This window comes from Sinohyriopsis cumingii, unplaced genomic scaffold, assembly GCF_028554795.1.
Source record: "Sinohyriopsis cumingii isolate HCF-2022 unplaced genomic scaffold, ASM2855479v2 utg001518l, whole genome shotgun sequence".
Taxonomy (NCBI): domain Eukaryota; kingdom Metazoa; phylum Mollusca; class Bivalvia; order Unionida; family Unionidae; genus Sinohyriopsis; species Sinohyriopsis cumingii.
This window is the reverse complement of record NW_028316010.1, coordinates 701,172-773,260: the sequence shown is the minus strand read 5'-3', so window position 1 is coordinate 773,260 and position 72,089 is coordinate 701,172. Positions and strand designations below refer to the sequence as shown.

The window sequence follows — 72,089 nt, the reverse complement described above, 5'->3', positions numbered from 1 at the left end:
AGTACAGTCATCCAAGTAAAGAGTAAGAACAACAAGCCACGTATATGGTTTCAATATAGCTGTTCATTTAAACGGAAACAGTCGACAAACTATGACATGGTGTGGATTGTTATATTATTATTCACAAAGGAACTATTCCTTTTCGAAACAAAGAGAGTAACTCTAAGTGGAATGAGAACCTTACACTGACAAAAAAAATTAACCCATACATTGAATTAATATTGGAAAAAAGGAGATAAAATAAAGTAGATGCCACAAAAACACCGAGTAAGGAAATTAATGTTCAACTTCTTTATTGAAAATCCACTGGAACGTTAAATAAAGCCACAAGTAAAGGCATATTTGTAGGAATTGCAATGTCATCCATTTGAAAAATTTACATGGTTTTCTGACAATCTCATATCCATATGCTGATTATTAACACTGGAAATCCTGGAAGCTTGCATGTTTAAACATACAATTTGATCGAGAAGTAACCATCACATTTGCTTTCCAATCATTTAAACATCAAGGGCAGAAACAAATGTATGAAATAATTTGCTTACGAAATTGTAAATATTATTGGCACTTTTTGAAGATTCAGTAGAAAAATGAATGTGTTCCTCTATATAGAAGCAAAGTTCCAACCTCTATAGATGAAACAAACAACTTTACGTACAATATTTATTATGTCTTGTTACTTATGACTGCAAATGAAAGATAGCATACTTCTGCAGTAAATATTTTCTTTCTGATCATATTTTTGATGCTTGCATGTTTGAAATACCTTTATGTCGTTGATACAACGACACTATTACTTTGCATTTTAATAAACCAGCATATATAAAGTACTGATTCTACATTATATTTGTTAGAACAAAAAGCTACAAATTTACAGGACGTTTGATTAATGCTCAATACACTCGCATTTGCTATTAGCAGCATTTGTTTTAGAAGTTTGAGGAGAAACTAATATTAGAAAGGGAATTTCAGAATATTTTTTGCAACATAATGTTGTGGGAGCTATTGTCGTTTGAATTTGTAAATATCACATTTTCCAGCGTACATTATCGAATTTGTTAACACTACATGTACATTCTTAACGACATAAATGATAAAGATGCACTAGTCTACTGGTACATCATTACTTATATATCCAGAAAACAAGTTTTGTTTTAAATAACATGTTATCAAGTCGAAGATAGTTCTACAATTAAATATCAATAAGTAAATTAAATTTGGATCCTGACAGTTACTACACCGACTAATGAATCAAATCATGAGCCCAGGCAGCCATCCAACTATCTATAAATAATGTATTTATATTTGTATATATTATCTTACCACTATATATGTCCGATACATGTTGCTACGCTTGCTATTGATATGGCTATTCTGTTATCATATATTCTTCTACAGAGATGTTGAATAAATAAACTTGGAAATTATTTGCTAGTAATATTATATATTTTCCTTAAATTTTTATCGATTTACATTGTTCTTTTTGAGAATATGGTTGTCTGGATACATGGTTAAAGCTCCGAATACAACTGACTCTAAAAGTCGAACAATACAAACGGAAGAGCAGATCAAAGTTTACAAAATGTAGAGGTCACAAAATACTGTCAGAAAAATCTTTTTATTTCTACATCTCTTGCTATTAAGTTTTCATCGACTTTATCGTCCTTAGATCGTTGTAGAATTTGAATCGTTCTAACGGTTGGTATCAGCATAATAAAATACGATTAAAATGCGTACAATGTAATCTTCAAAAATATTTCATTAAATATCAAGTCGGAAACATAGTTTAACTGTCTAAATCACACTAACAATGCAATCGGTAATTGAGAGTTATGAACTCAACCATAGTGAACGGTATTTGGAAATATATATGTTAGTGCATTCTTAGACAGTAGTGAGACAGTTACACGTGTAAATGGAACGGATGACAGGAAGGATGGATAACGAGAGATATTTCTAAAACTTGCAAATTGATATTAGAATAATTGACATATTGAGGAACTGCGTGTTTCATTGACCAAGCATCAACGTTTGGTACAATGCATACAAATACAAGCAGGTGAGAGGTAATACAAAGACTTGATGCTAATATTAAAATAGTTACAAATTTGCATCAAGAGCATGTGTTAGATGCTTTTAATTCATTGATTTTGATATATTCCCATTTGAAGTTTGAAGTAGATATTAACCTCTGAGTAACTTGTACAATATAGGATTGGTGTACACACATATATAAGATTACTATATTGTGCCAACTGTATTAAATGTGGATGCCTTAGGGACCATTGGAATTTAACATGGGACTATCTAGGACAAGGGAATATAACATGGTGGGAGTATTGAGGGACAAGTTAATTGAACATGGCGGAACTATTGCGGCACAAGGGGGATTGGACATGGTGGGAACATTGAGGGTCAATAAGAACTTAACGTTGTGGGACACTTTAGAGTCAATAGGAAATTAACAGGAATTAACATGGAGGGCCAGTCTAGGGTCAATGGTAAATTAACATCGTGGGATTATCGAGACTCAATAGTAGGTATATATAGCGTCAAGGGGAAATTAACATTGTGTGACTATGGATCGACAAGGGGAATTGAACAGAATGGGATTGTCTAGGGAAAACAGGAATTTAACATGATGAGACTATGGAAAAGTCTATGTGAATTATGCAAAGAAATGGTTGAAATGGAAAGAAGATATTATAGGGACAAATGGCTTCATGGGTCATAAGGATTTATAGGGTCAAAGGGGAAGGGAAATGGTAAAGAGTTTTAGTTTGAATTGTAAACATTGACATAAACACACACATACACCTTCTTTTAACTTAGAATGTAAAAGCAGCAAATATAATTTCACAAAATATACTATAATATATACCACATAAAAGTACTATCCATCATACCACTATACGATCCTTTCTATTTTCTACCGTCTCAACCTGGAGGTCCTGTTAGTAGTCCTCCAACGAAACCCAATCAGCGTTATAGTCACTCCTTTGATGAAGGGTACTATTAGTGCGGGAAAGAGGGTGGATTGGAGCTCTTCTCGTTGAGGAGTGGGAGAAGGGGTTAAGAAAGATGCCACAATCTTACTTGGGACAGGAGCCTACGGTGTTTAAAAGACTTCTCGTGCATCTTCTACTTCTGGCTACGTCTGTTTTGGTCCCTGGGGTGGTGGTGTTAGTTGTGTTGATGGACTTCTCATCATTCTCTTAAAATCTTTTCGATTTCTACGGAAATGTTGAAAACTTTGCAAACTTGCCCGTACCGTTGCAATTTATCCGTTTCTGAAAAATCAGTGCGATCCATCAACGATTATGATTTGTGTTGTAACTATGACATCAGAACAGATGATTGGGAGGTAAATGAGAGATACGTTGTTCTTGTCAACGACAAAATTACATCCATCGTTTGTAGGGAACTAAAGTGAGCTTTCGTGTTTCCATGCGATTCCAATGTTGATGTATGAGGTCTTCCCACAAATGATGTCATTTCTATATTCGTCGTTATCAACCCTGAGGTCCGGGTAAGAGTCCTCCAATGATTCCCCAATCAACGCTCCAGCCACTACTTTGATGAAGGGTCCTATTAGTGCAGTAAAGATAACGCATCAGTGTTGCACCAATATATTTTGCCTTTGACTTATGGGTATTTTCTTTTGGACCATTTGGCGAAGAACGTGTAGATGTTTGGCTAAGCCTTTTTTTTCTGGTGTTTAGACAAAGATATCGTTCCATTCAAGACATTCATGTAACATTCACACACGGTATCTATGATGTATTTCGTTGCTGTTTGAATGTGTTGTTTTTGCATGGATGGATGCGCCTTAGACAGAACCAACAACACATCCCAATGTTTGGCTAAACGAGGAGGCAGTCCTTTTCTTTTTTCTTCTTTGGTATAAGAGTGGTGCTTCTTTAGGGTGGCATCCTTTTTCTTTCAGGAGCACAACATACACTTACGTGCATCCTTTATCGCACGTTCTTTTATATTATTTATTTAGTCCTATTAGTGGAACAAAATGTTTTAATATGGGTCCTATCAATGAAAGGACATACATAAATATTCTCATTTTTACCAACCTCTTTTTCTTTTGAAGAATTGGTATTTTATTTGGTTGGCGACGTAAGTTACAGTTCTTGATTGAGCTTTTGTATGATGCTTGGATAAACGAAGAGTCTGTCCTTTTCTTTTACTGGTTACTTTTTTGTCAGGCAAGATGTGGTGTACATTTTTTTGGGTTGAAGTCTTTTTTTCTTTCAGGAATAAAAACGCACTGGAGGAACTGGACTGTCGCGGTTCTTTTTATACTGGAATGCGTTTCCACTGCATATCGGTAGGTCGTATCTTCTTCATGATAGGCATCACTCGACGTTGAGGGTTTTGCAACGGATTAACTCGTGACAATTCTTGCTTGGATAAATCAAAACAACTCTGTCACACTCCCGATCTCTCCTAGACTTTGATCTTGGGGGAGAGTACCTTTTACCGTCTGCCGCTGTAGCTGAAGGTGATTATACTGACGAAACGAATTTCCATTTTTTCCTCAAATTGGGAAATATGGGTGCCAAATCGGGTTTTGCTAGCATCAACAGCACCGGCGAAGTGGAAGAAATAGCTGCTGCCGCTGCTGGAGACAAGGTCACTACAGGTCATAGTTTGGGAAAGTAAGGTTGCACGCGGGCAACACTTCCTTTTAGGGTATAAACTGATTTCAGGGACTTGTCTTGTGATTTTTCTTTTTCTGGAGGGTGTAACATAGTTTTGATACCACCGTTGCTCTTTTGCTTCTTGGAGTGTCTTGGTTTGTGACAGTCTGTTTCCTTGGGGTGGCTGCTGGAGCATTTGGAGAGAGAAATTAATGTTGACACCTCTTAGAGAACTGCTACCTCCAGGTTCCAAAATCATTTGCTGTTCGGTTCGATTGTCGATTTGTGTTTGTCAGAAAGGCTTTTGTTGTGATGAGGGATATGAATGACGCCTTGAAGTAACTGTCACAGTAAACCATCGTAAGATTTTTTCGAGAATGGCTTCTAAGACTCGAGAACGCATTTGTGGATTTTTTTCGAGACTGATGTTGTAAAAAGCACGAATACATTTGGCAGGAATATGAGACTGAAGAAAAGACATGTCGACAATTTGTGAGAGACAATAAGTGTTAGCTGTGTTTTTTAATAGATTGTTTAAGCCGACGCGGACGTTTAAACGACTTCTGTCCATATTTCCACTGGTTGTGAAAGAGATGGGTACGAAATGGCAAATAAGCCTTTAGTCTTCTCGAGGATTGCCTTCCACAAAAAAATTGAATCTCCTTGAGTTTCTTGAATGATTTTGCAAGCCAATTGCCACTCTATCTAACACCAAACGATACCCTGGGGTAGATTAAATGGGTTTTGTGCTCGATCAAACGTTAGACAAATTCAGTTTTGATTGAAACACTTGGTCCAACAATCAACATGTTAAAAAGATGGTGAAAATACTGTGCCTCCGAAAATGGAACGTTTTAACGTTTCGTGACAGGTAAAAGAGAAAGTTTTAGCCATCGCGCAGGTGTTTAGAATTTTGACACATCACTGACACGAGATTTTATACATCGCAAGACACGTTTATTCAGTATTAAAAAATATTGATTTTACACGAAATAGAAAAATAAATCTCAGCCAAATGGTTAAGTACAGGGATAACAGACCAAACAAAACGATTACAATGCAATAGAAACAAATTATTGTACAACATTTTGGACGAGTTCGTGGTGTCCCAGAAGAATGTCAAGGGTAACTTTGTAAGGTCTCGAGGCTATGAACAGTCTCAGTTGTGTCCTACCGGAAGGGCTTCAGTCGGCGGCAAGACTTCGCGTTTGATTAACCCTTCACATTGTCAAATATTGTTCACGCCCATGTTTTGCGTCAGCAATTGTGGGTGTCCTGCTGTCAATTGATAATATAATTTGTTCACCTGCCTTCTCGTTTGCGTGGTACAGCAAGCATGTGATATTCGTTCCTCCCCCAATCAAGCTAGGGGCTACCAGATTTTAACTTTCGACAATGCTCTTAAATCACATATATGTACACACACACACACACACACACACACGCGCGCGCGCATATACATATATATATATATATATATATATATATATATATATATATATATATATATATATATATATATATATATATATATATATATATATATATTGAAGATATCATTTTCGTGAATCCCTCTATTGTAAGATACGCAATTTTTATAAACGTTTGTTTGTATTGTAATACGCTTTAATACCTTAGTAAGCTTCAACAATAATCGATCACATTTTTGAAAAGTCATTGCGGGTCTCGTGAGCTTTAGTTACGTTCATTCAATAGCACAGACGTATAACAAGGCGAACATTGGAACTGATTCTTGGTGTGCAGAGTTTTCAAGAATTGTCTTTCATTTTTTTCACGTTATGTTGACTATTTGCAAGAGGCATTCTCATTTTGTTTTCAGTACTGTAAGCGTCCCGTTTACATCGTGTACATATCAGTCCCAAGGAAAATACAGCGCTGGAGTGAATTGGATTCATGGTTGCAAAGTTTAAACTTTTCCACGGGGAAAATCATTTTAAAATTCTTTTTAAAAATACTTAACCGCAAAATGTATATTACTTGTTCCTGTACTGTTAGTAAACGAATAATAATCGAATAGTAATTTGCTACTGGCTTCGTTTTGTTGACACCTGAAATATACGTAATAATTAATAAAATGTAAGTTTGTATGTTTGATTAGATTTTAATATGATGTACATTTAAAGAAAAGTAAAATCTAACGTTCTTTTTATTCCATGGCATGTGGTCGAAGGGAAGGTTGTGTGAATTAACATGTTTCCTAAATTCTTCGGTGTACTAATCGATCAAAACAGATAGGCTTACGTAATAAGATTTCTTTATCGCACGTAATTTATAATTCTAAAGATATTTAACAATTATACAAACATCCTACTTATTACTATTATTATTATTATTATTATTATTATTATAAGAATGGAAGAAAGAAGCAAGTGAAGGTTATAGGATCATATCTTGTATCTATTTCGTATAGATAAAACACAGTGAGAGGAAAACTTTGAAAACCATGAAATCAAATTATATGGAATAAGGTTTGGGAATAACTATCAACTTTTCCCATTAACCAGTCTAGACGTAGTAGAAGGTTTTAAATAATAGAAATCGCAGAAGGCATTGATACAAATCCAAATTTATACTTTCAAACAAAGATTTTTAAAAATTGCAATAATTCGAGGAATCACTTTTAATACAGCATAAATTCCTAGATTACGAACGTCTTTAATAGTTCATATATATATATATATATATATATATATATATATATATATATATATATATATATATATATATATATATATATATAATAGCGGTTCAGACAAAAGTTTTACTTATGTGTCAGAATGTAGCTAATGAGCACTTCGATGACCGAAGTGGTTAAAGCGGCTGCTTCGGATGCGTAAGGTCGCGGGTTAGAATACCGAATGAGTCATATGAAAGAGTAAATGGTACTCGCAGTTACCTCGCTTGGCGCTCGGCATCAAGAGGTACGTGTTAGGACTGGTCGGCCTAGTATGAGGAAAATATGAACTTGTGTGACATGTTGATATGTGTCTGCGGCATCATGCCCCTGTGCTAGACATCGCTATAACACACACACACACACACACACACACACACACACACACGAAGCATTACTATAATTTACAATTGTTTATAGTTTATATTGTATATCGACTCCACCGTGACTTTTTGATTGAAGGAATTTGTCCAAATACACGTGTTAATGACCGAAGATTTAACTTGACACTGTAAATTGTGAGCAGTATTTGCTGAGACTGTATCAAGGATATCTGTCGGAATAGTGTAGAATGACATGAATGATCGGATAATGATTAAATTGACGAAACCTTGTTTTCAGAATGTGCTAGGATAGGCGACGATATAGCTATGGTATTGAACCGAAGAAACATGGAATACCGGTCTCTATCTTTTTAATGCTATACCAGATGTTGATAGACAGGAATGTAGGAGATATAAAAGAAACACGCTATATCCTATATGATAGTTTATTCTTACAATTAGAAGATATGATATCGTGTTGCTGACAAACTCAACTGTGGACATTGTATGGGCTTTCTATGTTCGTGAATGCATAAGAAAACTACTCTTTTTCCAAACTTTATTTTTCGTGTTGAGAATAAAAGTATATTTTGTCTGTTGTAGCAGACGATGTCAGAAATTTGTTTCGAAGCAAATGGAATTATATTCTAAATTCAGTAAGCAATTAAAATACAAAAATTTCCTAAGAACTAGAAAATGTATAACCGTCTGCTCATAGTTAAACACAATAAATCAAATGAAGAATGCCAATAAACGTCTCCTTTTACAATTGTTTGCATTATCCTATTCGGAGATTTATGATTTCCAGTCATGAAGAAGGTGGGATGAACAGGGGGTTGAATGACCTGTTTTTTTTTGTGAAAGGCTGTTTTATTGTGCGTGTGTGGCGGGGTAGAGTTTTGGCTTTTGAGGAAAGAATATGCGTGTAGTTGGTTAGCTTGCTCAATCGACGTTTGTAAGATTGCTGGTTAGGTGATAAGGGTTTTAAAACAAAAATAAAAGGAGACAAGTAGCGCCTGACCTAGGGTAATCTAAATGTCTGGCCATATAAGAAAACCAGACATCGTCACCCAACTAATAGATTCTCCTCGAGAGAGTTCCATCCAAACAGAAGAGCCTCCTGTACAATGAGTTACAGTGGCACCGGTTGACAAGTTATCTCCCGGATGTCCATACGCAGAATACTGTATAATCTTCACCGCCCCATCAACCTTGACAAATGTTTCTACGTACCCGTGGCCATTACTTGATAGTGTTGCCAGAAAGAAATATGTGCCTGATTTAGGGCATATAAATGTTCCGGTAGACATATGGAATCCGCTACCTTGATTGTAATCAAGATTGCTGAAACGTAGCCTTTGTCCTGGATGGAATGGACCTATCGCATTGGAAACACTGAAAGCGACATGGTCGTCCTCTGGTACACCTTAAAAGTATCAATGTTTAATTTGAATGAATATATGTAACTGTCATACAATAAATAATATGACATACCAATAGGAGAAAAGGAATAATCGAAATGTTATGCATGCATGTATTATTTTAAATTTTATTAAAATACTCTACACATAGAAATCTCGAGGTATTAAAATAAAGTGCTCGACATTTTCGTTCCATTCACTAATTATTACTGAAATGTCAATTAAGATTTTAAGATTTGTCAAAAAATATACAATGCATCAACATTAGAATAAATATGTTATTTGTTCCACCATTGTTCCGAAGTAATTTGATTGACAAAACTGAACTAACTGTGGTTTCAGCGCATTCATTTCCATACGATGCGTGCTTAAAATCTACTTGAAGATAATATGATCATTCTTTGGCGAAATAAAACACTTGAAACATATAAATATTACTTATATTCTTGTTTATAAGCTTGAAGTTTCGACGACTTAATTGATATTTTCATAATTATATAATGATGCATTAATTTAAAAGTGACTGAAATGCAAAGTGGCATATTAAATAAATAATATCAAAACGCTATGAGAAAACGAGCATAATCAAATAGCAACAAACCTCTCAATCTGTCCGATGGCACGCCTTTAGTTTGTTCAGCATGTACTTTCTCTATTTCAGTGACATTTCGGTCTATGGGTGACTCATACCACTGATTATCAGTATGCCCATTACCTCTCTTTGAATGGATATTCGCATGTATTTTTTCTTTTGACAATGCCGATAGTTCTTCCATTTCGTCGCTTGTCTCAATGTTCATCTCAACAAGGATTTTCTCCACCGCTTTCAATTTTGCCTCCAGTTCCTCTACTAGTGAAAGACGGGACCCTTCCTTGTGAAGCTTTATCTCCAATTGATCGATATGTGAGAGTCTGTGTTCAATGCTTTCTAATCTTCTTGTCAGATTTTCGACCTGGACACTTTGAGCATTCTCAGACTCTCTGAGTCTGTCCTCTAGCATTTTCAATGATTTCTCTGCTGACATTGACTTCTTTTCGAGCTGCTTTATCAACATTTTGTTTTCTTCATATGTATGTAGTTTGTCTTCTAGAATTCTTACATAATTCTCTGTTTGCAGCAACTTTCTCTCCACTGATTCAAACATCGATTTAAAATACCCTATTGAAATCCCCAAGGAATTTTGTATGTCCAGACGTGTAGGATCAAAGATGTTCATTCTTTGATAGTCTATGCCTGGCACCTCTGCGCATCTTGCGGAAGTGTATAGAATAAAGGCAATACAAACTGTACAGCTCTTCATTGTCTACAAGCAGTGTACACTTAAAATGTACCTGAAATCATGAAGCTATATATCATGTCTTATCAGTGACCCTAATCATTGGTCATGGGGGAACCAATGGTATTGTCTTCCTGCCGTCTGTGCCATATTAAGGGTACAAATTTGGAAAATGTTCTGATTAAGCAGTTAGTAACTCTAATCATTCCTTGCATGATATAATTTACTGTTGTTAACTAATTTGTTACCAAATAGTGAAAATTAAAGCAAACAATTGATACATAATTGGCCAGATCAGACATTTTAATAAAATATCCGCATGAAACATAGGACGCTTCTAAATTATCTACCTTGCCACATGGCGCTAATAAAGAGATAACAGCACATCGAAGTAAGATTTTATATATCTGTTTGCACAATTTGTAGTTGAATAATGAATTTGAAATATATCTCAACTGTCTTAATCATATTTAAAGTTCAGATGTTAAATGCCTAGGATTAAATAAGATATATATATATATATATATATATATATATATATATATATATATATATATATATATATATATATATATATATATATATATATAAGATATTGGATTTTCCAAGATTCATTCTTAGCATTGATAGTGTTTAACCGTATATGGACATAATCAGGAAGCCTCAACCTGAATGTCTCCTTCCTTTTACCCATGTCTACGAGAAAGACGGGCGGTTCTTCTACATGATGCGCTGAATTTACAAAGCAATTTTTAAACAAGACATATAAGAAAGAATATCGGCGACTTATGCTCCATGGCTAGGTACATATGATGAGCTGCTCTGTCTCGTCAAGAAGTATATTGTTATGAAGAAGCTGTGGTTGTATCCAGCAGCACAACATGTATATATACACGTGTTATATGTGGACGCAGTTGCGTTAACAAATACATGTAATGAAAATGGAATTATAAAGTCGATATTGTTACATTTTAGGAGGATCAACACTATTATGTGGTACCATAGACAGTTGACTTAGTGACCAGATGCCATAAGGAAGGAATATTATTGTCACAAACGTATCTTACTTTGACATGTTAACATTCGAGAAAGCTTTTTGAATTATCTTGATCTCCAAACTAATTGTCAGCCATCTGAAGCTGTTACAACACCATCATCAGATACGCATGCATACCGGTGTATGCATAGGTACATACATGTGAAAAATCACCAAATAATATGGAACGGAAGCCATGATATTTATAACTGGTATCGATAATACACCAGACTCAAATCATAACCAACGGTCAGCTTTTGAACCAGAATAGACGACAGATATTACCTTGTGCCCATATACAATAAGGAAGCGAAAACCTCGTGATACACTTATCTACCATGTACTAATGGCATGTTAAAATTTGAAGTCAAATTGTATATTGGCTGATGCTTTTTACTTACTATCTGCTATGTTCCAATATTAGAGACAAATTGATGACGTAGGCTCATTCATAAATGCATACATGTATGCATATGTACATGCATACATACATTCATACATGCTTACAAACAAACTAACACATTCTTAAAGATGAACTTACATAGCCATTTACACAAGACACCTCAACACCGTAAAGCTTTAACACAAAACGGAGTGAAGGAGGAAATATATATATATGAAGAGAAATAGATCGATATATAGATGGTTAGATATATAGATACACGAGAGGGCTGGATGAATTGCTTGATTTATTAAATAATTGATTGATTATCTAACCGATGTATACATTATTATATGATACTTTAAGGTGTTTAATGTTTTATAAACGTACAATGATCGTCGACGTTAAGACATTAAAGAGATGTTTTATATGATACGTTTGATTATTAATGTAGACTGGAAACGAACACCAGACACATTACGTCAGTTATGCACAAATGTCTATGTAATGTGATACACTACCTTCTTCGCCATGTTGTTTAGATAGTGAAGAAATCAAGGCACAAAACGTAATATCTATAAAGAATTCCATACGACATGGCCAACGGCAGAAATAATTCTCATTCAACACTCGAAAACGTGACAAATGTTGTCTGTTATTTAGATAACGAACGAACGAAAGTTTTCGTTGATATATCTTTGTAATTAAGATAAACATGTACATACTGTATAATGCATATATGGTTTGACAGATACTCCAGAGTTACTGTATGCTGTGGAACGTATCTGATATGAATTCAAAGAAGTCGTACACTCACACGTTATGTTGAAGGAACAAAGTATGCTACAAAAATATAACGAAACTCGCATCCCATTTTTGATTCATTTTTACAACCTTTTATTTCGGGTAAACACCTACTATTTATTGAAAGGCACTTAATAGATATTTACCGCAGATTATTCAATCGAAAAATTAAATCATCACAACGTCCATCAACTACTGTTGATCTGCTAGAAGTCGTCTTAGGCACTTTACTATTTCGTTTCATTTACACCATAAAAAACTGTAGAAAATTAGAAATAATGCGCAATCATATTTTTCGGATGACAACTATCTGAAAATACTTTAATCAAAGTCTTTATAAGTACAAAGATTAATAAATATTGACCTTGAACAATTTAATTATGAAGCGAAACAACCAATCATATTCTTTCCATCCTTCAGAACCTGATATTGTATCCAGTTATAATAGGATAATTGACTTTTTCTATCTGAAATCTATTGTTTGATATATCAAATTGTTTCCTGTTAAACAAGGAACGTTGCACAGCCAGGATTGAGCTGATGTTTGCGTTAAACATCATATCTACATATCAGAAGGCACATACAGCCGAGATGAGCAATATCTTCTACTACTAATGGACAAATATCATTCGTAGAACTTTTCAGAAAACATCTAAATCTATATCATGTTTTCCGAGGTAAAAATAATAGAAACCAGCCAAGCAAGGAATGAAAGAAACCATCTCCATACTATAAAATAACTTTAGCTAAACTAGGTTTTTGAGAACTTTCCTTGGTTTAAATTAGTGGATGCATCTACGATGGGTTCATACATTTATGTTTGTCGTAGCTGCATATACAGATCAGAAGTTGTGTATTTTATAATTTGTATTATAATACAATTGAATCTAACAGCTAGATGCAATGAATTCAAATCAAAGAGAAAATATTGCCGCAATGCGAAGATGAATGATACGCATTGAAACAATAATAGACGAGAGATAGCCGGGTTACCATATACAATCAGGAAGTGATAAAATTAGGACATATTATCTTACAGACCTTAATGGCATGTCACGCATTAACATCAATTTTCCATTGGCTGACTCTCCGACCAATTTCAAGACAATTTAATCATTTAAATTCCTACGTATATGACACTCATCACGTTCGTACATACATGCATACATGCATACCTACCTACCTACCTACCTACATACATACATGGATGCAAATGCAACAATGATCAGGTCCATTTGGAGAGATTATCTTCTACATAAACTTACGTGTACGTAAACTAAGAACTTTTAAATGTTTTTTTTTTATAGGCCGGATATGGACCGAGAGCAGTTAGACAAACTTATGTCAGTTGTAGTCTAATAGACAATTAAGATGGATGGTGAACAAAAATAATGCGAATATATGTCCTACTTTAAACATATATAATAATATATATCATTACGAAAAATGTATTTTTTTAGACTTTCGTAATCAACATAGGACATCAGTGTCATCTAATTATCGACCTTTGGGTCTCAAGGCGTTGTTGCAATCATAAGTGGATTATAGTTAGTCAGATATTAATCTGTGCTCTTTGGAATTCTCTCTCTCTCTCTCTCACTCTCTCTGACATTGCTGTTGAGAACTTTCATTGTTGGAAATTAATGGATGCATCTGTGAAGGGAGTATTAATGTATGTCGTTCTTGGCTGAGCATACAGATCAGAAGTTGTGTATAATGTAATGTTTCTTTGTAACGTAATTTAGTCTGCGAACTAAACCAAACGAAATTCAAACCACATAGATAATGTCCCTGCACTGCGAGGAAGAAAGATACTTAATGGAACAAAAATAGACTAGAGATCGCCTGGATTCCAGATAAAATGGGGAAGTGGCGTGTCGCGTTTTAACATCAATTTCCTATTGGCTGACGAACCGACCAATATTAAAATTTTCTTATCACGTAAATCCCTACGTATGCGACACACATCGCATTCTCTCTCTCTCTGTCTCTCTCTCTCACACACACACACACACACACACACACACACACACACACACATATATATATATATATATATATATATATATATATATATATATATATATATATATATATATATGCAATAAAGATCTTTCCATCTGGAAAGATTATATTCGATATATAGTTACATGTATGTAAAGTAAGAACTTTTTAATCGTTTTCTAATAGATCTAATAGAGAACAGTACGGCAAATCTATGAAAGCTCTAGTCTGTGAATATATGTTCCACACTCACACACACACACACACACACACACACACACACACACACATATGTGTGTGTGTGTGTGTAACGAATACAATTCATATGGCGAATAACTGTCTTTTTAAGTGCATACATACATACATACATACATACATACATACATACATATATACATGTAAATAAATTATGATCAGGTCCATTTGGAAATATTATTTTATATATATATATATATATATATATATATATATATATATATATATATATATATATATATATATATATATATATACTTGCGTTTATGTACTCTAAGACCGCTCCGGTGGCCTATTGGTTAGAGCGTCCGCCTCGGATGCGGGGGTTCGTGAGTTCGATCTCTGGCCGAGTCATACCAGAGACTTAAAAAATGGTACTAACAGCAGCCTCACTTGGCGTTCAGCATTAAGAGGTTAGTGTTAGGACTGGTCGGCCTGGTGTCAGGATAATGTGACTGGGTGGGACATCATGCGACATGTCTGCCCCAGTGCTAGACATCACTATACACTGCCACACTGCAGACATCGTATCGATATGACTGAAAAATTGTTAAAGCTACGTTAAAAATCCAAATCACATCACAAAATCACATGTAATCTAAGAACATTTAAATCGTATTTTAATAAGTAAGACAAAACTATGGAAGTTGTGGTCTGATAACCAATGAAAAAAAACGGTATACAAATGATGGACATATACGTTCTAATTAATATCATTATTAAAAGGGGATAGTCTTACTTGAATTCAATAGTATATATTTGGGAAGAATGCGACAAGATTTCAAGCAAATAATCTATGCGCTGATATAAATAGGTAAAAGGAGGAATAGTTTATATTTCATAATAGATAAAGCCAATACGGAAATAATGTGCACAATTTTTTATTAAACTACCTTTTTAACGTTATATGAAATTGCAAGCAATACTCAGGCTGATAGGCATTTCACTGTCACATATTGTTACACATTTATGAAGACTGTAGTATCGGGTATGTCACAGTTTCAAATGATACCGCAGGTAAGTTACTCTAGTAAACCAGAAACTCATCTCCAGCACATGTTTTGGAAATACATCTAGAAATTGACTACAAATTTGACTTCGGAACACTGCATTTTATGGCTATCAAAGACTTAATTAACTAATATATTCGATTCATTCTACAATATGTTCTGTAGAGTCAACGGACAGACCAATACAGGAGAGCTGGGTCTATTGTCAAAATAACATTACGTTACCTCAAACTCAGTCAGTTTTGAGCAGTCTGTAATCTTCTTGTCAGTGTTTCTATTTTGACAATTTGATCAAGCTCTGACCTTCTGAGCCTATCCACTAGCAAGTTCATACAGATAGAATATTTGTCGATGTTAGATTTGATACTATTAAATGCGGTTCTAAATGCTATATGAACACGTCGGTTTTATAATACGCTCGCAATTGGTCTCCTAGAAAACATTCAGTCTGTTTGTGTGCAGCAAATTTCTCAACATCCTAATATTTTGTGTCACAATCTTGATTTGTTTATAGTCTATGACTGCGTATGCGCACTTTTTAACAAGTACAGATACTAATATGGAAACACATCTTCACTAAGCACAAACCTTCTCTAATCCTTCCTTGCTTGGTATAGCTTAATCAGGTATTGTTCCTTTCTGCGTATTCCGATATCGAAAATAATTTTTAATGGGCCCGATTAAGTATTATTTACAGCTTAAATTAAGATGTTTTTATTTTGTTGTTGCCACGGATCGATGATTATTCGTTTGTGATATTGTAAATTGCCTCAAGCATGCATATTCAGAACACATTGGACAGCAACTGTAAGAAAGTACAAAGGGGTTGTATAGTAAATGATGAAATGTAAAGCATTCACCGTCTTTGTGATCTGTAGTATTGAAATCGTCACATGCTGCTCATAAGCAGATAATAACACATCGAAATATGATTCAAATCCTGCCCCAAAAGATTTCGCAAATATTTTAACAAGCATTTATTCAGAAATATATATGAAGTGTCTAAAACTTTCTTGCAATGCAAAGTGTAATTCGAATGGGCGAAACTGGAGAGAACAGAAAATGAAAGTACATTTTTGACTGCGGTTTGCAAAAGTCTTGCATCTCGGTGACACGGTTTAGCCGGTAAGTGGAAATAATCACCAAACGTCGATCTGAATGCTTCCTTTTGGCCACACAGTTCTGTGCCAAACAAGACTTGCTTTTCCGTGTAATGCTATGGATCATATAACCCTGTTTTAGGTAAGGTATATGATTAAAATCTACGCCGTTTGGGCTCCGTAGTTAGGAAAACTACGATTTTAAATGTTCAATGAACTGTCACTACAACTCCTCCATTAACCATAGCCGATGTTGGTTGGAAGTAGCAGGGTAAAATGTTATATATGTTGTACGTTACTGCAGATCCAGCACAGAATATATGCATTGTATAATTTGTGTTAAGGCAAATGAAATTTAACGTAAATACTATTTGTAAGGAGACTCTACTATAAAGAGACACCACTGAAGTAAGAGGACGAATGATGGTCTCGTGCACCAAAGTAGAAGAGGGATAGCCCGGTGACCAGGTGCCAGAAGTACGTGTTATTGTCTTAACATCCTTATCATGCAAACACTGAAGATATTCGAGACAAAGTTTTCGTTAGGTCGACGCATGCAACTAATTATACACACACGCATGCATACACTTATATTTAAATGCTCACATTAGTGGTTAGAACGTCCGGCCCGTATGCGGAAGGTCGTGGGTTCGAACGATTCATACCGAAGTCTTATAAAATGGTACTAACATCTGCCTCGCTAGGCGCTCAGCATTAAGAGGTTAGCGTTAGGACTGGTCGGCCGGTTGTCACGATAATGTGACTGGGTGGGACATCATGATACATATCTGAGGCATGATGCCCAAGTACTAGACATCACTTTTAATTGCCACACTGCAGACATCGTAGCGTTATGACTGGAAAATTGTTAAAGCTTCGTTAAAAACCTAAATCACACACACACATTGTTTTTAAAGTGTATGTATGAAACAATTTGTTATACCAACATTATTGTTATAACTAATTGTGATTTTCCCATCGCGTATTAATATACATATATAAACATTGTTTCAAATGCATTCTATCAATTATATGTATCAATGATTGATTGCCATTTATTACTCAATAGTGACGTCAGAAAATAACGACAAAGAATATTAATAATTCTAGTTTTCTAAACTGAGTTAACATGATATTCAGATTCCTGACTATGCTTTCTGCTTTCCCTTTCTCCTCCCACCTCTCTTTCTCACATGCATAGAGGCAAGAAAACTGGAGAGAGAAAAAGAATTTTAACTTGATGAAACCTTTGTTACTGAACTTACATCAAGTAAACATCAAGTACCTTGTTCGTGGTAGCGGATTCGGGATTTATCTACACTGTTCATAATATCAGTGACAAAAAATAGCAATAACCTGACGACACTGTACAATAAAGTTCGCAGTTACAAAAGACACGTATGGTAATCTATTTGATCCATTCTTGTAGTTGTTTTTATATCTTAAACCTAAAAAGGTTCTAAAAACCAATTGGTAATAAATAAGCATATTTCCGAATATATATATATATATATATATATATATATATATATATATATATATATATATATATATATATATATATATATATATATATATATATATATATGTCGAAAGCAGTATTAAATATTTTTGGAAATATTTAAAAATGTTTTTAATTATTTAAAATTTTATTTCAAACATTACATTTCTGCACTATCTAGGAGTACCACTGCAGCTTCTGTGTCAAAAATCAAACCTCTATACTTGATTTGTCTATGACAGACTTCTTTTTGTAAAGCAAAAACTACATGATAAGAGTGGATATACCTGCATATGAAGAAGATATCTAAATAATGGTACATAGCAAAGTGCTGAACATACCGTTAGTGCATGTACGATAAATTAGAACCGTTTTTATCACATCCTTATGGCATCGAACCATTCAGTTGCCTATTGTCTAATCATGATATCATACACAATCGTCTGGCTTAGTACTGCAACGATATCATCGTTATGCTTTAATTTTGATTAGATTTAATTGTTAGAAATAACGTTATTTAGCAGAATGCAAGTTATAAATTGTGGAGCTTTTGTTCTGCACATGCGGAGACGACCAGCATGCATTTATGCGTTTTGTCCTGACATAAGTAGAACATATTGTTTAACGATACCGATCTGTTGCTGACCTTGTAGGATTTTAAACCATGGAGAGCTAACCAAATATTCCTTACAATCACCATACAGATTAATAGTGTTGTACTGAACAATACCAAGCCTTGCGTATTTAAGATCATATGTAAGAACATATATAACCTCACTGACAAAGTCCTCATTTCCGACTGTCAAAATATCACTCAATTCTAATATGTAGCGCATACTTAATCAGCCCAATTATGAGAGAACTCTGATATTATTGTTTGATATCTAGAGAGGTAGAGGGACGGATTGTTCGACTGGTATTAAAAGTCAGGTATAATTTACTTCAGACAATGTATGAAATTTAGAATTGTCAGCGCTAAAATGTGATATATATATATATATATATATAGAGAGAGAGAGAGAGAGAGAGAGAGAGAGAGAGAGAGAGAGGCTGACGTATCCTTTTAAATTACGTTTCGATATATTTCATATTTACTAATCCAAAAATAACATGTCCTCTTAACCATATATTGCTACAGACGGTACGCTTCAGAAATAGTTGATAAATCCCTCTCTATGTTTGCTTTCGTTTTCATGTATTTGTAGGTTAACTGATGTAATAGCCACCACTGATTGTTAAATATTGAATGAAATGGTACTCTGATATGTGGATCTTTAGTCATGTACATACGGCATGACAATTCCTTTGCTTCCCCGTGCCCTCTGATTAGTGTCATTGATAAGGCAAGGCATATAGATGCGTGTTGTCTGGTGTAATTCACAATTTACACGACTGGTGTACAATGGAAATCTTAAGAGCTGTCTTTGCATTTATTCTAAGTTCTTTGGTAAATAGGACAGAACCCTCTGACAAAGACCTTAAACAAATCAACGATTTTGATTCAAAGTCGTCTGTACGAACAAAATTTCTTGGAGGATACAATAGACTATGCTAAGTCAATTCTTGAATCAATGGTGAGAAAGTTGGCGCAATTGCAAGCGTATGAAAAGAACGACACGTTGCTACAGCAGCTAAAAAACAAGTTAATGGCATCGGAGAGGACCTCAAATGACTATTTTGTCCCTATGAACATAATTGAGGACAGACTCTTAAAGCTGGAGAATGATCACATTGTCCAAGTTGAAATTTTAACAAGAAAATTAGATAGCTTGGAAGATAGACCCTCACCTGTCGATGAATTAGAGACGAAGCTTCATAATGCAGAGTCCCGTCTCTCAAAGGTACATGAGTTGGAGGAAAAGTTGAAAGTGCTGGAGAATTACCTGGTGGAGACGAATCAGAAATCAAGCTTAGATAACATGGCGGAAACCTCATCACCGTCTGAGGTCATAAAGACTGATAATGAGGACACTGATAATACGTCATGTACACACATAAGGGAACAAGAAAGAAGCAAGGGTTACTTGGGGCATTTGGCAGCTGACAAATTACGAGTTTTGTCGCTTCTTAGTTATACTTGTCTCTGATCAGCGTTTTGAGAGTAGATAAGACGCCAGGTTTTTATTTCAGTCATCTTTACATGACTAAAACCTGACTCAACCAGGAAAATACAATTCTAGTCTTCTCAATGGCTATATATCGGAAGTGAATATATGTTATATTTATATTTTCAAGTATTGCAGTCGCCAAGTAATGTTATGCTCGTTGTATGAATAGGTTAAAAATGTATTGGATACTAATGTACTATCGAAATCTCAATCAATACCACACTGTGTCACTGATATTACTTTAGATGAGATAGGAATATATGGTAAATGTTTGGCCGTCTTGTTTCATTGTTAGATGAGGAAATCAGGAGTTTGCTATACATGATCATTTTTCAGTCATAATAACTGAATGGACCAATACAACTATATTAAGAAATATGAAGGATAATTGGAATTTACGTAGGCACAAATTAATAGCAATTAGTAAGCTCGTTAGAAGCAGTTTTTGGAGAAAAATAATTTATTCAGTAACAAATTGGAAAGAAGATCGTCAAAATCAAAATGAGTATGTATTCCTGAGTGTTTTAAATTATGGTCCACATAGACAGTTCCAGTAATACTAAGTCTGGAAAGATGCCCGCATTGAAGTGCATAACAATTTAGTTGATGATCACAATATTTTAATAACTTTTGAAATGATAAAGCGAAAAGCTGGATGCGACGACTTTGTGAAATATTTTCCTGTAATGTCCCATATTTAAAAATTTTGGAAAGATGCAATCAAAACTACATGGCTAACAAAACGTTAGATAATCAGAAGATACAATAATGAACTTGCGTAAACATACATCTAGGAAGTTTATTTACAAAGAGTTTAAAACAGGTAACGAAGCCGCATACTGCTCAAGATGAAAACTTGGATACAATTATGGAAGACAAATTTAAGTAGTGAGCACTGGTCCAAGATTTATATATGGGCACAACATTGTTCTGATGAAACAAAGTGTATATATTTTATTTTTAAATTAATTTACAGAATAATTGTCACTTATAATGTTTTTGAAATCAAAATAACATCTTATATGACGACAAAGACACTTTCTGTAATAAAGAGAACAAAAATATTGAACATCTTTTGTATGATTTCAATATTACTTCAAAGGTTTGCTACCGTTTTATTCAACATATTGACATTGTTGTCCAAATATTGTACATTTATCCGAAATGAACTAAATTCAAGAAGTGAATAATTGTGCATTCTGTGTAATCTCTAGCTAATTTTGCGACATATTATATTTAAACGCGCAGATTTAATCTAACAAGAACATTGACAAGGATACATTAAGTTAAAAAGTAATACTAATTTCTTCAGAAAAAAATGTAGTATGTACAATGTAGCTGAGAGGTACCAATACTGTAATACTGCAGAATCTTTGTCAAATATGCAACCTATATCTGTGTCAGTCTATCCAATGTTTGTGTCAACAAATATCGTGTGATATTTGCATGTGTGCATGCGTGTGTTTGCCTTTACTATTCATGGGCATTATATTTACTATCCTTAGATCATGTGATAACCAAATATCTTTAATTTTAAGGTGACTTTGAAATAGCGTTCCCCGTCCAAGCCATCAACTTATTACGAGGAAATTATAAAAATCACACAAAATTGCTTTGCGTTTGTTTTTAAAGAACCCGCCTTAGTGTATGTGAGTTATTGGGAGTGGAGAAATAATAGTTCAGGTGGAATGGAAATTGAACCTTTCCACAACATCGTAAACACTGTTACTTTGAATGGGTGTCAGGAAACACACACACACACACACACACATATATATATATATATATATATATATATATATATATATATATATATATATATATATATATATATATATATGCAATAAAAGCCAGGAATGTGTTGTTTGGCACAGCAGTTAAATGAATAATACTATAATCTTTTAAAATTGTTTAATGCATAAGAAAGGATATGAAAATGTTTGCTCATGTTAGGTGCTAAAATTGAATGCATCTATGAAAACTAGTTAGTGTCGACATGAGTGCATTGTTTACGAGAGATATCTCCGAAATTAAAACGTAAACACTATTGTATTTGTTCTCAACAAGGTAACATAAATCTTTTAAAATCTCTACAAGTTATTGGTCAAAAAGAATGGAGGAAAGTATCATTAGTCGTACAATTATGGAATTAATACATTGTTTTTTTGTTTGTTACTCAGACAAACTAATGTAATTGCATCTGTACCAATATTTCTACATTTTCTGCTAAATTTTGTATTTACAATAAATCACATTCCAGATTTTTATCAGTCGTACTAGCATACCCACATACATGTGTAGCTGGGAAGGGGATTTGACGGTCCCATTAACAGAAGGACGGATCCTGCTGGAAAAGATGTATTTCAAGGTAAACTGCTTAAGGTTACGATACATTCAGGCACACAAACACTAACCAGCGACCTGGTAAATATTTTGTTCCGGTAGGACACATCCCCTGTCAAACCAAACAATACAGTAACCAGGACAACATGATGCTCTCCAACTGAATTGAAATAGTACAATATTAATAGATATGATCCAAAATATAATCAATCCAAATGGTTTCTCTGTGACATTTTCTCGACCCGCAATAACCTGTAGCAACCGTGGTCACGTTATTCTTCCACGGTCGTATATGCGTATCGATGCCTTTGCGATATGGTTGAGGGTTTCCTTTGTCAGTGCTTGAGGTTGCTTGTAACAACTGGCTATATGGACGAAGGTCTACTTGTAAGCTTGTCACGGAATGGTGTAAATGTTGTTAATTAAATACATGTACTCGGGTTTCGTTTCTTTTCTCTGTACAACGATACCCGAGGGTGATTATAATATGGTCTATGTATTTCGAAATCGTGAGTACGATTCGTCCTATGCCACACGTGCAAGGTGCCTTCGATAAGGAATAACGAAAATTCTAAAGGTATAAATACGTTACTACATGTAAAGGACCTTTACAATACTAATGGTTTTGTCAGCAAGCGGCCTGCTAAAAGGATTCGCACAACTCCAGCTGTAGGGGTAGGTAATTTTTGGGTTTTAAGTGATAACTAGTGTAGTACCATATTTACCTTTGCATGTTTGTTATAGTTTTCTTTACATACCATAATGCGTGCATTTTTTATTCTTGTTGCGACGTAGTGCAGGATTTGTATTGGTAATGTAAAGTTACATTTTCTTTAAAAAAAAGTTGTTTACTATTGTCTTATCGAGCAGGGTTAGGTTTACTATTGAACCTCTGTTTTGTAATTGCCATAATAATATAATCTTTATAACTTACCATGTATAACGTCCTTACGTTATGTCTGTATCAAGTTTAGTACACTGTATCTGGTATATTTTCAGCTGAGTTTTTGATGGTAGGAATATCCGGGGTGTCCGGTGTTGTCAGGGTGTAGAAACGTCCGTGTGTCCGGAGCGTTTAAGGTGCCGGAGCGTCTAATGTCTAGCGTCCGGAGTGTCCAGAGTGACTAAGGTGACCCAGCTGTAGAGCCGTCAAAGGACCAGGGGGTCCGGAGGGTCTAATATTTCAAGTATCCGGAGGGTCTAATGTTCAAGTGATCATAGTATTCCGAGGGTCCGGAGTCTATATTGGTTGTGAAATTGATTCGGAAGAGCAGCGGATATGGTGCACAGGTGACGGAGTGCATCTCCACACATGTATATTTAGCTGTATGCTAATTTTGGGTTAGTAAGACCCAGTGTATTATTCAGGACTGGAAGGATAGATTGTATATCCGTTCTTGTTTAGTGACATAATTTCGCTACCTGAGCGAATACATTTTTTTTTACTATGTGTAAACACTTACATTGTTTACTATTTGAGTGAACTATATTCATCTTTCCATTATTGAATCATTTGTGAAATCATTTATCCTGTATTTTAGGGTTACTGAACTAAATTTATTTGTATATTTTTTCCATCTTTGAAACTGTGCGTTTTTATGCTAAATAGATCCAATATTTGGATTATAAATATGCACACATCTTCATAATCCACTACTCATATAAATCGCCACATTAAACCATATATCTGTATCGTCAAAACGTGTTCTGTTGTTAATCCGAAATATCCCACCCGGTTATCTTGTTACAAAGCTCATTAGTTCATTTTCGGATAAATGTACAAAATTGTCTCGTTCCATAAACATAATATCAGCCTACGAACATCTTTGGGAGTTCTGAGATCAAATCCATCCACGTGGAATTTGTTTTGGTGCTGGTAAATAAATCTGCTATAATGTTCGTTGCGCCAACAAATCCTTAGCAATATATTTATCAACGCTCTCTAATTTGCTGATCGACTTTCTAATAAGCAATGGGCCTGTAATATATTGACTCTATTATAATACTATATTACCCGAAAAATTCATTTTCTCACACTGATGGTTCGCCTTTCATCGTTGTTGTTATTAACCATATTGCAAGTCATTTTCGCGTCGTCAAGACCATGACGGCAATTTCACTCGGTTAGATAAAATTGGTACAGTTAATTGCTCTAATTAATTGGATCAATGTACAATAGTGGTCAAACATCGACGCATTTTAGTATACAGCAAATATTACAGATATAATGTTGGAAATATTAATAAGAGGTTATTTGGTAAAGTAGCCTAGGCACATGGTCCGTTGACATGGTATTTCACTTACTAAAAACTTAGGCGAGAAAGCCATATTGTTTATAAAAGATAATATTATTATTGTGCTCTCATGGTCTAATTTTGACCCAAATGGTTTATGTATGATAAAAGATAGATTATCAAGGTTTTGTTTCCCGAAGAACTAATTTTCCGCTGACCTCCAGTGGTCTGCCGCTGAAACTGCCAAATCAAAAGAAATGACAGCCAATGTCAGTACAATTATAATTACGTCCGTAAGCAAATTGTAATAGCTTATAGACAATGTGATCGAACTGGTTTTGTCATCAATGGTGTGATGCTTTTGATAACAGTGCAATACATATCATTGACATTAGTAGAAAGTTTTTATGGGGCTATGAGCACAATTCAATATTTTCCATCCTATAAACATTTGGTTTTGCTTGCAAACACTTGCATCTTGATTTTACAGTGTGCTACCTGCAACCCTGAGTTACTTATAATGATAGTATTTATTGTACGTGAAAACACTTTTAAAAGCAATTTTTTCTTTCCAGACGCGATGTGCGTGATCGATTTCTTTATTAGTTACTTTTCAACAGCCATTGACAAGTACACATTCTCATGGTTTGGTAGGGATGTTTCGTTAAGGCGCTCGAAGCTGTCTAGATAGTCCTAAGGGAAGATGCCTTTCTTTTTCATCAACTCTGTCCTGATACAAAAATGTCTCGTTAGTGATGGAAAATCTTTACAATATTTTGCGAGTAAATCAACGGACGAGCTCATGAACTGCAGACGGTCAATGAAACGCAATTTACCAACTGTGAGAGACATACATTTTATTCGAGAATTAGTTAGAATACCATCTCTTTTACGATCGTTAGATAATTTAATGACATCAGGATGACCATCGGCTTTTATAATAAAATGATCATCATAACTACGAAAAGTATGTGCTACAAAATGAATACATTTTACTGCAGGAAATTTATGATTACAAGCGTTATGAATTGTTCATCTATACTCTCCTGTGATATGTTAGTGGTCGCGAACTTTAGAGAGTTTGTTAAAATCATCTGGAAGAAGCGGTTTTTCACAAATGTGACAACATGCTGCTGTTTCGTAATCCTGTCTCTGTTCTGATGTTAGAGTGTTCATTGGAGTAGGATTTAAAAGACCTTTCAAGATTTTAATTGCTTCCATGAAAATATTTTTTTAATATTCAAAGAGCTGGCTCTTCATCGGTTTTACTGGTGCGTCGATATAATCTAACGGGCTCTGATAACGAAGGATCAATGGCACATGTAAGTCTGTAAGCAACGGACACCGGCACATGTTTGTGGGTGTGTATAGTTGTTCGCGATCCTGAATTATCAATTTCTTCTGGAATTATCTCCTGAATGGACTCGAAATCGTACATGATCGTGAAAGGTATCACGAATTTTTTTCTGTGATTTGTAAAGTTTAAGACATGTTCTTTCTCGTTTGCTAATGCTACTCGCTGTTGATAAATGCAATAGTTGTTATGTTTGAAAAGATGCGTTTCAACTGAAAAACCCCGCAAACAACGATAGCAGAAATATTTCTTTTTCTTGTGTTTGATAGTTTGTTTGCCGGCCAATCCGTTGAAATATTTTATTAACGAATAATGTTTCTTTCAAATTAAGAGGTTAATTGTTTTCCTGCTGCTTTCTTCGATATTCTTTTGGGAAAGATTTTATTACCATTATCAACACCAAAAACATTAATTCCACCTGGAAATAATTAAGCGTTGTTTCTTTTCTATGAGGTCAATTTGTTCGATTGGCATCGGGAATTTTATTCCAGCTAAATTTAGTTTTAATTCATGTTCTTTATAATTTGATACACGATTGGGATTTATCCTAGCAGGAAGTAATGCTGCTAAGATACTTCACTTAATACACTTATTATCGTCTGATACAATGTTTATATAACACTTTAAATTTTTAATCTTTTCTGGTAGCTCTACAAATTCGCCATGACGTAGAGGGTCCTTTTTGTAAATACTGATCAACACCTTTTCTATTTCGATTAAAATCCAACCCCAACCAAATGACGTGCATTCGTCCATATTTAGAGCATTTTCCTGAATGATTTGATCAGCGTGTAGGCTTATGTTGTAATATAACAAGACGAATTGTGGTTTTTGTGATAAGTAAGTCTTGGTGAATGTTCAGGATCAACAGGACGATGAAACAGCTCAAGAAATTCAATTATCATTTTAACATCCGGGCTGTTATACAAAATTGATCTGATGATAGATTTCAGATTAGTTTTAATATCTTCTTGATGAGTCCTTTCGTAGGATTTGTCGAAACCCTCGAATGATAAATCGACTAGTACTAGATTTAATTTTCCTGCCTGAGTGACTCGACTTTCCTCGTTAGCTGTTCAAGATCAAATTTTGATTTAGGATATTTAATGTTTATTTCCAAATAGATGCTTAAACTTCTATTAGATTTTTACTAACTCGTCTCGAGTGATTTTAGTTCTTGCAGTCGTTGGTCTTAATTTACGAGGTTTCTTTATTCCCTCAAATACTTGTCTGAAGCGAGTTTGTTTATCTTTCTACGGTTGCGTTCTCAACATCACCTTTAAGACGATTTAAGTCAGCTTTTGATTTTGGGTATTTGGCGGTTTTCCTGTAAGGGCCTGATAGTCATTCAACATTTTTGTTGCCAGAATGTGACGTGCTAGCCACGACCGTGCAATCATTTTATATTGAATACATATTTAAACGATTATAGAGTATAGTTAGAACAAACTTTAATTTGAATTAAATATAAAATACATTTATATATAATGCAATTTCAGATTGGAATGAACAAGTGCAAGTAGCTCATGCAAGACGCAACTGAAATATGTAAAACTAGCTGTTTCAAGGAATACTGCGGACTACATTACTATCTTTTAACAAAGAAGAAATTTTCAGGGCCAAAACCTTGTCTAAGTTGTGGAAAGGGTGTGCGAGGCCCATATCAGATTTGTGTAAGTTGCGGTTGTGCTGAATATCATTCATTAATAGCCTACTACAACGCAAGAACTCCAAAATATCTTGTAAAAAAGAGAACCACCCAACGATTGAAGAGGTTCTAAAAAATCTTCTTACTAATAATCAGGCTAAAGTTAAAAAAATATTGATTCAGTTTATTTTTAATTTTGTTTTGATTATAATTCATAACCAATTCAATTTACGATATAATTATAATGATATCCCAATTTAATATTTGTCATAAGCTTTCTCCTTGCTGCAGAATCAAGTATAAAACGTCGAAAGATGGATTGACTAATATGAAATTCGCTGACGCGGTTTATTCAGGAATCTTTCAAAACTTTCAATCAGTCAAATTTAACACTCGAGATGAAATAGCTAGAGAACGATTAAAAAAGAAATACGCTGAAAAGTTAAATGTATAATAAATATATATTTAACACCTCCACATAATCGCGTATTGTAGTCATTATTAGTTATGCTATTCGAATTAAAATCAAATTATTAATAAAATTTATTCCCTGAGTGATTTTATTGCACTCAAGATTCTTGGTGTTTATGATAAAGAAGAAAACTACTTTCATGATAAAGTGATTTATGGACTGAACGGTGAAAATTATTTTATTTCACCGCGAGATTCATTAACATCATTCAAAAATAATAAAGGATAGATCATACCAATTATTGGTAAATCAACCGATTTAACAGAATGTTTGCTGTCCATAATTGGCGAAGAGTTTTTATAGGAATTTAATCAGCGAATTAATTTACTGTCTTTACCGATAAATGAAATTGAAGATTTTCTTCACAGACCGTTAAGTGACAACGAAATGAGAGCTAAACTAATTGCTGACGAGATATTTGGTTTAAATAAAGCCTAAGAAAATAAGGAGGTAGATTAATCAGTAAAATAATGGCGATAAGGGTCGACCGGGCCGTCCAAAGAAGAAAAACGGCTAAATCAAACTTTATTTTTTTATTTCTTTACTTTTATAAATTTATTACTGGTCTGTAATACTGAGTAGTTTGTTTCCGCGATTATTTTTACAACTTTTTTTCCCACTTACCTACACTATGAAATAATTTTTCATCGGCCTTATTCTGCAATATTTTTCCTTCTTCTTCATTCTGTTGTAACTCCATCACCAAGTTGTCGTATTTCTTTATTCCTTTTTATAACTTCTTTTCAAGTTTGTTTGTATTTTTCTCAACAAATGAGATATCAGTTTTCAAGATAGTCAGCTCTTCAGACTTGATCATCGCCTTCAACTTTTCATTGTCTGATTTTAACCTTACATTTTCTGATTTAGCCTTGTTACATTCCGATCTTAAATTTGTTATTTCAACATGATAATTGTTATTTTCAGCAACAATTTTATCATTTTTAGATTTTAAGGTTTGTAGTTCTGTATCGTCTCTAGATCTTGACTGACTAAAACGCCTTACATCATTTACTGGCGGTCTCACTTCCATAATTTCGATATTAAATTTAGGCACATCAAAATAGTGTTTCTTGTTTCGTGGATCATTACAGATTCTATTCATAGTAGTTATAACCTCATGCGTTCTCCAGATCTAATTAAGCCTCGCCAAACCAAATACTATACTGACTTGCAATTACACCAGCAGTTATATAATTACGCAGTTGAATTATTCTTTTTTTTATCTTAATGTGTTAAGAGTGTTATCGTGGCATTATAAAACACCAAGCGAAAATATAATTATCATAACAAATATTTCAAGGGCGGTGAAAGAAACATCAGGTTGATAAAATAACAGATAATGGACTTAAGATATCCATTGCGAGCAAGGAAACTACCTAAATCATTGTATATATATGATAGTCTCCCCAAACATACACAGTATACTAGTATTTCATACTGGGGAGGAATTTCAGGATAAAATATTTAGATTAATAAAACAACATCTTTGAACAATATGATAAACCAGAAACATTTATTTTCTGCATAATGCTGTAATGACGAAAGTGTTATTATACTCAACTTGATGTAGAAAAACAGCGGAGAGTAAAGGTTTTTAGGACAAATTATTTTTTGTAATTAATTTTTTGGCAAGCAGAAAATAGCAGAGCTTTTTATGTTATTACGGAATTGCCATTATATTTTTAAGTAATTTCATGTGCGTTTCCTTATGGAATTGCTAGTCAAAAATGTAGGCACGGGGTACAAATATATCAGCGATATGTTACACCATTTTATCCAAAATACTGCTTTTCACTGGATATCTGTTTTTATTCCGACAGACCGTTGTTGACACACGTTTGAATTCGTGTGGAAAAGTCAGCCGCTATGGCCAATTAAATAGTAAGCGCCAATGATTTTGCCTGACAAAACAGTGATGCTAGCAGGGGCCGGTCAAAAAAAAATGTTCTTTTGTAGACGCCCCTGTGGAAAACATACATTTTGTCTGAGCATTTAAACGCAATTGATCATATACGTAAAACTTAAACACGTGATACAACCAAGTGAATGTGACGTTGAGTTAAAATCAAGTTACAAAATACGATTGGACACCAGAGACAACTATGGAGTTACAGTACGATTAACGAATCCCAGTTGCATGGTTTAACAAAAAACAATCGCTAACCGAGCGAGAGATGATTCATTTCAATAAAGCGGTGTCTAAAGACACTGCAATGCAAATAACAATACTGTCCACATAGGTCGCCGATATGGTAAAACTGGTGGAATACTCCCAGTTCTTGCTGCAATAATGGGTACGGTTGCCGCTACAACACCAAATGTTGAAGGCTGTCACGTTTTGTGTCGCTGGAACCTCTACCTGACTTGCACTGGAAATGTATCTGGTTACTTACAGAAACAATGCATCCAAGTATGCAGAAGAAAGCCAATATAGTCAGCCGGGGACTACGATTTGCCGAAAATCACACATAGTTGACGAAGGATAAATACTAGCTAGACAATACATATGTTTTTGTCGAATTTTAATTTACCTGATATGGCATGGAAGAAACGAGCCAACTCTTTCAGAGAAGTTTTTATGCGTGATGAATTACGACATGCACTTGAAAGACAAATAATCAACTTAGCGTCCAGTGAATTCTTTGCTGTCCATTGGGTTAAATCCTCAACTGATACACGTGAGGTTATTTATTGTTGGCATGGATATTTCATGAAGGATTTATATGTCATGAGAACTAACACCAACCTAGTTCTAAAAATCAGCTGATCTTATTGTTTCATACAATTATCCGCTCTCAACCTAGTTTTGACTAAAAGATCTTGATCCAATTATTGAAAAGATGCATTCTTAAGTTGTGAATGCTGGTATTTGTGTCTGAGACGCTGAAACTAACCAAGTCATTCACATTGGATAAATAAACAGACTAGGAGAGCTCGGGATCCATAGGCCCAAATGCTTTTAAAACAGATTAAATAGATAATAGGTATGGTATAGACCCAAAACAAACTAAAATTATATAAGTATAGATTCACTGTACATACGGACTATTTTCTATAATGTGGTAAAGCCATTATCATGTTATATCCATGGACATAAATGAATATATTATTCAACACTGTTTCATGTTAATCATAGAGCCTTAACATAATAAATCATGTCTTAAAATCTCTTATGTACTGTTGACTACATTGGACATTGTATGATGTGAAATACTTTATTCATTATGTATTTCATAAGGACACGACGTATGTGAGGAACAGTATATCATACTACATGAAAGCAAATGTCAATGTAATTGAAAACATCTAATTGATACAGAGTTAAAATTTAACGAGAACACGAAATATCGAACGGTAATGAAATTACAATGTGATAAAGAACAAATTAGAAAAGCAAAATGGCCTGAAAGTGATATTAAGGCTTCACAATTTCACCTACATGGCCCGGGATAAATCGAATGAATACTGGTTTGAATAAAAGTGCAAAATCGAATAAATTAAACTTGTCAGCGTAATGCCTTTTATATAATTTTAGCGAGCACTAATGTATCAGTCTTCAAGTTAATTCTTGCATGTGTCTCAGGCATGTGAATGAAAGAGGTAGTAGATGAAATGCATCGAGAGAAACCAAAGAGATATAGTTCTAAGCTGGCTGTATTAATATGTGAAAGCATCAATATAATTATCGGCATTATCGGTCGTATATAGTATGAGCTACTAAAGAATTTACTGCTTCGATACTACTGATTTAATATATAAACTTTTGGATCTTAATACACGCACTCGCAAAAAGCCACAACTGAACTTATGCAGTTAAAAAAGTAGGTTGAACGAAGTTATTTTACTAAACAAATGAATTAATTTCGTTTTTAATGTGTGAATATTTCTCTTTTCAATTATTCAGCGTTTCTTGAATATCATAGATTTGCTGTGAGAAGAAGAAAGGAATATTACCTGGAAATTATCCGGGGTCGAAATACAAATTAATTCATCTAGGTCCGTCTGAAGAGATGGGGCATAAAAGGCACATAATGCCATGGAAAACACAATTAGAATATGTCCGCGTATGTTCTAATAACGCCAACGATCGCCACTTCAATAAAAGCAATGTTTATGTCACCAAATCAACTACCAGAACTGATAGCAAATCAGCAATCATGCAAAAGTTTTCGACGTTGATTTCTAGCCAACAATTTTTTGATACTGTAAATTGTGTTAGCATGCTTGATATTATGCGACCTTTTCATCGACTTGTATTATATTTCATACATGTTTAATATGAAATGTTCACATAACTGTAATCATTTTTTGTGAATATTTATCTGTAAATGTTAAAGTTTTGATTGTATTGTTCCAATGTTGGCTAAAACACATCCTGCACACGAATCTTACCCATAATTTGTGTTAGTGTTCCTTGCAATGACACGATGTTATTATCAAATGGTGATATTATTCGAAATATGTAGAACTCCGCTTGATGGAGAAAGGATGTATAGCATTGTTGTGCCATAAATTAACAATTCGGAACATTCGTTACAAGTTATGCTAGCGTATCATTAATCTTAAACACCTTCCACAAAATGTCAAAATCATACATCAAATGGATGATATCGACCTTTTTCCAATAGCTTAGGTTCGGTCTATTTTAATAGATAACATGCTGATTGGCAGAAAACGTTCGCCTTACTGTTCAGTCAGTACTTCTCGGTCTTTGCGTTTTCACCGGATATAACTGTGGATCATCATCAGCTCGTTCAAATTATATCTGCCTTGGTTCCGTTACATTTCTTTTTTGCTACTATCTGGTAATATTTTTAAAGGCCGCACTTACCGATAGAATGCACTTTTCCCAATTTTTTAAAATCGAAACTGCAAAGAAATTAATCACTATCTAAATGCATATCTAGATATGTCCTCTGGAATCAAAAAGGCGTTTTGTATGGTAACTCTAAAATTATATAATTCAATACCATTTGGTATACATACGACCATACGGCATACACAACTCTATCAAAAATTGAAACTGTCAACGTTTACGCGAAATATGAATAAATCTAGTCATCACACTGATGAATGACCTTCTTTGTTAATCTTATTAACCCGATAAATTGTTTTTGCAAATTGTTGCAACGAATGTCTCTTTCAACGGTACCAGGTTTCTTATTGCAGTGCTACCAGTGGTCAATGATGTAGCTTACTATTTCCCAGAGAATTAAACCAATTCCTTGGCATGTTGGGTGGGGGGGGGAGAACTGTTTGTTTTTGTTTTCTTTCTGTAACATTTTCAACATAATAGCAAGAAGTCGAAACATGTGAGTCCTAAGGTATGTCCACTTATTAATATAACCGGTTTTTATTGATTTTCACTCTATGCTCTGGACGTGTTGTCAGGAAAAGTGGCACTAAACATGAAAGCTAAGTGAAAAGTCCTAATGGATCACTTGGCTATATTTTTGTTTTCTGCCGGACTGTGTCTTGCTCTTTTTACATCCTGTTAAAATATTACATTAACAGTTGAAATTGCTAATTTAAGATTTTTTATCATTGCTTTCCATGAACGATTATTTTCATGAAACCTATGTCATATTAGAGAATGATACCATTCTGAGCCACATACATTCTTGTAAATCTTCATTTTGTAATAAACAGCGTAATCAGGTAAGGGATTTTTAATTAAGAAATATAAACCTTCTTTAGATACTCTGCGGAAATTATCCAATATATATGAAAACAAGTACAGCTAAAAAACGGAATATAATGTATTAATTTGATCAAATGTCACAGTGCATGTAACGAGTACTACTCGGCATAAATGACATCCTGAATCCTATTGGACATTGACACCGTTCTTCCTTATGCCTGGAAGCTTCACGCAAGCTAACAAGGAATTATTCCCGCTCACTGATATCTTCAGTGCAAAAATCCCCGGCGCTTCCAAGATTACATCCATTGTGATGAACATGCTCGACACACCATACATTGATAAGATTCCGACCTTGCATCAGGTGAAACAGAATGAGAGTACATGTCTCTCAGAGATCCATAACAGCAAGAAGCGATGAACTAATTCAGAATCGCGATTTTCTGCCGCTCGACACAACAGGTTCTCTTGAGAAGATTTCGCGCAAGGAGCTGGTCGTCGACAAAAGCTTCGACGTAAACCGTCTCCGTTTTCTTCGCGGAAATATGTATGTGTAGTTTCTCATTAGCAGAAAGCTCAACAACATTTTTATTTTATTTTAACCAGGGTGCCCTGTTAAGCAGAATACCTTTGTGCACTATGTGATCCAAAGGTGCTCACTTATCGATTGGAAACACCGGTGGGATGAGTTTCTGATGGAAACAACGTACCTTAAATCATTAATGAAGCCCTATCTATTTTTGTCAGCCCTTGCTCAGCAATGATATCATGGATAGAAACAATTATCACGCGTAGTTGCATGGTCTTGCTGAGATGTAATGTACATTATGAGAACGATGATGCGTTTCAGAGCAGTTGTGCTCGAAATCTATGCTGCGATGCAACAGGTTGTTGTAAATACAACCCAAATCATTACCTGTCAGTGATAGTTATGAAATCATGTCACGGTTATGTACTGCTAGGGTGTTCACCAACTGTGGACCCTGGTGTTTTAATATCAATTATACCGGCTCTATATTTCAAGACACAATAATTGGTTGACACATTTAAACTTGTAGATCTTCAAGGAATAACAATGACGGTACAACTGTACATTTAAGATCGCCTTGATACTTGATATAACGACAGTCATACGTGAACATGTATGACCCGTGCGCGTTGATACTGTTGATATCGCGCTACCCGACAGTACTCAACTAAGGCTCTGTCAGAGGCAGGGGAAGCAGTGGATCTGACTTGCAAACATTTTTCAGCATTGAATCCCGGTTTCGTGCTTCTACCAAGAGCAGCCCTCTACGTGCCTTTGTTCTAACTTTGAAGCCATTGGATCAACCCCACAAGTTTCATAACTTAACGTCGAGGGTCTCTGAGCAGCCAAACGAAAAACCGTCATAATGTTTATATAATCTACTGCTGGAGACTTACGTAGCAGATGAGGGAGTAGGACCCACATCTTTAGAAGATTTAACCTCATCTCATCAATGCCATACACCAAATAAGGCCATGCAACATATACACGCTTTGACATTTCTGATTCCTCTCCAGTTTCCTCCATCAGAGTATGTGATGTGATACAAGTTTGAGGGTACAAGTTTGGTAATGTCTGCAAACTGTCCAGTGCCAATTGGGACAACAATATGCTTCCAACACCCAGTCGTCCATATTGGCGACTTCAACAATCATCAGCATGATTGGGGCCACTCGTTCTTCGAAGAAGACGGCGAACATTTGATAGAATGTGCATTTAAACATACCTTCTGCTCCTCGATACCAAGCAACGTGGACCTTTCGTTCTGCAAGATAGCATAATGAGAGCTCACCGGACTTCTGTGTCAGCTCCATTGGTGACCATCCTCAGCCAGTAAGCCAAGCAGTTCTAAACGACTTCCCAAAAAGTCAGCAGAGACCAATATGTATCCTATTGGACCCCAAATGCCAACTATGCACAGCTGTTGCAGCGGCGTTGTTAATTCCTCAAATCAGATTCGACAAAGTATAGTGACATATTGGAGCGTAGCAAAGTCATTATACCATCTCACTGCATCCCAATCAAGGAATTTTACCACCGCTTTGGAAGAGCCATTTTCAAGGCAGCCACTCAGTGTGTCCCTCGTGGCCGTCTTCCAGTATATACACTCTATTTATATGAAGAATATCTTTTGTAGGCTGTAGTTTGATTCGCTGACTTGGTACCGCTAACCAACCACCAGTTGAAGTCAACCCTATTGTCAAACCAAATCCAGCTGCTGGCCATTTACTACAAGTGGCAAAAACACCCATAAAGAAACAACACCAACGTCAAGTACGTGACGAGTGGAAACAATGCTGCCGTCGATGTAGATGAACTAGATCAAAATACTCCAAGGGCTCAGCAACATCAAATCAGGCAAGGCAGGAGGATATGAAATTCCTGCCTACCTTCCTGAAACACCTTCGCCCGAAGGCAGAGATAGGGATCGTCGCTTTGTACAGCAGTGTTTCCCTTTACGCACATTTGTGCGTCAGGGACGCACGCTTGAGAAAATTGACGCACACATTTTGTTGTCGTGCGTTTTTTTTTTTGACGCAAAGGATTTTCATAATGTGATCAGGATTTATGTAATACCCAATGCATAGGGCGGTGGATGACATCGTATATACTTCGAGCATATGCATTGACTTGTTCCCCGCTCTATTTGCGTCCTGCCTTGCGCTCCTCTGTTCGAATAACAGAATGTACCGCAGGGAACATACAAAACAATGAACCGGACTAGCATAGGCCATGTTATGACGGAATAGCTGCCCCTAATCTCGCGAGCTCTCACGCGATTTCCATTGACCCGAGCAAGCTGTCATCTAGCTGTTTGACCTCAATACATGTTGCACTAGAAAGTGATCTTTAGATTAAAACGTCATGCACTAAGAATCAATAGCGAAGAAAGTGAAAGAAGCAGAACACAAAAGAGTAACTGTGGATCTAACCTTAATGAAAAATGGAGAAAATAATTCCTTTGACTGGAATACGGCACATCTATTAGGATTAACGGTGTGACTGGAAAAGTGAATAATCCTTTCGTGTCAGGGTTTTAGAATTTTTAAAAATTTGCCCTCGTTCGCCTCAAGATATCTGGAGAAAACATTATAACCCAAGACATTCTTTCACAACAAAGAAATCAGTAAACATGCAGAGACAAATCCGTTTTTTGGATTACAAAGTCAGCGGGTCATTCAAGATTTTATTGGTTTTTAACTTTGCCGCAATTAAAGAAAGATGTTAAAGTTCAAGTGCAACTTATTTGAAAGAAGATGAAACATTATCCTTCTCGATATTTGGATAAATGTGTTCTAGAACGAAGTACAATGAAAGCGATGATAGTACACATTTTATGAAAGGCAGTAAATTAACTGCCATTCGGTTAAAAAGATTCATTTGACTTTATATATTGGCTTGTATGTAATGTGTTAGGCTATAATACTGCTTCATATATATATATATATATATATATATATATATATATATATATATATATATATATATATATATTATAAGGAGACTGTTAAAAGTATGACCTTAAAAGAAAAATGAACTAATAAATTTATTCTTTGAATGGACAATGCATTTGTTTGTTAATTGTGCATGTTGGTTTATTTGTATGTTTAGAGAGAGAGAGAGAGAGAGAGAGAGAGAGGGGCAGAGAGAGAGAGAGACAGAGATAGAGAGACAGAGAGAAAGAGAGAGAGAGAATGTTGTTCAAGTTGCAATATCCTATGTCAGTACATTTGTGACCCCCACATTTTTTAAATGACACCCAGTTCTGACACCAAGGGGTAGATTTACCCTCAAGTGTACACCTCTAGGGGATACACTGGTACATCATGGTATCATGGTTGTACTAGAAAAGTGCATGCAACCTTGTAGTGACAGGCAAAGATGATTGAGATACATAAATATGACAATGATCCCCATAGTAAAGTTTGCTATCGCCCAGTCTTCTTGCTGTCAGTCTGTTTACAATTACTGGTACGCCTTATTCTCCAAAGAATCGGACCGGACTTGGAAAACATCATACCTGTTTAACAGGTATGTCTCAGGCATGGTCTCAACACCTGTAATCTAATCCTTACTCTTACTTTGTTGGAAACGGTTTTCAGAAGAACCGAACAAGTGGAGTTTTTTCTCTTGATAAGAAGGCGGCACATGACACGATCTGGTATTCAGGGCTGTTAGTGAGAGTGTTGCTTCGCTGGATAGTTGAAAGTATATAACTATTCCTTAGCGGCAAGCTCTTCAGCTTACACATCTGAGAGAGCTGCATCTCGTGGTGTCGTCACAGCAATGGACTCCCAGATGGATATGTTCTATCAGTATTTGTTGGAAAATGATTTTGTAGAACCAAGCAAAAGTAAGTGGAGAACATTCTGTTCACTGTACCTAAACTTGATAACATATTCTTTATATGCACTGATTATATAAATGTCAAACGTGTCACAACAATGAATTTGTCACAAAAGCCATGCTTAATTGAAAGCATTTATGTAATTGGAAATGTAAATATGACAACAAAGTTGACCTTGGGAAGGGATTATTGCAAATTCCACTAACAAAAATATTAAAATAACGTAGGCATTTTCATCGCATTATGGACATTACTAACATAAAATGATGCCGGTTGGTATACATTACTCTCCATCGAAATTTCAGCATTTAATTGATATGATAACACACGAACGAGATAATTGTGAAGCGAACATGACATAAACATCAAACACGGTACATATATAATATCACTTTCAACTAATTTGGAAAGTCCTGATTAACTTAGTGATGGAAATATGAAAATTAATTTATGCTGAGGTGTGTTTGCCGTGCTTTTGTCACACTTTCAGAATGTATTGTGGGACATGCTCACCTTAAGTCAGAAGATGTTAAGTTGAAGGCTATATCTAGATTTCCACCGCATATTTGTAAATAGTATCTGATGAGATTTGGGGTATGACCTAATATTATCGGATTATCGGAACGTTTGCTCAAAGTATTCGACAATTGCTAAATCTGAGTAGGAAATCCAAATCTCGGTGTTCTGACAAATGTCATGGATCTGTAACCATTTTATATCCCATATGTAAAACTGCACCAGCTGATTGGGCTCATAATTGCAACTGTATAAAATGTATGTTGTTACTAGTGATCGAGGCTTTGTGGACAATTGCTTCAAACATAAATATGGTGTGGATCATCCTGTGTGTTTTTAACGTTAGAGACTTAAACAAGCACCATATAAATCAATTCAGATGAAAAGGAATGCTTGGCGTTGATACTGGCCTTGCCCCATTTTAAAGTGTATATTAGCCCGGTTTCTACTCTGATTATTGTATTCAATGGTCCATCTTATAAAGTGGACAACGAATTATACGTTGTTTATTTCTGGATAGTATGACGAAATTTAAAAATTAAACAGTTATAATGATATCAGTGATGATATTATGTGCATTGTCATTTCGCTTGTTTATATTCGTTACTGTTGTTACATTTAATGATGTCGTCATTTAAAACAATATCGGAATCATGCAACAATGTTCACATACGAAGACAGACACTAAACCTATGGTGCACGAGCAAAGTAGCAGAGGTAGTAATGGTCTTTAAAAGGAAGGCGATATCGTAATACTATAGTTTATGTGCCAGTACCTCAAAATCTCCCAAATTTTAATAGTCCTCAAGATATTATCTTAACCATTGAAAAGGTAAGCATTATAGTTGCATATGACAGAAAATTATATTTTGGCAACTGAGGCAACTTTTATTTGTAATTTGCGTACCATCGCATGTATTAGCTGCTGCGGAGATTATTATGTTTTGACGCCCATGGCATACAGCATAACGATGACATATCATCCGAAAAAGCCTCATTTTTAGACCTGTTGATGCGGCTAATACTTGCGCAATGACCTGTGCATGTACTTGATATATTAAAATAGTTCTTACAAATGTACTTCGTGCACTCATCCAAGACGGATTTGCTAGAAACATTGTCACTAGCTTATGTATGTTGAGGACACTAAACTTCAGACTGTACATTTCAGTGAAAACAGCATATGGTGTCCATAATTTAAATAGCATATATCGATCTAAATGCATACAGCAAAACCTTTTTTAATTAGCTTATCAATGAATCCATACGCTTAGAAATGTTATTTGGTTACTTGTTATTCAAAACATATCTGCTGTTGAGATAAGCTTCAAATGAGATTAAATTGTAATTCGTATCATGCAAAATAAAAAATAAAACAATAAAACACATCGGCATTGGTAAAGAAAAGGAAATTTATCTACCATGTTTATTCGAATACTATAATGATTTTAATTAATAAATTAAGAGGCATTCGCAGCGTCACTGGAAATGGATAACATAATGCAATGCTTCCAAATGGAACACATATATCTTTGAGACTAAACAAACGTCAAGCGTATTTATTTACATCAATGTCATATAAAATAAAAAATAACATTTATAAACAGGATAAACGTATTTAGATGTTTAAAACCGTGAGAAAGATATGTAAGATTTCTCAGTATGTTAATAAATCTCAAGAGTTACCAATAATAATTGTGTGTGCTTGTTTAAAGAAAAAGCAAATGAAATGATATTGTACAATAGTTGGACATATATCCGTATCAAAGATATTAATATTTAAAAAAACTATATACATATTTTGCAATAAAAACCCAGCTAATTCAAGTAAGGTGAATGGGTATATGTAATATATACTATATATGTCATGCAAGATAGTATAATATTTGAACAATTCAGGTGTTATTCCAGCATGCAATGGAGGTGAATAATTTAAATTCAATATTGACCAGTTTTAAAAATGAAAGCCAGATTAAATATTTCCGTTGTTTGCATAAATTTGTTGTATAAAGAAAAGATCAGTTTACCATTACGAATGAATAAAGACGATTTTATAGTCATGTTTGTCACTTGTGTTGTTACAGGAGTACATCACTTAGTTCAGTGACTATGTGGTTAAAGCAATGTTCATTGTCATCATTAATTAGTTCTTCATTGTAAATTTGTCACCCATTAACATCAAGCTACTTTTGCAGTTCAATTAAAATCAACATATATCATAGATCTGTCCAGAATGGCACTTAAAGTACAATTCGACCCAATATGAATATGATGAAATATTTCCACATAATTGTTTTAGAGTTAGCTAATTGTTAATAAGTTCGATAGCAGGCAGAAAGGCAATTATATTATATCGAAAATATAAATATGATACACTAAACTATTTTTTTTTCATTGCACCACCTTAATCTCTTCTAAATCACATGTAAACGTTGTAGTATAAAGCTGTTTGAGAATTTAAACACATCAGCAAATGCTGTCTTTTCTAAGTTATCCGTGACTAAGGTAGGACAGTAAATATTTCTCAAATATTTGATGTATGTACAATCAGCAACACAAGTAACACATTGAAGTGTTAATGCTTTGCAGAACAATTAGAGAAGGTGAAAAATACCCAACACAAAAACAATTAGGTTGCTTTCGTTTGCAAAGTGATGGTGTTCTTCAATATCTCAAACATTTGTATTCTTCCTCATCGCATTCACACAGTGAAAACTAATATTAGTGATATATTTACAAATTGACTGCAGAGACGACGTGTATGTTATACACACCACAGAACATATTCACTTTTTAGCAACTAAACACTATGAAACCTTTCTACGTTTGCTGTCATTTTCACTATGCATATATTCAGACTAATGTAAAAAAGCAGTAAATAGATAAACACGGCTTTTTGTTTTACACTGCTACACATACTGACAACAAATTTATACTATGTCTCAGCACATATTTGCAGGCGAAACTGAGTCACTGTACACATCGGTTCATATTGTGTATGTACTTAGATTCCTATACCTTATCGTCTTGTTACTTTACTTTCTCTAAGAGGGCACATGAAAACCACATATATTTCACACATCAAGACTGAGTCACCTGAACGAAGTTTCTATCATTGTGAAGACCACTAAAATATACTGTTTTCTCTCTTTTCTCTTACACTATTAACATATTTCCATTAAGCGTGTATTCAATGTGCATATGTGGATTAAGGTGTTTCCCGCTGAATTGATTGGATGTCGCAACCCAGGTGCTATGCTTTATTGAGCACTTTTAAAATTGTATTCTCCTGAAATTGAATGGAAGATATATTTTGTGCCCCTTCTCAATAAATCCTCAATTTGGAAAATAGTCAATGTTTTCCAAAGAAACATACAGTTATTTCATATAAAGAATTAAGGAAGTCCAGCACCCACTCTTCTTTAAGCACACTCGAGAGTTAAGAGTGAGTTTCCTCTATTGTTAAAATTTAAGGAATAACCCTTTCAATAAATACAGAATCTCATATTCATATAACTTTAGGAACAAACATTATATGAAACGTATACATCGTCATTCTTAATTCTTTTTCAAGAAACATCTCAGGTCATGTATAGTAGTCATTTGAATTGATTTTATATTGCAGAATCTGTTGCATCTGTAAGCATTGCAATTTGTAGAAACAAACCAAAAATACATATCAACCATAAATATACATGTCGAATGAAAAATATTCAGAACGCCTTATTGACAGTGATAAATCGATTGCTTGAAATTCCAGTGCCTTTATGTATAGTATGCTTGAATTAATGATGTGGTTTGCAATTTTTCAACTTGAGTAAATAGGCTTCATATTTCTTTTGATTTTAAATTTCGTATATCACTATGTATTGTCTTATATTTCAACTGGATGCTTTTATGTTTATATAATTTCCAAAACAGAACAAGGATACAATAAAGAAACAAACAGTGATGAAATGGGTGAAACGAATTCTAACTTAACGATTTATAGACCTATATGTTTTTGTAGATATTCGAGGTATTCATAGGTTTGTAAGATTAACAATAGAACTGGAAAGTAAATCGAACTGGTAATGATGCTGTTGAATAAAAAGACTGAGAAAATTCCAACAAAGTTCCTCGTCTTATACTTGTAATCTGTTTGAAGGAGTAAGTTTTATATGAAAATATCGAAGCTGGCTAAGCTATCACTCGCTTTTTCGTGTATAATACAGGTTATTTACACTGTGGTTCTAATCACAATGTTCAAATTAAAGAAGTATAATTTATAAATTAATGTTACAAGTTACATTTTATCTAAGAAAGACAATCGAGCGGTTGATAAAGAAAAATAATGTAATTTAAAATGTCGTCGTGACATTATATGGGTTAAACATTCGTTTTTGTTTCATTTTTAACTTTTAGATTTTTTGGGGAGAGAAGGTTCATTCTTGCTGGGATGGCGCATTTAAGAATTAGAATTACATTTACGCACGACAACACTCTTTATAGAGGAATAATGGTCCGATCAGGCATTATTTACAGTTCCTAATTTCAACACATTTATTTTCGCCCTGACAAGTCATCACTGGTACAGTACGAATCGTCTGGTTTAACAATTTGATTGTACACGTTCTCGATGTTGTTCATTCTTATATTGTGTCCTTCTTCGCAGGCTTCATCTCTCTTCTCCTTGCGTTTCTTTCTAAAATTGTAAGTTGTATAAAGTGAGATCTCATCTGGCAAAATTAACGATTAACATATAAAGAGAATACACATCGCTGACTGATATACCCTGTTCACTTGCTCACTATTGGTGATACTATAAACCAAAAAAAAAAGCTATGTGCCCAGCCCCGATTTGCAATAGCTAGGGATATATTTTATCATTATAGCAAATACTTACAACTGTTATTTCAAACATGTACCTTAACATCGAAATAAAATGTAAGCATTAAATAGGAATGGAAGTATGTTTGACTCAAGCTAATTATATGTAAATATTTAGACTTAATGTCAGATGCAGAAATTCATGTAATGAGCAAGTTATCAAATTATCGATGTGCAGTAAGTAAAGGCATCTTAGTTTCAAACTCTAACATCAGGACTAAATACCAAAGGTTCCCGTACCAGAACACTAGACATTATTCATACATTTTTAAAGACAATTTAACAGCAGCTATAATAGCAATAAACTTCATAAGACTATTTCTAATATCATTACCTTTTCTGTATGATGCAGTAGAGTAAAAGAATGCCAGCAAGAAGTACTAATGCTGACCCCACAGCAACACCTATGACAAAGACCTGTGGTTGTGATGTATTTGGTTTTTCTGGAGCTACAAGAAATAATGTTGACGGTTCGTCAGCTACTGATTTATCTGACTGCTTGCTTACTTCTTTAGGAAACTCTCAGTTTTGCATATTATTATTCATGAACACATAACACTGTTAAATAAACGTTTATATGCATAAAACGTTCAATGACATTAGAACCCAAAATAGGCAAATATGTAAAAGATTTAATATGCAGCAGAATATCCCATTGTGAAGACTGTAATCACATTTGTTATCTCTACATGTTGCTCTCAATGCTCGGCCATATCTTAATGTGGTAACTGAGTGAAGGAGCATAAGCGACTTTGCCGAACAATCTGATCTGTTCGCTAGTATTATCGAGCGCGCAGACAAAACCATATTCGTGTAGAAAGACGTTTATCCAGTATAATTCGATTCGTGGATTCAGTTATATTTCGACGCAGTTATACATTCCGCTACGTGTTGCAACAAATTTAAAAATCGTGACAATCGATGTTTTGAATTAACGATGTAAGCGATGACAAAAAGACTAACTTAAGCACATTAATCACGCTTGGATGGACTTGATTGTGATAATCTCGATCCTCCTCTACAGTTTACTGACATAAAAGAGTTTGCAAAACTTAATCCTGGCATAGTTATTAATGTATTAAGGACATGCGACTTTTTCAGCAATCAGTACATATATTCAGACAGAATAATTTGATTTGCTAATGCTGCACAGGCCAAAATCGGTATACAATTATGCTAGGATCACACATTGTCGGCGAATAATATGCAGGCATTGTTTGTTCGAGTGTAAGAAATTTCCATGCAGACATTGCATCCATTTATATGTTACCAAATAGCTACTTGAAGGATATGACTTTTACTGTAGTGGAAGCAGCCAAGAGCCGCAGAGCACTATCATGTTAAAAATTGATAAACACTTTCTGAAAATATATGTCGAGCAACGAAGGATGAATTTACCGAGTATCATCTTAGCGGACTTCAATTGCTTGAACGCTCCACAGACAAATACAATCCAAGACGCGGAATGAGTCCAATTGGGTTTTAATATACTTTACCAATATGAGGGGGAACAATTAAGACACCATTTATGTATCGTGGCAAGGACCCGGTCAAGGTATTTGTAAATCGAAGTTACAGCGAAATGAATCACTTATCAGCTTTTCTCCCCATGTATATGATTATAACTGGCAAAAACATTCGGGGGAACTAGCAAATCCATAGTGCCCAGAGATTTGCGATTCATAATACAGATAATTCCCACTGTGATTCTTAAGATCGGTATGTTAGATATTTCATCATAATCATTATAATCATACATGATTGCCTTATTGGGCTGAGTAACGTCCGCAAATATTACCTTACATATTATATAATACCAAGTGTACTTTCTACGTGACAAGGTAAAATCAACAAGAGTGTGAAGACCCCGTTGAGGGTATAGACACATAAGCTAATGAAATAAAAGCTATGATAGAAACGATATCAGTTTCTGCGCCTTCTATTGCAAAACAATAATAAAAATGTCTCAATTAAATGTAGATGGATTCATATGCCGACTGTACTTCAACTGCGACATATATAGCGATACGTATACCTAGAGATATGAGTAAAGCTGACATACTTGTAATATTGGGATTTTTCCAGATGGGAAACGATTAACCGGTAAACAACTTTTCGCGACATGGAGGACACTATCATATCGATATTCATAAATGAGCCAGGATGTGTGAAAAGTAAGTTCATCTGTATATTTCCTCATCTAAACCGATTCGTGGTAATTATGTAAGGGCAGAACAATCAATGTTTTGAATAGGCGCTCTTGTCTCCATTGCGGCGATAATATGTATCAACCTCAAAAATATAAATTCCACCAGGGTGAACTTGAGGTTGGTAATCTAGAATTTTCTTGATAGGTTGCTGATATCAGTAGATTTGCAAATTATTCCAGCATATCTGTTAATGAACCTGTTTGGAATATAGACATGCACCCTTTGCGGCAATCATTTTGTTAATGTGTTTTTATTTAACAGCTTAGAGTCGTTTTACCATTATCTTTCATTACAAGAATAAGGCATTTTCATGCAGACCTTGCATGAATGTATGTAGAACCAAAAAGTTACTTGATGAGAACCAAGAAGTTATTTGATGCGTATAACTTAATCATTTTAATCCTAATTGTACACATGTAAAGAACTAACTGGACGGGAAAGAAATAAATAATATATTGAGCATCACACAACAAACTTAGGCACTAACTCTGTTTAAAAATGAGTAAATGCAAGTTTAAGTCAAGTCTTCCGTTTTGTACGATTGTGAGAGAAACTTCAAAATTAATATAAAACACAACAAAGAACTGGATCGTCCGCGTGGCAGATATTCGTCAGCGTGACACCTGATTTCTAACAATACTAAGCGGGATATAGTGGCCCGGCGATAAAAGGAGCAGAGGCAGCAGTTACACAAGTATATTTGGCAAAGACTTAAACCTGATATTGACATCAGCAATTTGCATGTTCCTTCTGAAACGAAAATTTAGTAGTCATATTGTTAATTAATACAGCTGATATTGGAAAATCACAAGGTATTTGTTGTGAGTATTTTCGTCAGATCCTACCCCTCCAGCTTGACACTCATATGACCAAACATATACACGCGCGAACGTTACCCACAGGAATCCCTGAAGGAGTAGAGTCACGTGGATAAGAAGTAAATCACCTGATAAGAAAGTAACGTAACCAGTATCTCATTACTACTATGTACACGTCCATTAATATCGCAAGTTATTAGTCCGCACGGGTATATATATGGTTAACATCACCATAATGTTTGAAGACGAAGGACACTGACTTAGTCTTTACATATAGCGTTGACTGTGAATACAATTGCCATGTTGTGGGTGGATCGGCATTTGCATTTACTTGTGAGGTCTCTCTTTTTATGTAATCTAGCAACTGCCTCTTGTACGATATTTTATTAAATTATACATTTTTTGAGTGCTTCTGAAAGGAAAAACACATTTAATCAAGATATGGTTATAATTTTCCGGTCCAGTATCTCAGAGCAAATTACACATATATTATCCTTATACAAGAGCCACAATCGTCTTTACAAATGCTATTAGATTTTGAATCTGGTCAAAGGGTTAGCAAGTATTTGCGGGATCTGCAAATAATTTTAATACTATGTATGTTTACCAATAAAGGTAATCATTTATGGGTATGCAAATAATAAATCACGAAATATTAATTAAGTAAGCTTTCATACTGGCTTATTTTAGGGTCTTTGCACACGCAATGTGTTCACATCACTCTCTTAAGTTCAAGTAAGTATGAACTCTTTTTCTAAGTTTCTTTTGAAAGCTTTGCAGTGGCAAATATAGCAACAGCGATATACTGCTGATCGGAATATTATCGGTTAGAGTCTAACTGACTGGAAACAACCTGTTTCTTGATACTGTAATAGGAGAACCCGCAGATCTGTCAGTTGGTAGTCAATACAAGTCAACAGACTTGTGCAAGATCGATGTCAATTTGGATATGTCTATCTATATTTCTTTTAACTCCTGGTACATGATTTTGTTTAAAGTTTGTAACTAATATTTATAGCTGTAAAACGCAGAAAGTCTTTAGTTAAAGTTTGTTTCTATCAAGAGCATTTTAGTTACATAGCCTCTATAACTATTTGTTGAAGAAGGTGTTGTGAGTTATTAATACTAATCTTATTACTAAGAATTAGTGGCTGTTGTGGCTTAATTTCTCGCTATAAGATTGGGTTTCAATGTGTCTGGAAGATCACAGTACCTTCTAATTGGTTGGGCTAGGAACATGAAAAGGAAAGTTCAAGGCAAAATGAATAGTAAGATCATTCCCATGGTCAAAAACGATGGCTTATATAAAGAGAGAATTGACAATCAGTTTCTTCAGAGTTTCGAATCATTCTCACTGCTTCTTTTCCTTTTGTTTTATGCTGCACTTAGATATTATTCCAGAGTAAAGTTATTTGTTAGGACTGTTCAGTGGAGACAGATAGTGCTTATTATTGAGACCATAATATTCTTCTGGAACTGTGATAAATTATTCGAAGGAATGATAGACAACGCCATATTGACAACGTCACGGTTTTCTGAGGACCAATGCATTTCCAGTTTAGGAATTAATAAGGAAATTTTCAGTAAATTATGACTTTAATAGACCTTTGTAAGGATTATTTTGGATTCACTTTATAATACTGTAAGTTCCATTTTCATTTATAACTTTGATAAATAAATTATTTGTTAGTGTACACAAAACATATCTGTTTTGCTTATTTCTATTAGTTAGTTTCTGACCATAAAGTTGTAACAAATTGCAAATTAAGGCACTCTTAAATCTTTGGGACGTTCAACCCTCTGGACCAACAAGTATGTCATTGCCAAAATTATTGCACCTTGTGTGTATCAGTTTACAGTTAACAAGTCTATAAAATCAAATGAATAAGCACAACCTGAACATATGTGCTTCCTTTAATACTGAGCAGATACCGCGATATATATATATATATATATATATATATATATATATATATATATATATATATATATATATATATATATATATATATATATATATATATATATATATATACGTGCATATCACCAATTGTGGAGGTACATACACCATCATCAAAATATCGCCTAACGTCTGCAGTTCACCCGGCACGAATTTGGTATGTCGTGTCCAATATTATATTTGCTTTGGATCACCTGGAGATATTTAGTGAGTCTGTCGTAGTCATGTACTGTAATGCAAGTGTTGCTAATGCAGCTGGTATCAGCAGCAACCCGACTAAAAAACGTTGACAAATCAGCTTTTTTGACACTCCTGATCAGATCCAAATCAGCGCTGTGTCAGGCTGAATACTCTCCCTCAATATTAATATACATTTTATATACTATCAAGTGCACTTTCTAACTGACAAGATAAAATCAACAAGAGCGTGGTGTTGATGAACGATCGACTGACCGCAGCACTTTAAAAACATTATGCCTACATACAGGACAATTAACAGAGCTTGTAACGGCTGAATCGAATAAAACAGTTGTTGTCGTCTTTTTCTACTCTTCTTCTGTAATTGGTCATAGTGTTAGTCAAGGACTTGTAATGGAACGCATCGTTTTCCGCAATGCAGAAATTGGGCGCTGAGTTGGAGCCGCTACTGCGAATATTTGAAAGTTATTTTTAAGATCGATTCTTCAGGCACGTTATTTAAGCTGCTCTAAAAATACAACAACATGTTTATCATAAATGTATACTGAACATAACGACGCTGAAACCCACATTGATCCAAAAATATTGTTGCAAAATATTTTTAAAAAATAGCAAAAAATGAGATTTCTATCAAAAGTGATACTGATATTATTTCTCTGATTAATTGTGTACGTACGTGTTTTCTCGCAGATATACCCTCTGAGTTTTGAACAGTCGTAGTCGTTCCACATTTTATTAGAAGTATACATTTCCGCACAGTTCTCGACGTAAGCAGTATTGCCAGGCTCACCTTGAATTAGTAAAACGAATCGCTAAAACTAATGTACAAAAAACAAAACTGCAAACAAGGATGATAATCTCTCTTCTGTTGCTATTGGTATCTCGATACCATTAAAAGTACTCGTAAATTTATTGAGTTTATATATAATTAAACATGCGTAAAACAGTGGTATTTTAATATTAATATTTTGTAAATAAATATTATTTTGCAAGATGAATGCTTCTTTTGGGAGTAAAATATACATAAAACAGTTTTTGAGAAGAATGCTTAAGGTACAAATCTGATAGACCATTAATTACTTAGTTTCGTTTCTCGTGGATCGGTGGTTCTTTCCGGGGTTTTCCCGGGATCTTCCTCCACCACTAATACTGGCCGCCATGTATAGCCTATCGTGTGCTGAAAATATGGCGTTATATCCTACAACAATAACAATAACAACAACAACATAGTTTCGTTTTGTCCATCATTTTATCCAGTAAAATATTATTTGAAAAATATTTTATTTCAAATTCGTTTCTTCACACCTATTTAATATAACTAATATCCTAAATCTGCTTGAACTGCCGTTAATGTTTGTGTCATTTAGTAAATAACTCAAGCGGTGTTCTCAGTTTGTTATATATTTTACAATGAAATCTGCAAAATGTAATTTAATACATATATGTTGCTGTTTGCATCTTTCTCAGATACTAGAAAAGACATTTTGAAGAATGCTATTACTAATGGCTCCTTTGCTACAAAAAACTTAACTGTCTACCTAACATGAGGTTTTGTTAAAGTATTGCACATATGCAGATGAATAAAAATGGGTAAATGTAATAAAATCCCAAAGTACACATTATCCAAAATTAATACACATACCGCCATGTACAGGAATACTGTGCCAAAACAAGATCCAGCCATTTACAATAGCATTATATTAAGGAATTGTGACCGCCATGATCCAATGCATGACTTGAAAGAAACTTCAATAAATAGCGTTACAATATGTATATACCTTTTGCCCAGTTGACATATGTGAATTGCTTTCCGTTAGCCCATGTACGTTTATGTTCCGGATGCAACCTGTCTGAACCTATCCATAATCTAGACTTCATCTTCGATACTAAGCCTGCAAGGCAAATTAATTTGTTTCAAAGCTTTGGGCTATACATTAGATACAAAGATTATTATATTCTGGGGTATGTATTAGACCTTTAGACAATATGCATGCATATAAAATAACCTTCTATTGAGGAATTATGAGCCTCAGCAAACAAATGTTTATTGTCTACAAATGGCTTACTTGATTGTTCTAGGGCTTCCATCAAGTAAATTGCTAATGCTATACTTGGTGCCCAGTATATAAATTATGTTGTCTGTCCTTGAAACTATCGGATAAAGTATACTTAATTTAGTGTCCTCTTTGATCAATGACTGATGCAAATTAAATGATGCTTTGTGTTTCATAATCCATTTTAGATTATAAATTAAGAGTTTAAGACAGCGCGAAAATGATCTCATCTTGCCTTATATGATAAAGACATATCATTGAATATATTTTAATACCAAGCCGTTCAATACAGTTATTAACATAAACTATTCCGTTCCTTCAGTATACGTCCTCATTGATCCTTGGCCTGGAAAAGTATTTCCGAGCGTTAATGAAACGTTTTGCATTTAGTTTATGTTGGATTGGTAGTAAAGGTTACTTATTCTGAATACTCCACCTCTTATATATATATAAAGAGAGAGAGAGAGAGAGAGAGAGAGAGAGAGAGAGAGAGAGAAATGACATAATGTGTATAAAGACTAAGAGGAAAACTAATTACAATGAAATATGTACCTTGTATAAACTTCTGCTCCTCAGCTGTTTCGATGACGATCAGCATGCCACCATCTTCCCTGCACATGATAGATGCGATGGTCCATGTCAACAGTGAACTGTTGAATTTGTAGTAATGGCCTGTATTGTTATCTTTGATGTACGACATGGCTGCATATCTGCTTAAATTTACTAAATAATAATAATAATAATAATGATAATAATAATAATATTAATAATAATAATAATAATAATAATAATAATAATAATACGAATAATAGTAATAATAATAATAAATGTATTACTAATAATAATATGATAATTATGATAATAATGATTGTGTAAACAAAGATACGTAAATAAACATATGTAGGTATATCGATATAAGACAGGGTAAGTGCATAATACAACTGGTAGGTTAATATTTGTTTCACTTCAATGCATGCAGCTTGGGTTTAATTAACGTGCAGTTGAAAGTGAAACTACAGAAACGCAGAATTCACCCACGTGTTTTGTGTCATCAGCCAATGCCTATGCGGACAATGTGAGAAAAAATGGCAATGCTTAATATATGGAGGTGATTTTTGAAGAACTGATTTGTTAAATTTTATCAATTCTGAGGCTTTTCTAAAAACGATAATGCACAACGAGAAATGTATCATCTGTTCACACTATGTACGAAATATCCTTTTTCATAAAATTCAATTTTTTTAAAATCGACGAATTTTTATTGTTTTGTAAATTTTATATATGTTTGAGTTACTTCGCTTTTAGTTTGCTGAAACTAACTCATACGAAGTTTCATGACAACAATCAGCAAAATGAACGTGAAACTGAACTCTATAATTACATTGTGAAATTATTCCTATAGGAATGTATACGATGTTACACTTACTAAAGTATTTTTTTTCTCACTCAGTCGCAGTGCAACTTTGGTCAGTTACTTGCTGACAAAAAGCTTTATCACCTGGCAAAACCCCTAAGCAAACACCGCAATATTGTACTGTGAGGCTAGACTTGACCTTGAACAGCGCAAACCTTAATGGTGAGGATCTGGTTGTAGTATCTGATTTATATGTCGAATGAACCATCATTTTCTGAGTAGTAGTATTAGCAGTAGCAGTAGTAGTAACAAAATGTGCCAGTTAAATCAAAATTATCAAATGTTATTACTCCCACTTGGTAAGGATTAATTATATGAATCAAAACTAATGCTAATGATGATATAACCTTTCGAGTTCGCATACTATTTTATATCCAGTCCCCTTATTCTTTGAGACAGTATGGTCTCTTTTATCATTATATAGTCCTTATGTACCTCTATAATCTCATATAATGACTAAACTGACTAGTCAGTCATTTTTTTTGCAAGTAGTGGCGAACATGTACATCTCATCATTGTTTTTATTTTACACCCAGCTGACTTGTATAGTTTTTCACATGGGCATCTATAACTTTTAAAAGAACTATGAAGTACATCACCTTTTCGCAGACAAGACTATGTTCATATTGGATTGTCGAAAATGTGGCCTTGCTTTCTATGTCCAAATTCTTTCTACAATTCTGCCTTAAAAACAATAAACATTAAAGATAATACCTTTAATCCTGATTAAATAAAAACACTGTGTGCCATTCTACATGGTCTTATCGAATCATGTTCTAAGAGTTGAATCATATTTTTTCTAATTTCTGGTAGATTTCCATACCCCTAGAGTCTTGTACAGTTTTCGAAAATATCATCAAGACTCCACTACCAAGCCTGTCACTTTAGATTGAACTGTCCGTTTATTTGCCGTTCAAGCCATGGTTTCGAGCCCTCATCTCTCGGTATGCTCTTGGGTTGTTCCGTGTCTTTTCGTGTAGTAGGTGTGTAGTTGGCTAAACATAATGTTTTCGACACGGCGGTCATAACATATGTCACGTATTTCACTCGCAGCAATTTGCCTGCAGTTACTCAAACGGTCCGAGTGAATGCGAGACATACTCAATACATTATCTTTAGGACTGAAGAGAGTCTACCGCACTCTTCGCACCACCCGACGAGGAAGCACCTATTGTTTCTAGCTATAACACCTCGTCATTGAACACCAAGATCAGCAGCAATAAACTCACAGACGTAGGTGGGATAAAGGAGGGGTTTGAAAGATTGACAATAAAATGGATGGGAGAAGTTTGAGAATGATATGGAGAACATCCTAAATGCAGATCTGCATTTCTACGATAGTCTTTACATCATACAGGAGAGGTTTGGTATCCATAGCACATGCCCCAATAGACAACGGGTTCAACTAAACAAGATGCTGAAAGAATTATGGTGATTATAAAGACAAGTTTATGGACGTTGTATCAGTATAGAAGGCGGGGACTGCGAGCATTGAGTGAGGTACTGACAGAAAGGTTGATTAAAATTACGAATGGCGTAGAGCTGCGCATGAGTAGGGGAAAAAGTCGGGCAAGAGGGCGGTCTTTATTGCAAATCCTAGAAATGTTATTTGCCTCTTTTGGGAGAAGTTCGGTCAGGCCAATTTCAACCAGAAGAGTTTAGAAACAATCACATGCTACCTTGAGATGCGATGATCCGACAGAGTGTGCAAGGATCCTATATGTAGAACTAATATCTTGTACGATATATAAGAGGGCGTTATTACCTGGAAAGAGATAAGTGAAGTCGTAATGGGGCTAGAGTTTGTCCTGTCCAAGGTGAAAACGGTTTGTCCTAAGTTACATCGATTAATGTGCGGATTGATGAGAGTGATATGGTAGAAAACGAAACAAGGATCGTTAATTGTTGCCAGGACTCTGTGGGATGCTCTGAACCATTAGAAAAAAACTCCAAAGATATTAATCTTTCCGGATATAGTTACGTAGCGTAGGATATCATATATTATTGTCTGCCAAGTACTTGATCAGTAAGAAGAATAACGATAAATCAGTGTAGACCGGAGTAGTCTCAAACTTTTGTGGGTGTATTAAACACACAGGTACCATACTTCAGCAAATCAAATACGCCGGGATTCAGGTTGGAATTTGACAATTGTATAGTTTTATCATATCAATACATATAGTTGAATAGCACGTAAACTGGTTAAATCAGCTCTTGAACACCATTACCATAAACAAGAGAATGTGTTAGAGTCAATCACAAATTATAAGAGCAATATAAAGTTACAGTTTACACAACACATGTCCTCACATCATAGTTCATTCTGAAATAAGGGATCTTTACAAGTTGTACCATCTCTGGTATTCAGTTTCACATGAGCTTTAAACCCATAATCAAAGCAACAGAAAGGGATGCTATAGAGAAACACATACTTTCAGGAATACACACAATGAGCCAATGGGAGATTCATGGATGAATTTACAGTCACCACTGTTTCACATGTTCTGGCATGATGGGTATTGACAGCATTGAAATTGCAATCCTATCCAAATCTAGTTTGCGGTGAGATGGGGACTCAACACAAATCCCGAATGTCCTCTCTGCGTCATATCAACATACCGTAAGTCACTAACATAAATTCGAATCTAAAGAAGTCATGATAAGGTCCTCCGAAGAGGGAAAGAAAGAAGAAAATACCAGCATTAATCACCAGGACAAGATTTCTCCAATCTGTCAAAGAGGAAGGAACCAGTAAAACCTAGCGACAGAGGACGATAATCCTCAATGCCACATATAATTACGACTCAAATGTGGATCTCAGGAACAATTGTATTTTTCTTTATTGTCCATATATCTGTACGTCTAGAGTTTCTCAGAGTCCACGAAGATGCTGGTGGCTATTAAGTTGAATGTATGTTGGGAGGAGAAGTGTGATGAGTCTCATTATAGACACTTGGTAAGTATATAGCACTGCTGGAGACATTCGAGAGCAAGGTTGGAGTAAATAGGTTTTGCCATAGAGGTGGGAAGTTGTAAGTTTCTTGCTCAGTCGGTCTGGAACTTGTTCATTCTCTATGTATAACAGATACAAACTGCAAAGTGAAGGTTCATGCCATAGACAAAGCTGTTGAATAGAGCATAGCGCTGGCTATGGATACAACGTACGGATAAGAGCTGCCTACCTACCACCAACATGTAGAGACTGATCATCATTGCCATTTCATCCGTCCACCCAAAGGCCGAAACATTCAGTGACAGTTGGTTCCAGCTGGTGATATTTACGGCATCATTAGATACACTGCATTTCAATAATGGATAAGATATTTGGCATGGTCTAGTGGTAGATACTACCGCCTTTCTCACATACGAGCAAAGTTCAAACCGGTGATAGGCAAATACTTTTTCTTCAATTTAAAAAAAAAATTGTTATGCGGTTTTATACCTTACCTTAACCCAAGAAAACATAAATGGCTAACAGCTGACGTTGTGAAGTCTGCTATACCAGTCTGACACACATCTTGATAGACAATTACGATAGCATAAAAAAGGAGAACATTTGCTTGCTCTGATTAAAAAACAGATAGATTTCTTTTCGTGGATGAAAATCATCACATCACGTCAAAAGACTGAGCTTTATATACATCATTCACTCACTTCGAACAAACATACTCACGGTATTGTCCTAGAGTGAATTTGCAACATTCTTTGCCTTTTATTGTTCTACTTCCGGAGCACTGTTGTGTACTGTATTTAAGAAGGTCGCTACGTAGTTCGTTATCTTGGGCATTTCCGTAATAACACAAACCGCATTAAAGTGTCTGTTCTCGACATTTGTCAATGTTCTAGAGTTTCGTTGTATTGTGCATTCTATTAATTGTTCCATTAGAATATAATACTTATCGGTACATTTCAAAATTTCATCTAAATACATTATATTGTTGAAATATTTAAAATAACACTTTATGCTAGTATGTATTAGCGTGCCAAGATTTTCGTGAGGGTTGTAATACAAAAATACATCATCGTTGACTGACTTCGACGAGCAGAATTTGTGAATGCCATCTGCTAATTGGAAACAGAAGCACTCATTTGGGAACAAAGGAAGTTAAACACTATTATTGAAGTCGACTATTGAGTAGTGTGACTGTACATCACAAAAAATCTCCAGCATTTTGCAATTTCGATATTATGCCCGACCATTTGCGTGAAAGCAGGTGCATCTACTATTACTTTGCATCGAAATCACTTTCCGGTTTTCCGCTTAAAAGCCAAACACAGACATACAACCATATGAATCGGAAAACCTCGATAAACAGCTACCAACCCTGTAGTTCTACTTGACGGATTCATAAATGTAACATGAATGACAGAAAGGAAACGGTCTTGTGAATAATTATATGGTTGATTTGATCTATATAACCGGAAAACACCAAATGCAGACGCATTATTTTATGGGGAACTGGTAAGTATACGTACATTGGTTTGAAAATGTGTTTTCTGTTTCTATGATTTACATTGCGATTAAAAGGTCACTGATGACATTAATAAAATCGTCTACTTTCCAACTACCCTTGAAAACATTAGATATTATGTTATTTCACACGGAAAGATAAAGAAGCGTAATTGGGTTCATCATCTAACATCTAGTTCAAATGAGGTTACATGAAAATCGATTCCCAACTTATCCGCTCACTGTAAAAGAAATAAAATGTTTTGGTTCATTGAATTCTGAAAAGAAGTACAGCTATAAAGACACCAGATAGGATACAGATTCATCCGTTGATATACGAACATGGGCGCGGAGTCGCAATGAAAGGTCAAATACCTAGGGAATCTAAAGCGGAGTGAGGCTTTCAATTTCATCAGTACCCAGGCCGAGTGGCTATTAAGGCAAACTAATGAACAATATATTTTGCTTACGGAGAGGGAGACTACAAGAATGGGTTGCACTGAGTAGATTTTGGCAGCTAGCTATTGTGGCGTTACTAAACGATGAAGCACGAGACAAATGCATAATATATTTGTTGCGTCTGTATGAGCAGCACAACGACGTTTTTAGAATCTGTAACGATACCAGTTTCTCTATAGAATCAGATCATGTAGCCAAACACACTGGTGAGGTAAACATATCCACCAGGAGAACAGTAAAGCAGACAATACAGCCTGCAAATATAACTGTTTATCTGTTGTATTTGTTTGTCATGTGTATATTTTGTATTTGCTTTTGCTTTTTGAAAAAGACGAGAGCGTTCAGAGTAGTTAAATACTAGTTTCGCGCTGCTGGTTGTCAGTTAATTGGAAATATATATATATATATATATATATATATATATATATATATATATATATATATATATATATATATATATATATATATATATATATATATATATGCCACTATTCGGGTAATTAATCTCGGCGAAGAAGCCTCAGTTTTGAAGATAGCAGAGTGGAGTGCGAAAAAAGGCAAACATATGGAATCCCTAAAATGGGATTCATATCGAGCTAAGAGCTCTTGGAGGTTATCTTCCGCTCGGGATTGTTACTCTTGTCGTGTCTTATTGTGGCAATTTTCAGGCCGGAGTAATAAACCAAACGTGTCCACGGTACTAAAGCTTTTCTTACTGATGCAGATATAGAATAGCTCATACGGCCGAGGACTGACGAATATGGCGACGGGCTTTCTCTTACACTTATACTTAACTTTGCTGTTGTCTTTTTATGTTCGTCGTCTTTTTGTTGAGTGGGTCCTGCTCGTCACTTGTGTCACAGAAGTGAATATATTAATACCGTCTTCCACATCGATAGCCTCAATGCTCTGAGGCAGATTATCAGTGTCAATATATTACGCAAGCACTCCATATTCCTTTCATCTCATTCTAGTAGAAGATCTGCAAAAGCTGGTTGGTCAAGTCGAGGATTGGCCGTTCCGTATTGATGGGGCACTTAAGCTTTATGCTGACTTTGAAAAATGCACGCAGTGGGTATGTGGTCAAAGATATTCTGTCAATGAAGTGCTAATGTCTCTAATCTTTGCACACTGTTCCTTCCTTGCTCTCAGTCACATAAAATCCTGATAAGATTTGTATCGTCTTTCCGAAGAAGGAGTAATTCATCAGCCAGAGAAGTTTGTTTCATATTCAGAATTCACCACCGTTTTGCCGCGTTGATGGCCCTCCAAAACGATTGACAGTTAATTGTACAGGACAACTATAGGTCCCCATAACTTATAAGCTGATCTAATATGCCCATTTAACTGATACGTATAGAACATATAAAAGTTTGGTCTATCACGCAAGCATACGTCTAATAAAAAGGTAGACAAACTCACAGTTTATTTTGTAGTGTGGCATACTTACGTGTCGTTACCTCACCAGTTCACAGAAAGTGACATTGCTGAATGACGACAGCAAAGTCAGTCATCGTAATTATTTGTAATGTTTCGATTCCTACATAAATACTGCATTAATGAAACGTTTATTTGACGTATCAAGATTGTTTCTGTTAAAAAAAGTAAATTCACTAGAAAAAAGATACTTAAGTCATATTTCGCAATCTATGAAAAGCTATCAACAGTCTTCAAATCAAATTGACCGAAAGCAATAAATAAAAATTAGGACGATAACATGCTTTATGATATTCAATAACGTAATCACGACCAAACAATTCAGCTGCTTAGTTCAATGCACAGAATCATTACGTTTGCCTTGTATTTTCCTAAATGATTTGACCAGTGGGCAATTCTGCTCCAAATACAATCTGTATTCGAAGTAAAGCCTAAGTAAAATATATGCTGAGTTCTTTAGAATCAGAATCATGTTCGAAACAAAATTAAAAGTTAAAAAACTCTTCTTGATGCCTACTTCCCACTCATTAAATTAGTCGATATTGTAATACATTTGGACGCTAACTAATTTGGTGATATTCAATAATTAAGGACGAAATATTCATCGACACTCCTTTCACAATATAGTCTGAAATTACCAACAAGCAATTTGGTTGCTACGTTCCTTGCACACCATTTGCTTACAGGAGCCATCGTATTTTCTTGATGAGAAAAATGTTGTATATATAAGTCTCTAAAATACATATATCTGCAAAGTGCACACTTGTAATTTCTGTTCACTTCTGGAATGGTTTTAAAACAAAATTCTCTCTCAAACGTCAAGATGAAGCTGCAGAAGGTTTATTAATTTCTGTTAAACAATGATGACAAGACATGACATTTTAATATTTGATGGAAGAGCTAGTAAATAATTTTGTTTTTAATAGAACAACAATATCATGACATAAATTCTAAACGAATGGCTTCACAAGATGATGTCAAAGTATAAACTTGTACGCACATGTATTCTCGCAGATGTATCCGTGAGGAAATGTACACTTGTAGTCGCGCCAAGTACCGTCATAAGTATCTATTACTGCACAGTTCTCGTCGACAGGAGGATTATTAGGCTCACCTTGTTTTAAATTTTAAAAGATATGCAAAGTTCAAAACTGCAAAATATAATTCACACTATAGTTTTTTGCATTCTGGGAATTAATGTACACAAGAAAATAATGATTATCTTGCAAGGATGTATAATTTATAGTAAGTACCATAGTGTCTTTTTAATTACAGTATATACAAATATCCCAATATCGCTTGTGATAGTTTTAAAGTGTATTTTTATTCAGTCAAGAACTCATGAAATTGTGTTTATTATTCATTCAAACTCGTCAGTGTATAATGCACTACATATATCTTGCCAATATTTCATCTTCATCCCATGATTTGAAAACTGACCATACAAACACGTTGTTCGACCTAATACATTTTTCAAAATTGTTGCTACTGTGCCTGCTCCTAATGTAAAATAAATTTCGCAAGGTTATACATATGTTTAACATTCAAAGTTGAAAATTGTCAGACCCGTTGCTGGCATATAAAATAGCATTATATTAAGGAAATATAAGCAATTGTGTTAAAATACTTCACTGTTAAGAAACATCAACTGACATTTATACCTTCTGCCCAGTTAACATAGGAGAATTTCTCTCCATTAACCCAGGTACTTTTCTCCTCCGGATGCACCTTTTCTGATCCGATCCATAATCCAAATGCTGTAAAATGTATCTTCTGCATTTGGTCTGCAATGTAAAAGCATGCATTGTTTCAAAGACTTGGGCAGTTACCTATTAATAAATTCAGCATGTTCTAAGAGGCAAAACATATAAAAAGTAAAGCTCATTTTAAGAAAGCACTTCTGCGTTAAAAATAACATTTCATTGAGAAACCCCCAAAAGAATTCTATATTAAAATCAGGTTTTGCACACAAACCGTGTTGCTTGAACTGCAAGATATTGCGATAAATTCAATTGATGTGTGTTTACATGTACTGTTCTTAGAAGATCATTCATCCTATTTGTTGCAGAATAACCAACTCAGTGGATTAAGGCAAAATAAAACTTTTCTCCTTCCTTAATATATTAGGATGAACACATTTACATGGAGTGTAAATTTGCACGAAAAGTGTGTCCACGCGACAAGAAAAGGATGAATGATAAAACTCAGCGTGAATCTTTGTCCAAACATTCTCCATAGGTTATTGATATAAATTATCTTTCCTTAATTGTATCGCTTCAATGATCGAAAATTTATAATATTCATTGTCGTGAGAGTCAGTAAAGCACTGTTAATATAACTAAGGTTTTGCTTATACATATTTGCCGCCCGATATCAACAACCATCCAAAATGAAATGTCATATTCTGCTTTCAAACCTGGTATCAGCAAATCCTTAATTTTTAAATGGCAAGCATCTTGGAATGAAGGTGTCAATACCATGCTCCGTGTGATCAAACTAAAATGGTCTCCATCCTACGGTTAAGACGAGGTAGTCATTGCAAGAATTAGAATTGGTCGTAAATACCTAACCCTCTCCCACATTTTAAAGGGCAACAATTCAAGTTTCTTAATCTGAATCCTTCTCAATGTTTGATATGTTATTTGGATCTCTAATGCAAATAGGATTGTTATATAATTTGGTAATATGTACAGCACATGAAGGAACTTGCTGATACATTAAATGTGTCTTCTATTTGAAATTCCTTGTTGGAAGCAAACATTTGCTCTAACATAATGCATGAGTGTAATCATCTTTCCCTTCAATATGTTTAAACAATATTTGTATTGTTAATCACCCTAATTTACCTATTTATCCTATATGCACCATTTGTATCCTCCGTTGATAGGGAACCTACATATATTTTCACCATGATATTGTTGTGTGTATTTCTTGTTTTCAATAAATTTTTTCGATACATACTATCTTATTCCATAACCTTTTGAGTGCCGCTATACAGCTTTGCAGTGCTTCGTGCGCCGTTAAATCCAAATTAAAGCAACCAATCAGCTACATATTTTCAAAAGATCAACTGATTATATCAACACAATAGATCTGGTATATTGTGACTTATAGACAAATGAATAAAATAATATTTTGGATAAATTGTATATTTCACCTGCTATAAACGTCTGCTCCTCGGATGATTCGATGATAGCCAAATTGCTACCAACGCCCTTGCAGATCCTGGATGCATGGGGCCATGTGACCCCACTATCTTCTATTTGGTAGCAGTGTCCACTAGTTTCATCTTCGATCCATAAACCTGCGCCACACGAGCTCGCACTTACTAAATAAATAACACAATATATTCTACTACTACTACTACCACTACTACTACTACTAATAATAATAATAATAGTATGAAGAAGAAGAATAAGAAATAGAAAAGCTACACCATAAATAACATCATCAATAGAAGCAAGTGTAGAGTTAGTAGCGGTAAGTCAAAGTAGTACAGTCCTGAGTAGTAGCCCACAATTGTTTATCCATAATGTGTGTTTCCCAAAGGAATTAGAAATATATATTTAATTTCAGCATTGTTCTGGTTTAGAATGGAACATGTGTTTGTGAAGAGTTCATAAAAAATGTTGATGTCTATATTTAAATTCTATAACAATCGCATCATAATGACATAAGTGCCATTAAATAATGTTGATGCTTCTTTTTACTTCATTGGCTATCGTGTTGATTTTTGTAGGAGCCGCTATGGTATGTTTTAGAACCTCTGAAGCCCCAAGAAAAACGGTGTTATGTGGATTGATATCTAACAATTTTCTTAAACTATGTACCAAATACAATTTTTGAAAGTTTATTCAAAATCGATGAATTAGTAAATTGAGTTATAGTGTATAGGAGAGTTACTTTGGCTTAGTGTCGTCTACATAATTAATTGAAGGATCATTCACAACATATAATGGACTAAAATTACATTATAAACTCCAATTCAACAATATACATTTAAAATCTGATATTGTCTTACACGACGAAAATCTGTTTCTACAGCATTTCCATGAATCATTGTTTTAATAGTTACTTACGGTGTAAACTAAAAATGCCTGAAATTAAAACCCACCTATTTCTACTTGAACAGAGAGTGCAACAAACCCCCCAAAATGAGTCATTGTAGTAATAAACACACATAAATACATACATACATGAATGCATATCTACATACATACATACATACATGCATACTTACATACGCATGCATGCATGCATGCATACATACATACATACATACTTACATGCGCACGCATGCATGCATGCATACATACATACAAACATACATACATACATACATACATACATACATACATACATACATACATATATACATACATCCATCAATCCATCCATCCATCCATCCATCCATCCATACATACATACATACATACATACACACATATTTACATACATACATACATACATGCATACATACATACATACATACATACATACATACATACATTCATACATACATACATACATACATACATACATACATACATACATGCATACATACATACATACATACTTACATACATACATACATACATACATACATATATACATACATCCATCAATCCATCCATCCATCCATCCATCCATCCATCCATCCATACATACACACATATTTACATACATACATACATACATGCATACATACATACATACATACATACATACATACATTCATACATACATTCATGCATACATACATACATACATACATACATACATACATACATACATACATGCATACATACATACATACATACTTACATACATACATACATACATACATATATACATACATCCATCAATCCATCCATCCATCCATCCATCCATCCATCCATCCATACATACATACATACATGCATACATACATACATACATACATACATACATGCATACACACACACATACATACATACATACATACATACATACATACATACATACATACATACATACATGCATACGTACATACATACATACATACATACATACATATATGCATACATACATACATATATACATACATAAGGATATATATATTTTATGAGGAGAATAGGCCTTGTCAACGACCATGCGTGGGGTTGATTATTCACATCATACTTACCATTTGCTAGTTGCATAATATGTAAGTAAACTTTTCATTAATGAGTAAATACTTTAAAATTAAGGCTTCAGTGCCTGATTTTAATGATGAATGAACCATGTATTACTCCCAGCAGTAGCGAACAAAAGTCAGTTACATGAATGCGTCTGAAAAAATGTTATTCCCAGTAATAAATATAAGTTCGGAAGATGGAAACTAGTCATGCAGATATGTCACTGGGATCATACCAACAAGTTATGGCCTGTCCACTTAAGAATTGAGAGAGAATTATATTTATTATCATTGTATAAATGCTGCGTTATATTTGGATCTCATAGCTTGACCTATAAGGTTGTATTATATAAATCGCCAACATTGTCGCACATTGTATATCTTGTACACATTATTTTTCCTATATCCGACATATTTAAGCAGGTTTGTACATGACAATGTATAACGTGTAATAATAGAGGAGAAAATTATCCCATCTGAATAGCCTATACTTGTATTTGAAGTTTATTAGATGAATAGGCCTCTCAGGCAACATATTTAATCAGTTATTTGGTGGAAGCGATTGTTTTCAATAACGCATCCGTATAGCTACAAAACTTTCAGTCTGAAGCAGATACGTATTTATTCGACAACTAGTTTATTGATTAATATTAATGTATGTGAAACATATACAAAATCGCTTGATCAGAAGGCAAGATTTGTATTATAGTATAGCATCACTTTCTATATGTATATAATATAATATATTATATTGTTTCATGAAGGTATCTTGAATCTTCTGACAGCATTTCATTTTACAGATATATTAAGATAAACGACAGAAGAGAATCTTGTTTAAAAAATGAATTAAACTTATTGATTTATAACAATATAAACTAGAGATCAGGGCTATATTATGTCCTCTGAGAGGTCGTGTTCCTCATATGAAGCAAATACGTTATCAAGTTATATGACTGCCAGTTTTGGTATATCAAACACTGACGCTAAGTAGGTTTTTGACGCTTCAAAAACGAACAGACGGACTATTATGTCCAATTGCTCTGCTAACCAGGCTAACAGCACATTGTATGAAATACAAACACAAAGATGACCTTAAAGGGGAAAATATCCCACTATCACACTACCAATGTGTACATAAATATCTAGAATACTTACCGAGCACGCACCAGACGAGAGTTATCAATAATTGTTGTAAAATCATTATTACTATTGATCCATAAGCACACACTAAGATGCTACCAATCACTACTGCCTGTCAGTCTTATATTCTAAGCATCATATATCCTACACTAAATTCAGATATAGTATATATGTGGTATATATTATTTGACATCCTCGTTTCTCCCATGACTTATATGTGCATTTGGCACAATATACCATTATATATTACGTCACCTTCTCCTACACTGTATTTTGGTATTCCTGATATAGCTTTACAGGGGTTCAAGTTAACACGCCACAAGGGTTTCGTAAATGGAAAACATTCTAGCGTCGTTTATATACGTTTTCGAGCTCCGTAAAAGTTCTTTAACCATCCCCGTCATCTAACTTATATACACTCATCCGCTCACAAGTGACATAAATAGACATCTGGAGTCTCACGAAGTGTACGCTGATGATTATCAAATAAACACATATAGCTGGCCACTTTAAGTTAATAATACCATATAAGGAGCATAGAGAACCACGCCCAATTTAAGGTCAAGTAGAATATGTAACATGCTAAGGATGATACAAACAAAAACCGTCTTGATCACCACGTACAGACTTTACAATTAGAATTATATACATCAGGCTATAATAGCAGCATTAAAATCACAGTCAGTACGAATCCTAGGTATCACTCTACAGAATGATGTCATTGCACCAATATGTAATGAACATATGCAAGGCGGCATACCTGGAGGTTAGACGCATCAAATCCATTTGCAATTAAATTTCGAGTGATGCCTCTAAACCACTTGTGTGTTAATTATTGCTTTCAAAACTGAGCAACTGTAATTCGCTTCAATGAGGTACTTCAAGTTAATGGTATCTTTCTCTACTAAAAATACTTCAAAACGTTAAAAACACGGCTGCCCCGATCATTTATAGAGTCCCCGTTCGATTCTGGATCAAGCTCAAACTATTTGTCTGTATATATATATATTGTGTACTAATGAAAACTATCTGAATAAAATCTCTTTTGAAAAGGAAATAATTAACGTCAATCAGTCAGTCATATACACACATACATATATTAATACATATATAAATGCATACATACATACATACATACATACCAAGTGGTTAATTGTGTGTATTATGCATATACTTAGCTTATAGAGATATCTGGAGTGTAAATGAAAAGCCAAATGCACAAGGTTTTGATTGCCGGTGTGGGATTTTATGGCAGAGCTACATACTATGATCAATGACAACACATTACCTTATCCAAAAATCAGCTAAACATATTGTTTTGTGTATTTATGAAGCGTCTAGTACAGATCACGGCCTTATTATTTCGTCTAAGAGATCAGTTTCCCCTGATAAACCATATGAAATAGCAAACTATTTGTCTGCAAGTGATGGTGTCTTACAAGTTGATCCTAACATCGCCAGTGACACTGGAGAAACGACCAGACTTGCAGATATCGCTTTCTTTGGCCGAATAACTTTGGAAAGTGGTCAAAAATACAGCAGGCGGGGCACAAACTAAACACAAACTATAAAGGTTAACTACCACACTATAATTTTGTGTATATAATATATATATATATATATATATATATATATATATATATATATATATATATATATATATATATATATATATATATATATATATAAAGAGTACTTACCGAGTTCGCATGTGACGATGACTATCAATGAATGTGGTAAAAACATTATCGGTCTTAATCCATAAACATAAGTGAGTCGTGTCATTAATATCTGCTGCCTGTCAGATGTATGATCCATACACGCTAGATCGTGTCCTAAAATCTCTTATGTAATTCGTTTGTACATTGCATATTACAGGATGTAAGATAATTTGGTTCATGTGAATCACTTGTGATCCCAGGGCAGGACATAGGTTTGGCGATATTATCACATTATACGTAGCAAATAGGTTTAGAATTAAAATATGTAATTTTAAAGAGAAAAACATGACAGAGCACACAGACTATCGCACTTTTACAACATTACAATATGATGGAGACAAAATTAGAGAAACCAGATACGTGCATAATGCTTTAACTGATTGAACACATACCAGTAGGCATAATTAATATCTTAGTGCAGATATTACTGTCTCTGTAGAGTAAGAACTAACAATTTTTAAACCTGTAAGAATGTATCATTTGCATTGTAATATTAATTTTCTCTACAATTATCAAGCATTCCACTATAGCAATCCAGGGATTTTGCTCTTTCCGTTCTGTCTGTTGTATATTTATAACTCACTATAATTTATTCTATATAACTTGATTTCTTTAATAGGAATCCAGAATGACTCTTTACACAGATGATAATTAATTATTAGGTCATGCAAGTGTGTCTGCTACACATGAATGTATATATCAACATCGAGTCAGTAGCATAATTTATTGGTTATGTGTGCTTAGTCTGAGGGAATATGGACTCCTGTATGCAGGCAAGGCGATGGGTGCTTTTTACCCGCGTATTCACGCACATATACACGTCCTCACACTGGCACACACACACACACAGACAGAGACATACACACAGACACACAGACACACACACACATACATATATATATATATATATCTATATATACACATACATATATATATTCATAGAGAGTTGATCTTCCCAGAAGTGAAAAGCTTTAATTAAAGCCTTCATTTCGAGGATGTTGATGTGCAGAACCGATCCTTTTGTCTCTCGCTAGCCTCTGACGGTAGTGAAGTCCGGCAACATTTGGCCGTCGGTGCAGAACATGTTGAGTTGTCATCGACCTTATCGCCCTTAGATCGTTGTAGAATTTGAATCGTTCTAAGGGTTGGTATCAGCATAATAAAATACGATTAAAATACGCACAATGTAATCTTCAAAAATATTTCATTAAATATCATGTCGGAAACATAGTTTAACAGTCTAACTCACATTAACAATGCAATTGGTAATTAAGAGCTGTGAAGTGAACCAGAATCAACGGTATTTGGAAATATACATTTTAGTGCATTCTTAGACAGTAGTGAGACAGTCACACGAGTAAATGGAACGGATGCAGGAAGGATTGATAACGACAGATATTTTTAAAACTTGCAAACTTATATTAGAGTAATTAACATATTGGGGAACTGCGTGTTTCATTGACCTAGAATCAACCTTTGACACAATGCATACAATATCAGGCAGGTAAGAGGTAGTAACAAGACCTGATGCTAATATCAAAATATTTGCACATTTGCATCAAGAGCATCTATTATATGTTTTTCATTGATTTTGATATATCCCCATTTGAAGTCTGAAGTAGATATTGACATCTGAGTAATTATCATCTACAATATAGGATTGGTGTACACACATATATAAGATTACTATATTGTGCGAACTGTACTAAATGTGGATGAGTTAGAGACCATTGGAATTTAACATGGGACTATCTAGGACAATGGAATTGAACATGGTGGGAGTATTGAGGGAAAAGGGAATTTAACATGGCGGGACTATTCAGGGACAAGGGGGATTGAACATGCTTTGACAACTGAACTCAGTTGCCCCTATTTTAGAGCTGGAGACGATTTAAACATTTGACTCAGTAACCCTGATGTTAGCGCTGGATACGATTTCAACATCCCATTCCAGAATACATAACAGAGTTGTGGGCGAGTTGCTAAGAAAATCTAACCACGTATCAGCAGAAAGAAGTGCGCAGCCTGCTGTGTGATCATGTTAGAGTTTTCGCAAAAACAAAGGAATATCTAGGAAGAACAGATCTAGTATAGCATAATATTGATACAGACAATGCTACACCTGTAAAATTAGCCGAAGTGCAGAATATGTTGGATCAGGGTATAGTTCAGCCATCAAAGAGTCCTTGGAGTGCTCCAATTGTATTGGGATAACGCAAGGACAAGTCACGTCGCCTTTGTGTCGATCTGTTATAAAATAAAACAGCATGGAAAGTCACAAGAACTATATATACATTTTTAATAAACTAAAACAGTACTATGCTAAAATCACTCAAAGAAGTATTTTTTTTTTAAAAAAAAAATAACAATGTACCGCTTCACTTTAAACTTAATGAGAAGTAGGTCAGTAAGAATAATGTATGTTGCTGTTTTGAATTCGAGTATTCCCAAATGACACTTCTCGGAGGGGACAATTTTTGCAACAGGATTTAATTAATAAATATTATAACGTGAATGTGACAATTGAATACATGACCAAAGGCCAAACGTAATTCTTTTTCACAGATGTTCGGGTGCAAAGACTCACGTTGCCCAAAGACATTCTCCACCACGACCTAGAGAGAGCGGCACTGGTGGGATGCTCACGGGCCAGTCAGAAATTGTGGGTTGTGTGGAAAGCGTTTTCCGACCAAGAGAACATATATGTTGAAGCAACATCTTCAAAAGTGTCATCCTGATGGTGGGAGATCTACGGCCATAATTCCACCATGCCCATAAAAGGCCATGAAGTCGTGGAAGGATAAGGAAACTGTGAGGAGACTTCCGTATCCTTTCCCCAACACCAAAAGCATGCTAGCTGGGAGCCCTACCTCTCAACCACAGGGAAGGCCATGCATTCGACTGATTACCTGTGATACTACAGCAGAACCTGCCATCCCTCAACACACAGAAAGTGGGACAGCTCTCCATGAATCTGCCGTAGTACCATTTTTCCATCCGGAAGAAACAGCCGCACCAAGTTCACCTCCTCCGTTTGGTTTATCCTATTGTGTGATTCAACCACAGACAGCAGACCAGTAAAAGTATTCCCCCTTCCCCCTAGGAAACCTGACCGCACGATGCCACTGGGAACTTGAACTAAGCCAATAACGCTTGAACCAGTAGAACTACCAGTAGGGCGTCTGTATGAAAATCTGCACAGTGACCCTCGTGTCTTTTTCGCAGGTGCCCCTTCCTAAAAACACACAGGTATTGTGGCCGATTTACTGCGCACAATGAGGGATCCAGCTTGTGTGTCCAAACAGGGAAGTTCGCCATGTCCCGGAGGGAGTGGCAAGGATCAGACGAACAGAAAGGGCTTATCTCCCTACTGGTGAAGTTTATGAACTTAACGCCACATTCCTGCTATACCCGACCTTTAGGATACGAATGGAAACTGGCACAATGACTGACGCAGCACCCTCCAGACAAACTCTGGACACTTCAGTACAGTGTGACATCATTCAATTTAGGCTTTCATGACAAAATATATATTCAAGTTCGTGGAATAACTCATTTTTTGAGGGGGATATTGTGATAAACTCTGGTGCTATAAAATATAAGCAGTGTGTGGCTCATTTAAACATAATTGTCAAACTTCTCAACACTAAATATTCAATTTCAGTAATTCATATATATATCAGTGGTCAACAAAATGGGATATATTTTAATACATACATGAAGACATAAAAAAAACTTGTAGGGATGCTAGGCACAATAAATAACTGTAAAAATGTTTTAGTATCACGTTTAGTGGTTTCTGTATTTTTAATATATTGTTAATTTCGGTGATTGTGATTGGCACTTGCTTCGTTCGGGATTGTATCCCGTTGTCAATGTTGGTCCAAATCGGTATTTCTGGTCGTTGTGTTTTGGCCTCTTTTATATCCTCTAATACTATTTGGCATACTATATTCGTTTTATTAGATACAGAGTCAAGTTCTGACGTGAATATCTTCACATCAAGTGCCCAAATATAGAGAAACTCCAATGCCAAAGTACTTGTGTAGGTGCGAATGGCAATTCACCCGCCATGATACTTTTGAGCGTTTATAAGGTGTTGTCAAGTGTCAATTATCTACTCGTGTGTTCCCCTCACGCAATTACGGCCAAGATTGTTCCCATCAATTTCTGCTTAAGACCAATGGGTCTCAAGGGTATAGATACCAGTCGTGTGCCGTGTTTTGGCAGACGCATTCCGACCGGCAGAGAGACTATCTATATGAAATAAGAGAACAGTGAAATAAGAGAGCTAATAACGACCGCGCTATGCTTACTATGGAGATCACATTATAACAACATAAACCATTACAGACGATATAATATTCCAAACGATATTAAATAACCCTACAATATTTTCTTCAATGTTGAAGATTGATACCACATAGACTTAACAGTGCTATAATACAATAGCGTTGGTTAAACCAATGACCTACATCTATATTGACTAGAGTGATAAAACAATAATCTATTCTACTGTAATATAATTGTTCATATGGAAATTCACATAGATACGTAAAGAGTTATTATTATTAAACACTTTTTTATATAATAACAAATATTTGTATGATGACTTATGCCACTGGATGTTTGTAAAGCATCAGAACTCAATGAGAAGTAATTCAAATGTTATTAATAAATTCAACTGAATAGTGGAGACAAAAATAGGTAAAGGGCATACTGTGTGTTTCAGATAATTGTTTGTGCTGATAAGTTAAGGTTTATCAGAGTGTGTACACATGTATTGCATCTATATCAAAGAAGAACGCAGAAACATATGCGCCATGGGGAGATTTCAATCTGACCACAAGACAAGTTGGAGGAAGATTAATCTTCCCATAACCTATCTTTATTATATTAATTGTTCCCTTAGCTCATTACATTTGTTGTTCTGGAATGTTCTAGGATGTGTATTGATCCTACGGCCATAGGAACATAACAAACAATGTTTTATTGAAAGGAAGTAAGGCCACATTTACGTTATGTAAGATTCTTTGAACTTATAATGGAAAC

At 34.8% G+C, this 72,089-nt stretch overlaps 1 protein-coding gene across 2 annotated transcripts; it reads right to left on the bottom strand.

Annotated features, from left to right (window-relative positions):
- Positions 1–40,540: 40,540 nt before the first annotated feature.
- LOC149772064 (C-type mannose receptor 2-like) lies at positions 40,541–67,149 on the bottom strand. Of its 2 annotated transcripts, none has more exons than XM_089947913.1 (9): positions 67,017–67,149; positions 62,179–62,349; positions 60,683–60,805; positions 60,022–60,135; positions 51,814–51,984; positions 50,986–51,099; positions 49,884–49,997; positions 44,356–44,470; positions 40,541–43,836 (listed from the first exon to the last, which is right to left on the bottom strand). In XM_089947913.1, exons 1-9 carry the CDS (start codon positions 67,132–67,134, stop codon positions 43,695–43,697), a joined length of 1,182 nt encoding a protein of 393 aa, XP_089804039.1. In that variant the 5' UTR covers positions 67,135–67,149; the 3' UTR covers positions 40,541–43,694. The 2 variants fall into 2 exon arrangements, with proteins under 2 accessions (XP_089804039.1, XP_089804040.1); XM_089947914.1 differs by lacking the exon at positions 67,017–67,149 and adding an exon at positions 65,332–65,701.
- Between the last annotated feature and the right edge of the window lie 4,940 nt (positions 67,150–72,089).

Excerpts from the sequence above, each read along its gene's own strand:
- LOC149772064 (XM_089947913.1), bottom strand. The coding sequence starts at position 67,134 with ATGGATCATACATCTGACAGGCAGCAGATATTAATGACACGACTCACT. Across the intron at positions 62,350-67,016 it reads CATCGTCACATGCGAACTCG|TAAGTGCGAGCTCGTGTGGC; the intron begins GTAAGTACTCTT and ends TTATTTATTTAG. Across the intron at positions 49,998-50,985 it reads ATATGTCAACTGGGCAAAAG|GTGAGCCTGGCAATACTGCT; the intron begins GTATATACATAT and ends TACTAATTCAAG.